General features: G+C 35.4%; 1 pseudogene; it reads left to right on the plus strand.

Moving 5' to 3' along the window:
* The first annotated feature begins 1056 nt into the window (after nt 1-1056).
* On the plus strand, nt 1057-59164 carry LOC131153717 (RNA cytidine acetyltransferase 2-like; annotated as a pseudogene).
* The last annotated feature ends 12925 nt before the right edge of the window (nt 59165-72089 follow it).

Genomic DNA, 72089 nt, shown 5'->3' on the forward strand with positions numbered 1-72089 from the left:
AGTGATACTGGCAACTCCTAGGCTACCTTCTTTTTAACATGCCACCTCCTTTACCCAAAATCTCATTACTAAGGTTCGTGCATGCTCAGGGTGTACCAACAAGAGTGATCCACACGAGTTTGGTCGAGAAAGACATAAGGAATTTCACATACATTTCAAAGAGAATTTAGTGGATCCAATATTAATGTAGAATCCCATAAATAGCAAGTTCCAACTCTTACTTGTATTGAAACATTACTAAAATATTAGATTCTATGAATCAAATGTTTTTTCTTATGAAAATTTTCACCAACCCAAAGTGCCTTTGGTGACAGTTTCTATTAATAATAATAATAATATTATTATTATTATTATTATTTTGGTTGGGTTTGGGACATATTTGTGAAGCGGGAGTTAGGTTAAATAATTTTTTTTTCCTTTTTTATTTAATTTTTGGTTAAATTTAAATTTATAAAATTTTAAAATTATTTAGATCTTTAAATTTAAATTTAAATAAATTTGAATATAATTTTATATTATATTTTATTTAAATTCAATACAAATTAAATTCAAACCCTGGGGCATTGATTTTGTAGACATATATTTTGCTAATTCTTATTCCACTACCAGCAGCGTTTTGTGGAAATCAAACTTGATCAAACTCGTTACTGTCTGAAGAATTTTTACACCTCCAAAGCTAACAAATTCCTTTAGTGGCGTTAGATAGAGGTTCTAGGGTTTCATAATAGTATTTCCTTCCCTCTTGTGCAAATGAATAATCCAATTATAGGCAATTAGATTATTCACCCATTTAGAAGTAGTTAAATATAAAACAAGGTGATTTCCTCCCTATCAATTTATACAAAACTAGGGGTGGCAAAATGAGTCAAAACCCGATGGGTGACCCTGATCCGCCTATTTAAAACGATTTGGGTTTATACACCTCAACCCATTTACAACCCGTTTGTAAACGGGTTAGACGGGTCCGGGTCCGGGTCCGAGCAGGGTCAGCCGCCCGGTTAGCTTCCTACAAATACTTTATATTTGGTCCCTGAAGGTTGAAAGCTTGAAACCCTAACCTAGCACGCACGCGGTGCTGGCGCAGCACTTCTCCGGCTCCACATTCCTAGTTCCCACTGTTCTCGACCCTTCACCCAGTCACTCCGCGCTCGTCTGCCTCCTTCTTCTTCCTGTCCTCCGCAGCCAGCAGCGTCCCTCTCTTTCACGGGCCGAACCAGCGCCAAAATATCCTTCTTCGCCACACGCCGCTGATTCAATCTTCGAACCAAAAGCCATATCTTGCCACTAGAAAACCGAAGGAGCACACAAAGCAAATCAAACGAAACGAAGGCCGGAACGCCGCACGCCGCTGGCCATCTGAAATCTTCTCCTCCCTCATGGCTGCAGCACTGCCCAGCAGGCCAGCACGCCGGACGCCGCACGCCATCTTGGCATCTTCCAACAATCCAGCTTCCAAGTTCTGAAATTTGAAGCTCCTCCCTCACGGCTTTGCTTGAGTGCTCAAACCGAAGAGTCGAGCTTCATCAGAGCCCTAGCGCGCTCGCGGCCTCATCATCATCCAGAAACTCAGAGCAGTTCAGCCTGTAAGGTCAAAACGCATCAGTAATAATGAGGAAGAAGGTGGATGAACGCATCAGAACTCTCATAGAGAATGGCGTCAAAACCAGACATCGTTCCATGTTCATCATCATTGGCGACAAGTCTCGCCACCAGGCAATATTCTTACTCATTCATTCACTCTGGATTTTTTTTTTCCATTCTCCTGAAAAATAGTTTCAACTCAGTAAATAGTGTCCTAGGTTTAACGAATTCAGATTCAAATTCTATTGTTTTTATTTTCTGTTCTATATTTTCATTGGGGGCAAAGGTGGAGAATAAGCTGACTGCTAGTGCTTTGTTTCTACAGATTGTTAATCTGCATTTCATGCTTAGCAAGGCCGTAGTCAAGTCCAGGCCAAGTGTTTTGTGGTGCTACAAGGACAAACTGGAATTAAGCAGGTTTCAATTTTTCTACAAATTCTCTCTTTTTCTTTCTTCTGTTTGCAATAAGTTGTTTTTGTCGAGTTCTGTTGTCTTGTTATGATGATTTTAACTTACTTAACGAGGACCTTAACTATTAGGTCTTATCCCTTCAGTTTTGCCACTTAAAGTGAATTTTGTTTAACAAAATAAATATCATTAATAGGAAAAGAATTTGAAGGAGAATAAGAAATGTCCCAAAAAAATCTGGAACAAACTAGAAAAAAACCAAAACAACAAAAATCAAGCCAACCAGTTTCTCCAATCCCTTTTTAAATCTTGAAAACTAGCTTCCCTGAAAACTCCAAACCCGACACCATAAAGAAGTCAAAAGTGGAATCTTTTCCCACACCAAAGATGAATTCAACTTCTTCCCAGAAGAAGTCTGCATGTTTCATTCTAACCATAAACCCCATAAAACTATATACTTGTATTCACTTGTCCCTATAGAACCGTTACTTGTATTTCCCTTACTGTCACTTTGCATTCATGATTTTTTTTTTTTGTTTAATTCTATTAGTATTAGTTTATTTGTTTATATTTTTTTCTTGACCATCAAGGGATGCCACACCGTTTCTATAATTGATGAACATTCTTAAACTTACACTAGGGTTGATGTGTTCTCCTGTGTAATTCAAGTTTACCTTCATAGACTAACTTTAAGCTTTAATTATAGGCCCCCCACCCCCCAAGAAGGGTTTTTTTTTAATTATTTTTTGGCAGAATTATTATAGCTGCATTGCTTTTAAATGTAATTGTAATTTTTTAGAAAAATAAATCAAAGAAGGCAGTTCTGTTGTAGGGTTAAGTGCAAATGAAGAATTCTGTGTCTTTCTCCTTCACTCCCATTGTGTTCTTATGAACATAGATTGGTGGTCATTGAGAAGGAGTTTTTTGACATGGTGCTTGATGTAGAAAATCAGTCTGCTTAGAATCAGCAAATGTGGAAGGGATTGAAGGGTTTTCATTTTCATTGAAGTGGCAACGTTGACTTGTCACTCCTTCTTGGACTGATTTCTGGGCCAGCAAAAAACCTCCCTCTTGGATAAAAAAGATGAGAAAGGGAGAGAAAACCTAATGTGGATGCAGTAGCTCAAAAGGAATGGTATGCTTATCGTACTAACTGAGACTGATTTATTGACAAATTTGGTGTCTCCAAGACAATTACCCCCCTGCAGTACCATCAGCTGGAAGGGCAATCCAGCCCAAGCTTCTACCACTCCAAACAGATCCAAGAAACACAATGAATATGTGCTTCATTATGGTTTCCTGTTATGACACTGCATTTATTATCAGCGCTTATTAAATTCAGCACTTTTTTTGAAAAGCACTTCTGTGTGAGTGGTTGCAACTCTTCAATATCACTTTCGGTATCTTCCCTCGCATTCCTCTGCCTGCCTCTGCCTGCCTCTGCCCCACTCTCCTGTTCAGCTCTGCTTGCCTAATTGAGGACCCTTGCTTGACTCTTAATTTCCCCTTTCTTTTACCATGAGGATTTGTACTTATGCCCACTCTCTCAACTGCTCCTCTCCTTTCATATCTTCTCAAGATTTTGCAGGAGTTGCATTACTTCCTCGTAGCTTGCAATGGAAATCCTCTGAAAGTTTCCAAACCTCTGCAATTTCTTTCTCACTCTCTGGGTAACCTCCAGCCACTGTTCATTTCTCTTAACTCTCTCCAGCAGCCCCTCTAGCCTCGGGTCTACCAGAGTAGGTGAATTGGATGCCTGCTGGAGTATTGGCCATTCTCCCCAAGACTTTTATTTTATTTTATAGAAGTCATTATCCTGAAAATTAACCTCCACCAGTGACCTATAAAGGTATCCAGCAGGCTCACCAAGCCTGCTGCTACCCAGTTCCTGAGCAACTCTTTCCCACCTGTGATCTTCAACCCACCTTAAAAAGAGGGGATGGACTTCACTTCATTGTTGCTTCAATGCATCAGAATCTCTGTCCCTTCAGATCGTCTATTATACCCCAACACCAACAAGCTGGAAGAAAGAAGCTGCTAAGACCCTTTAACATCTTCCTTTTGCCTTAAGCCCCTTTGATTGTTGTTTGCCTCATCAGAGGATTAATACAAACCAATCCATTTCCTTTTCTCCTCTCAACACCACCAAGTCCTATAGACGAGGAGCCCATTCTTTTGTGGGTGCAGTTTTGGGGCTGGGCATTCAAAGCCCTATCCATCTTGTCCAACTTCAGGCTTTCTGGGACTTCAGCCCCCTCACAGTGCTGGCCCAAATTATTATTATTTTTTTGACAAACAAAGAATTGTATTAAAGGAAGAAAGGAGTGTGATAAATAAAAGGAAAAAAAAAAAAAACTAGAGAGAGCAAGACATCCTCCCATTACAAAAGGAAAGCAACAAAAAAAAAAAGTAAATCCAAGACAAATCTTAAAAGAGTTGTAACATAACCGGCCCACTGCATGTCTTCCAAAGAAACATGATGAAATCCATTTGCCGAGCAAGAAAGGGATGCAAGGAAGACCACTTTGCCCCAAAGCATATTACTGGAATGGTGACTCTTTTAATGATTCTAGCATTTATTTCCAACCAAATGCACCAAATAGTAGCTAGAATAGAACAAAGCCATAAAACTTTCCTCAATTCCCTCTTACCAAAACCTCCAAAGCTAATAATACAAAAACGGTTCAAAGAAGTTAAGCACATTCAATTTTCACCAAATATCTCAAAAAAATTCCAAATACCCAAGAGAAGAACCATGTAAACGAGTGAGCAATTTTTCCCATTCGTAAAACAAAAGATATGAACATTAGGAGACAGGTTCTTGTTGGTTGTACCCTTCTGACTTAAATCATTATTATTGATGTCCAAGAAAAAGTCTTGATCTTTGAAAGAACTTTAGCTTTCTAGATCGAAGAATCAAAGGCAAAGGGGATAACATTAGGCTTATGGATCAAATGAGAAAAGAAAGACTTGCATGAGAAATCCCTAGAAAAGGCTAGACTCTAAACACATTTATCACTACCCAACTAGACATGAAAAGAATCAAGCATGATATTCAAGGAAGCAAACTCATTAGTTTCTCACTCATTGATATTCATGAATGCCAAGAATGGTCATCCTCTTGCAAAATGTGGAAGACAGCGAATAGGGGACTCGTGAAGATTAGATAGTCAAAAAAACACTAAGGAAGCCAATGGCCCAAGGCACATTCCCAATCCAATTATGCTCCCAAAAACGATGCTCTGCCCATTGTCCATTTTATAACAAACATTAGGAAAGAAAGTCTGATAGATTTGAGACACAAATTTCCAAGGACTTTAAGTAACATTAACTCCTGCAGCAATGAACCACCCGTGTGGTAAATGTCCAAATTTACCACAGATTACCTTGTCAAAGAGAGTTACGTTCTAAAGGAAAATGCCATAATCACTTCCCCACCAAGGAAACGTTTTAGAAATTGAATTACCTACATCTAGACCTCTCCCCTTTTTACACCTACTCACAATGTTCCATTGTACTAAATAATCTCTTGTCCACTCGTCTGCACTAGACCACAGAAGATCCCTCACCAACTTCTCTTATCTCCTGGAAACTCTCACTGGAATTGTAGAATGGGATAGATAACAAGGGATAGAAGAAAGACCAGCATGGATCAAAGTAATACCCTAAAGTGAAAAACGTTGCCTCTGCTCCATCTCATTCCTGTTCATATGCTGTGCATGTGACTCCCTACCATCAGATTTTTATTTTGAATTTCCTTGCCAAAGGCCACCTCCATGTGGTTTTGTCTCTCCTGGATGAGCAGCACAGCTCATCATCCCCCTCTTATTGCTATTCTCGATGCCAGAACAATCTCAAGCCTCATCTAATTCTGCCCCTACAATAGTCATAATGTGGTGCTCGTTAACACTTCCAAAATTCTTGCCCATTCAGCTGTTAGTAGCAAGGTCTTAAATTTTGATTTCGACTCAAATTTTGAAGCTCCAAAAGTACAGAAATTTCGATTTCAATTTGAAAAATTAACGGAAATCAGTAGTAAGGCATGGAATTCTTTGTGAAACTTTGGAAATGGTTAACAGACATAATATTGTAAGTTTTAGGACTGATTACAAGTTAAGTACATTTATATTGTGTATAAGGTGGAAAATTTGTAATATAGTGTGTAACAAACATATTTTGTAAAATAATGTACATTAAACATATTTAGTTAATACAGATCAAATTTATAAATCATTTAAGCATTATTTTTTATACAAATAATGATAATTTAGACATGAATAGTTAAATAAAATGTTGTTGTAAGTTTATTTTTTCATATAATTTTCAAATTCATTTGTAATAATGTTTTGTGTTGATAAAAATAAATAAAATAAATTAAGAAAGAAATTTTACTTCACTCCTAAATTTCTCATTTGAATTCAAAAAAAAAAAATCATTGTATAATTAAAATTTCAACAAATTTCGCTAAAATATTGAGATTTCAATAAATTTCGAATGATTTGTTTAGATTTCGATGGAAATTATGCAAGACGGGAATCGACTGTCATTTAACTTCGAGGGTAACGGAAACCGGAAATTTCAACGGAAATTTTGACAATTTCATGGAAATATAAGCCCATGGTTAGCAGGACCTCTGGCCTTATCCGTTCCAAAAAACCTCCACAATAATAATGAATTGCATGGGAAATGTAGTTGTCCCAAATGTGGGTGGGAAGCTCCACTATTCAAATCCAAAGAGATTTTGTATGATAGCTTACTCAGTTGCATTCTACCAGTGGGTACAACAAGTCTAAGTTGTAACACTAGCTCAGCTGCTCCCTTGTACATTGCCTTTTTGCAAGAATTCCAAGCAACAAGATTTAAAACAGGTTTTCAACCATATCAGAAGCTGGATGGAGCACCCATGCTTTATTTGCCTACTCCTTTACCTCTCTTCTGAGCCCACACTGCCCCCTACAAATCTAGCAGCTAGAGAACTCTTTGGAAAGTGAACCTCTGAGGTACAGGTACTAACTTAGCATTAATCACACCAGATCCCTTTCTTGACTACAGCTGCAGCTTGTTTGGGGGCAATCATTCATTTGAGTGCTGCTTTGCTGAAGGACTGAGCTCTGTTGGAAGAGGACTCCATTCTTCCCAAGAGAAATTCTTGAAGATCTTCTCCATAGCCTTCAACTTCCTTTGCTGGCATGACAGCCAAATGCTCCCCCTTCTACCCCTGGTTTGCAATGGCTCCAGGAATTCGCTGTCACTGCAGTTCCTTGCAAAAGCTCTGTAAACCTTCTTGAGATTCCTCCGAAACTCCATAAACTTTTCCAAACAAAAGCAGATCCATAAAAGACTTGACTGGCCAAGACTTGGTGGAGGTAACCTCCCATTCAACAACAATAACAAGAAGTCTTAAGTCCTAGTAGGTAAGTTCGGCTACATGAACCCTCTTCCGTCAATACACCCGATCGAGAGCATCGTCCTCTACTAGATTAAGAGGTACTAAATCCTTCCTTACTACCTTATTCAGAGTTATTTTAAGCCTACCCCTATCCCTTTTCATACCTGAAACAATAACTAACTCACTCCTCCTCAGAAAGCCTAGGGATCGTTTGGAACTACTTATGCATAAGTGCTTTTTTTAAAAAAATTGTTGAATTTAATAAGTGCGGATAGTAGGTGCTAAATTGCAAAAGTGCTGAAAGTTATAAAATGATGTTTGATTGTATTTAAAAAAGTGGTATTTGGATACTTACATTTATTTAGGGTACTATATGATTATTTTGAAACATATTTTAAATTAAAAAAATATTAATATTTTTTAATTGACAATTTCATTTATAATTATTTTAATTATTTATAATTAAAATTTAAATATTTTCTATTAAAAATAGTATGAAATTATTATTTTTAATTAATAATAATCTTATTATTAAGGTATATTTATAACATATTACTATCATATTAAATTATGATAAAAATAATATTATTAATTAAATTTGAAATTTTAATTTATTTAATGTTAATTTAAATTAATAAATAGTTCTTATTCAATCCAATATATTTTAAGTAAGAACATTAATATTTTTATAGTTAAAAATTTAAATAATAATTATATTAATTTTATGATTTAAATTTAATTGTTTTCTATTAACTAAAATAATATAATATTATTTATTAATTAAAAATAATATTGTTATTAATATATATTTATAACCAATGTTTTAAAAGGCAAAGGTGTAAGGCGAGGCGTTTTACCCTCCGCGAGGCAAGGTGTAAGCATTTTGGGCTGTATTTTTTTTAAATAATTAATAAATAAAATTAGTTTATATATAGTATTAAAATGAGGAAAATTTAAGAATAATGGAGAAAAAAAACAAAAACTTAATTTTTAAATATCATATAGGCCAATTCTAGCAAACAAACTCAAACAATGAGTTTTAGAGACACTGGCAGTGAGTCTCTTGGGAGTCTGCTATGAACAACAACAACATTGGAGAGAGAGAGTTGAATACTCAAATTAGTTTGAGGAGAGACCTTAGACTGACAAGAGATCTCGAAGCAGATAGGCTGTAGGGGGTTATGGAGGGAGACAAGAGGTTGGAGAGGGTCGGTGGAGAGAGACAAGATGTCCTAATTGGTCGTCGAAGAGAGACAAGAAGTTGGAAGTGGTTGTCGAAGGCAGATGAGAGGTTGGAAGGGGTCGTCGGCTCGTCGTAGAGAAACGAGAAGCTGGAGTCGTCTTCAAAGCCAGATGCAAGCTTGGAAAGAGACGATAGGTCTGAAAGGGTCGTCAGAGAGAGACGAGACATCGGAAGGGGTCGTTGACTCGTCGAATAGAGACGAGAAGCTGGAGGAGTCGTTGGAGAGTGGCAGAAGCTTGGAAGAAAGAAACTTCGTCGAGAGAGGGGGGTTTTGACGCTTGTCAAAGCCCTATCAATTTTGTTTACTTGTTTTTTTTTTTATTTATAAATATTTTAGATCAGGATGCTCCCAAAAGGCGAATGCCTTCCCATATGAGGTGTAAAAGGTGTGCCTTTTGTCTTGAGGCGTACGCATTTTAGGATTTATGCCTTTCAAGTCATGCCTTAGTGCGTTTTATGCTCAAAATGCATTAAGAGGTGTGCCTCACGAATGCCTTTTAAAACGCTATTTAGAACAGATGATTATCACATTACTTTATGTTAATAATAGTATTAATAACTAATTAAAAATTTTAGTTTATTCAATATTAATTTAAATTTATAGATGATTCTTTTTATTAATTCCATAATTTAATTATATTTTATTAATAATTAGTTAATTATAATGCATAATAAAATTAATATATAATTAATTTTTAATTAACAGTTCAACTACTAATTATGTTAATTGTTATTTTTAATTAATATTCAAATATTTTAATTAAGTAAAATATAATTTTTTGATTAAAAATAATTTTGTTCTTAATTTATATTTATAACATTTGATTTTCATATTAAATTATATTATTAATTAAATTAATATTTTTTTAATTTTTAATATTAATTTAAATTAATAGGTGGTTCTTATTCTTCATTTCATAATTGAATTATGCTTCATTAATAGTTGATATATTATAATACATAATAAAATAATATATAATTCCCTTTTAATGTATTTTTAAATTATAAAATAGCCACTAAATTTTCTTCAATTTACAGCTGACCCCGCCTATGAACAGTGTCACTTATAAGTGGCCAAAAAGTTTCTATTGCTTCTCAAAATTCACTTAAATGGTTCTAAAAAAAAGTGGTTCTAGAAAATCATTATTTGCAATAAGTGTTTGTTGTAGTACGTGATAAGTGCTATAAACACTTTTTCTTAAGTGCTCCCAAATGGAGGCCTAGTCTCCCATGATCAGCCAAAAGCTTCTTCAGCATCATCAGCATCAATTGGATTGAATATCCCCCCCTTCCTACAACACAACCCTAACATGAATTATAGCTTGATAATGATTCCTCAAGCTCGGTGCTTCGAGGAAAACACAATCCGAAATGGTTACTTTTCCTGTCTAGAATCAGTCTATGCTGGTGTGTGTGTGTGTGTGTGTATATAGCAATAAAATGAGACTGCCTCCTTCCATTTTTTGAATATGTGGCGTCATTTTATTATTTTTCCAGTTTATTTTTTTGGCTGTTTGTAGAAGTGTTGAACAATGTATATAGGGAAAGGGAAGTTTTAAAGAAAAGAATTGTTTCATTAAGAAAATGGAAATCATGGAATGAACTCATTCAAGACAATCCCTTTTGAGGAACTTGCAACGATATTTTGTGTTTTTGTACTATGCAACTATGGCCAAATCTTTGTTGTATGCAGAACTATGGCCAAATTTTTATTGTATCCATAAGCATAACTATGGCCTACTTTTTGTTGTATGCATCTCTTTTTTTGTGTTTTTTTTTTTAAATTCGTAAATTTATTTTTGGCATGCGCAAGCATACTAGCTTACTTTTGTTTTTGCAGTCACAAAAAAAAGCGTGCAAAGCAGATTAAGCGGTTATTGCAGCAAGGAGTGCTGGATCATGAGGCAGTCGATCCTTTTTCACTTTTTGTTGAAAGTGGACAAATTACGTATTGCTTGTACAAGGATTCGGAAAGAATTCTTGGCAATACCTTTGGTATGTGCATACTGCAGGTAGTTACTGAATCTCCTCCTTTCATTTAGCTGAATTGCCTTCTTCCACAATTATTAAGTGATGTTGCAAGAGTATGTATTGTTGCATTTTTTTTTTCTCAATATTTTTCCAAGTTTCCCATATTTCCCGTTTTCAGGATTTTGAGGCTTTGACACCAAATCTTCTTGCAAGAACAGTAGAAACCGTGGAGGGTGGCGGGTTAATTTTATTGCTCCTTCGTTCTCTTCCCTCACTCACCCGTTTGTACACCATGGTTATGGTATGAATCACATCTCCCCACTGCTGAAATAGACCTTTGGTCTACCTCACATCACACTTTTTGTTTTGTATTTGTCTTGTATTTGGATCCCAATGCTATATTTTATTTTGTCATTTTCTTGTTTTTCTCTCAATATGTTGATTTCTGATCTACTTTTAATATCACTATGGATAAATCTCCATTTACTTTCTAAGCTTGATGTGAGAGCATATATATCTTTGTTATAAAAAAAAATTCCTTTAAAATGTATAATGAATGACATGATTTGAAATAATATTTTAATTGCTTATTCTGAATGATTAATTTTGGCTGCTAGCTTTCTTCTGGGGTCTATTCTTCTTAATCTGTTTTTGAGCATTTAGCCAATAAAAAGCTTGTCTTTCCTGCTTCATAGATCCATTTGGAAGGCTAACGTCCCCTCATAGATCCTTTGGGAAGGCAACATTGATGTGAATACTTTGTTTCTTTATTCCTTTTGATTTTTCTGCAAAGGGGGATGTCTTGTCTTGTTTTTTTTTCAGTTATTTTTTTTCTTTTCTTGTATTTATAAAGTTTTAATTATGTAAAAAAGTCCCCTCTATTATTAAGGTTTTTATTTGGTGGGTGATCTTAATAGAGTTAACACTAACAATCTCTTGCAGAGTAGGAGGCCATTTAAGGCTTTATCATCAGATACTTGTTCTCTTTGTTTTCAAAATTCAGAGTCTGCTTCTTACCTTTTCCTGCATTGCTCCTTTTCTTGGAGGATGTGGAACACTCTTTTTGGTTTATTTAGAGAGAATTGGGTGCATCTTGAGTCGGTGGAAGATTTGTTGGCTATCAAATTTTCAGGTTGTGGAAGGGGTAAGAATGCTTTGGCTATGTGGAGGTGTACAATTTTTGCAGTTTTGTGGGGTGTTTTTTTTGGAATGGAGTGCTCGTACTTTTTGTGGGGAAGAAGATGTCTTTGGTTAGGCTTTGGAATAGGATTCAGCATTTGGCCTCCTTGTGGGTTTTTGCAGCTGGGTGTTTCAAAAGGTTTTTGTTTTCTGATTTACAGAGCGATTGGTTGACTCTGCTGTTTTGATTTATTTTGATTTTGTTTTGCATCTTTTAAGGAGGATTACTTATGCTGCTTGTTGTACTTCTTCTTCCTAACAAAATCTTCTTTTTCTATAAAAAAAAAAGAATTTTTTTGCTGCTTGCTGGCGCATCAATTTCATTGCATGTGCATTTTGATGGCAGACAAGATGTCTTGACTGCTTTTATATAACTTGCTGAAGTAATCTATATTTAACTATTTTTTGGCAAGTTTATGCTAGGATGTATGGTCAGAACGACCACATTCTGTGTCCCGAATGCTGTAGCTTATTGAAGTAGCAGTCTTAGAACATTGTTTTGGTGCTTAGACTGTTGACGGTTTATATACTTGGATTGTTGATTATCAAACTCACTGAAATCTTGCTAATTTTCAGGATGTTCATGAGAGGTTCCGTACAGAATCCCATTCAGAGGCCACTGGGCGCTTTAATGAACGTTTCTTACTATCACTTGCTTCATGCAAAGCATGTGTGGTTATGGATGATGAATTGAATATTCTACCAATTTCGTCCCATATGAGGTCAATTGTCCCAGTTTTAGTTGAAGAGGTAATTCTGATTTTTTGTTTTTTAAAAGTTTCATTTAAATTTTTAGACTTAAACTTGCCTTGACATGTTTTGTGCTCTCTCGAACTTCAGAGCAAAACTGCTTGGAGTATTGCTCCTTTCAATTAAAGATGGAGGAAAAATATTTCTTTATTTTATTATATATAAGGGTGTTAATATAAATTTATCATACTATATTTAATATCACTGATGGGAGAGATTTCTAGTTTGCTTTAAGCTCTAATAATCTACTTTCTTTGTACTCTGGTTGGTGATTGAAGGACTCTGAAGGGCTTTCAGAAGCAGAACGGAGCCTAAAGAATCTAAAAGAGCAACTAAATGATGATTTTCCTGTTGGTCTTTTGATTCAGAAGTGTTGTACATTGGACCAGGTAAGATTGCCTTCCTGATGCATGTAATTCTGATCTTGGGTTTACTAATTTTTTTTATTACTCTTGGGAAGCTTAGAGTTGGTCAACTTGTTACAATGTTTGAATAGGGAAAATCTGTCATTACATTTCTCGATGCAATTTTGGATAAGACGCTTAAAAGCACAGTTGCTCTGCTTGCTGCTCGTGGCCGTGGGAAATCAGCTGCCCTTGGTTTAGCCATTGCTGGATCTGTTGCTGCAGGGTAGTATATCCTTGAATATAATTATATAATCATGTTTACATTTTTATGTGTGTGCGTTCATGTCTGCTTTATTCTTTCCTTTTTTGCGACTCTATAAACATTCTTTAAAATTCTGATGGCAGCAATTCATCCTAATAGGTACTCAAACATATTTGTAACAGCGCCAGGCCCTGAAAACTTGAGGACTTTGTTTGAATTTGTGTGCAAGGGACTTAATGCACTTGAATATAAGGTATACCTACTCACCTACTGTATCTGTGTTGGACTTTGTACTACTTTTTTCCCCCTCCTTTTGTTGATGTTTTTCTCTTTAGCTGGTATCGTTCATTCTCTACTTATTCCATGCGGAACATAATTCTGTGTTTATCCTGAGAAATGGAATAAGGTATACCTTTTGGCTTTTTCAGTCTTGGATGGATTGCTAGAGAACTTGGTTGTTTACTGCAACTCTTTGCATAAGCACATAAACAGACATGAGGATATGTCAATTTCTAAAAAAATTAGGTCACGACACAGCATGGTGATGCAGAGGCAGCATCAAGGTTCTGCAGCCATGGAGAAATTAGAAGAGAGGAAGGAAGGGGAAGGGAGGAGAGAGGAGATACTGAGGGGAAAACTCATGTTCAATTCAATTCAAAGTTCATTAACAACTGCCTACATCATGGCTTTCTCACACTATTTATAAGAAAGCCTCTAAACACATGAAATTACATACATACCCCTGAAACGACATTGCATTACAAACATACCGCTAGAATACATAATTACTACAAACAAGATCCCAACATCAATAATCCTAATACAAGCAAACGACACACACATACTTAAACAACTAAGCACATTTATGTTTTGTACACAATAAACCATTCACCATATTCTTTGACATAGGCCTCCTGATTGAGCCAAGATGATCCATCCAAATACCTGCTTTTCATCCTATATCATGTCCCCACTTTCAAAAAGAACTCGACTATGTTGAGTTGGGGAAAAGTACCAAGGAGGTTACCATAGATAGAGTCATCTCGTTTCATAAGAAAGGAATCAACAGTACACTTAACTTGGTTAGTGGAAGAATTCATGATGGCATCAATTTATACTTCTTGTTGTCAATGTAGAGGGGATAAGAATTCTCATATCCATCATGCTTCTCCTTCCTGTCAAATAACCATGGTCGGCCCAAAAGGATATGACAAATTTTGAGAGGAAGGATGTTACATTTGGACTATCTCCTTAATGGAACCAATCTTGAAGGTAAGTAAGCAGTGATCATGGACCTTCAAGTTGGTATTATTCACCCAAGCAATTTTTTATTGTTTAGGATGAGGCTCAACTTCCAAATGTAACTTCTTCGCAACTTCTTTAGAAACTAGATTTGTGCAACTACTAGGATCAATAATCAAAGTAGAAAGCTGTTTTTGGCATACCACTTGAGTTTGAAAGATGTTGGTCCGCTTCCAATCCTCTGTCTCTTTAACCTTGTGGGAAGAGAGCATACATTGAAGCACTAAACCCGTTTTTTTTTTTTTTTCTGAAACAGCCATGAACTGCTTAGGACATTGTGCAACTTGATGTCCAAAACCTTGACATTTAAAGCATTGGAGTCATGATTGGCTCGTAGAAATTGTTCCAGCATGCTCAGTAGTCTTCCAAGAGGTATTGGTATGAACACCTTTACTCAATTGCTCAACTGTCTTCTCTCTTAAAACTCCACTAGTACTCTTCTCAAACTGAAGGGCTGATGTAGCCCTAAGAGGATTGTGTTGCATGTCCTCCCCAACTGTAATGATACGACATGCAGTGAGTTTGGAGGCAATAGCTGGCTTCAACCCTTTTTTGTACTAAACTCTCATAACATCCTCTTTCCATTCTATATTGACACGAGTGCCAAATGATAGAATCTACTAGTGTACTCCATCAATATATTTTCTTCTTGCTTCCAATCAAAGAGCTGGAGATGAGCACGCTGCTGATAATTGGGAGAAAATTGCTCCTGCATGGCTCGCTTCTTCTCATCCCACATTGTAATCTCACCAAATCTCCTTATAAAGATCACCCTTTGTTTAATTTACCAAATTCAAGCAGTTCCATCAATTTTTATTCAGAAAATTACAACTTTCTAGCCTTATTTATGTCATACCATTTGAAATAATACTCCAAAGAATAGACCCAATCATCTAATTCATTAGGAGAACCATCACCATTAAAAAACTGAGACTTCTATAATAACTCCCTTACTCAAATGATTATTTTGGCCTTTACACAACTCAAAAGCATGAGGGACAGCAGCTATTCCACCATCTTGTTTGGTAGGAAATTCCATGGGCCTTTTACCTAAGTTTGCAACTTCTGTTGTTAGCCTATTCAAAGCACCAATAATAGTCTCCAAAGCATTTTCCATATTTTGTATCCTACTGGATAACAACTCCACCTCACAGACAATTCAACATTGCTCACCATGATGTAATTATATGAAGCAAATCACAAACTTCACTTTCAATTATTTAAGAATGATCTTCAAGTTGTCTTTAATCTTGAGTATCACGCAAAAATGAAACAAATTCACTGGAAATGCTCACAAATGCAGCAATCCTGATTTTTGTGCTTGCAGCGGCAATTTTAGGGGTTTGTGCCAAAATTATCATGCTTGCTTGCAATATATTATGTCCACAACAAAATATCTCCTTGCAGGTCAAAATATCATGGAGAGAATCCAAAATATCGTGGCTGGAGCAAATTCTCACGAAACTGGAACCAAGAGATGACTTGGGCAGAGTCCCACTCGCAAGTAGCTGGCGTGTGGGTCGCTGGCATTGAGTCACCTACAATGAAACTTTGGTCAAGGGATGATCAGGGGATGAGGAGTTCAATGGTGTTGTCGGTGTGATGAAAAAAGCAAGGAGGTTAGGGTTTTCGAAGAGTTGACGATTGGAGATGTTTAGCTGGCATGTGGGGATTCCTCTGGTGGTCGGACGACGATGAATACTTGAGGGTGAGGGTTTCAAGGCATTCTGTTTTCAATGGGATGGGTGGTGTTGCAAGAAGGGGTCTGGAAGGTGGTTTTTTTGAAAAATGGTGGCATGGATGGAATTTCAGAAAATGTTCAAAAACTGCAGAAATGCTTTTCAGTTTTTTTTTCTTAACTGAAATTTCAGAACAAAAATGATGAGATGAGAGAGTAATAGAGAAGGAGAGATTAATGGAGAGAAGGATTAATGGAGAAGAAAATTGGGCTAGAATGGAGATTGGAAGAATGGAGTTCGAAGATGGGCTAGAATGGAGATCAAAGTTGGGCTTTGATACCAAATGATGCAGGGGTAGCATAAAGGAAGGGGAAGGGAGGAGAGAGGAGATACCAGGGGGGAAACTTGCGTTCAATTCAATTCAAAATTCATAAACAACTGCCTGCATCATGGCTTTCACTATTTCTAAGAAAGCCTCTAAACACATGAAATTACATACATACCCTTAAAACTACATTGCATTACAAACATACCCATAAAATACACAATTGCTTCAAACAAGACCCCAACATAAATAATCCTAATACAAGCAAACTACACACACACACTTAAACCATTCACCCTATTCTTTGACATAGGCCTCCTAATTGGGTTGAAATGATCCATCTAAATAGCTGCTTCTCGTCCTACATCACATGGGCATAATAAATAAAAAAAGATAAAATATACATATAATTAGAAAAATAAAACAATTTTAAGAGAGAATAATTTTTTCATGTATTCTTTTGATGGAAAAAATTTTTCATTTATGGATAAGGGAAAACATATTACTAAGAATGAAGTGCAAAGAGAAGAAGATGCCCTTCACTAAAACAAAAGAAAAGTTATAAACTACAAAAAGCTGCCCTCCAATCCCTTTGCAGGCTAGGCAGAGATATTCCCTAAAAACCTAAAAGAATGAACCAAAATGAGGCAAAAAATACAGTTTATCCCATAAAAAATGAGATGTATGGTCTGTGAAGGCTCTTGATTTACTCTCATTCCAAAAGATCCACAAGGTATAAAAGATTGAGCATCTCCTTAAAGTTCGTTCCTTTTTGGTTTTGCCAAAGCCCCAATAGCTTACTTGCAGCTGCAGGAGATTCCCGACAACCACAAAATCACCAAAAAATCTTCATCAAAACATGAGGAGAGCATTCCAAATATAGTTAGCCACCCGGCACTGCAGGTAGAGTTATGCATCTGTTCCATTGAACACATGGCACATGGAGTGCTTGTTTGGACTCAAGGCCTTATGTGGTCTTTTGGTTGTGCATAGTAAGTCTAGTGAGAGACAGTGGAAATGAATGTACGAATCTTAATAAGGAAACTAAGCCTTTCATATGATGTAGATCCAGGGAAAAGACTAGGAAAATGATTGGCGAGGAAGCTTAGGGGTTAAAGGAAAAAAGGTTTGGTATGGAAAAAAATAGACTTGTAGAATCCTTCTCCCAAATTCTCTCATCACCCTATTTGAAGGAACAAAAAAGCACTAGAACGTTAAGCATGTTGATGAGTTCATTAGCTTGCCTTTCATTGAGATTTCTAAAAAAATAGAATTCCTAAGAAAGAGAGCCTCTCTTCAAAGAAAAGAAAGAGTTGATAGGTGCATTGTGAAGAGGGGAAATATTAAAAAAAAAATGGGGCACTAGCTACACTATTGATCCCTTAACACATCCCAAACATCCTCCCAAAACCAAATGCTATTGCCATTACCCACTTCAAAATTGGTGAGAGGAAAGAACAAATTAACAACCTAGGAAATAGACATAACCCACTCTGAAATCGGAAACTGGTAAGAGGAAAGAACAAACAAGCAACCCAGGAAACAAACATGCAAGGGCTTCCGTGAGAAACAAGGCCACTTCCTCTGGTGTCCCACCCATTCCGATGGGCGCTGGAGCTTGACTCAAGCTTTAGCTTGGTTGAAAACATGGTTATCAAAATCCTGATTCGGTTCTTGTAGTCCTGCAATCCAAAATTGGCTAATTGATTCAGATTTTATGAAGAATCTTAATCAAGTAGGATCCCAGTAGGATCTTAGGATTGCGTTCCTACTTGGGATCCTACCAATCCTACTTGTGTAATGGAATATGAATTTTTCTTGTTTAGGATTTTAGATAAAAAAAGCTCAATACTTTTTTTTTATTGGTTCAAACACTTTACTTTTGCAATGGACACAAAATTTGGTCTAGTTGGCCCAAATGCATCAAAATTAGGGCAAACTGACAAGCATGTCCTAGGATTTGTTTAATCCAAGTCAAGAGAGCAGTTGCGCATCTCTTGAAAGCTCTTTTCCCTTGAAATCAAAAGTTGTTTTGAGAGCTTAGAGTTCTTGATAGGCAAATCCCCAATTGTCTATCCGCAACTAACACTACTTCTAGCAATAGTAGAGGCCAACTGAGAGCTTTAAGATTGGTAGAGAGCTTCAACAAATAGGGAGTTGTACAGTTAGGTTGAGAGCTTAAAGTTGCAGGCTTGTAGCTTATGCATTACTTTTGTTGTTTTTTACTTACTTTTTCCTATCTTTTGTTTTTCCATAAAGCATGGAGCATACAGCTTTCTTTTTAACAAAAAGATCTTCTTCCTTCAACAAAAGTTTTCCATATTTTTTAGGTCAAAATTTGTTGAAGGAAAAAACTACTAGATGCTAACTAGCAAGGTAGCTACATTCCTGAAATTTGTTTTAGTTTCTTAAACTTACTACCAAGTTTTTGGGCTTGTTAGTGAGAGTTGGCATGAAATTCCGAAAACCTAATTTTTCAATTTATTTCACATTGTGAGTACTAAGTAGAATCTTACGATCCACGATCTGATTCTACAATCCGATCCTGTATATCCCTCCAATGATCCTACGTAGGATCTTGATTCTAACAACCTTGGTTGAAAATTTAGTAAACAAGCTTGAACATGGTAAATTGGCTTGGCTAGGCTCATTTGCAGTCCTAGTATGCAGTATATCGGAATCTTTGAATATGCCTATTGAAAGAGTAGTTATGGCAGCTTTGAGCTCAACATTATGATTATACGTTCATCATTTTTTTGGATTGTGAATGTGTGGTTTTTTACATTACAATTTAGGCTGAAGAAGCACCTAGATTAAATGCGGAAGGAGATAGATATGATTCTATGAAAATGCTCATTGCAGTTCTCAACAAAATGCTTTGGTGTTCTTGAAATTTGACATAGAGATTCTTCAGTCTTGATATAGCCTTAGCCGTCCATTTTTTTTTCTTATGAACACATGTTTCTTTTGATTCGCTTTTTGAATGAAAAGACAGCCAGTAGGGTTCTATTTTTGTATTTACGTGTCTCTCTCTCTCTCTCTCTCTCTCTCTCTCTCTCTCCTTGCTATCATGCTATATACAAATCTCTTTCTTAAATAAAACATGCTGTTATTCATGGATGGGTTGTTGTCCTATAATAATGACCAAGTTAATCTTCACATTGAAATTCATCTTATCTCTGCAGCTTACACAAATATGTTTCTCCCTGCATGTTTGACAACCTGATACTTGAAATTACTCAGTTTTCTTAAATTACACATGAAAAATTTTATCATTAAAGAATAACTACATGTGAAATATTTTATTTTGTTATTGGAAAGACAAATCTAGATTCTGACCTGATTTAATGCAGCTCTGGAGATGGTTATTAGTGTGTTTTTAGTTTGATGCACATGTGTCACCAACTGTTTACTGCTGCACTCTTGTTGTTCTTCCAAATAAATTTTTTACACCCAACTTTTTACTGCAGGAGCATTTAGACTATGATGTGGTGAAAAGTGCCAATCCTGAGTTCAAAAAAGCAACTATTCGTATTAATATCTACAAACAGCATCGACAAACTGTACAGGTTAATGAACATGGGAAGATATTTATTTTTTTAATACTTTGATTCTGTCCTTTGTATTTAATCCATGTTTATTTTATTGTTTTGTTGGAAGTGTTCCATATTTTATGGTTATATCTTATTGTTTTTGTTTTGTGATAAATGAAAAAGTAAATATTCATTAAGCGGACAGAAAGGGGGTGCCTAACCCAAATATGGCAGCTCAAAAGGATGTACAGAGAAAAAAAAAATGTTGAAGAACTGAATCTAAGACATGAAATCTGCAATCTGGTGAAAATTTTCCAGAGCTTGGAAACAAAAGAAAAGAGTTTTCAGAGCATCATCTTAGTTACTGTACAGATCATTCCTTCCCTCCAAAAGGTCTCCTATATCTGTCTCTCCAAATATACCAAAACACACAAAAAGGGACCAATTCCTGCACCCTTGTAGTGTTTACGGGCCTTAAGCTTCAACTGAGGAAAAAAGAAGATAATTTTATGGTGTCACTCAAATGAGTTCGAATAAAGCAAGAGCCCAAGATCTTATGTTCAGTTTGGATTGATGACATTTCAGAGAGCCAAATGCTCATTCCGCATAGCTGAAATGATTGAATTAGGGCTTTCCAAAGGAGACTGTCCTTTTTCATCACCACTAGGGCTTTGAGGCCTAAAGGAGAGAATCAACAAGGGGATATGGATGGGTTGGGGACAGAACTGGAGATTGCTTCAGAAGAGTTGGTCTTTGGATTCGGAAGAGTTGGTTTTTGGAGCCAAGTAATGGTGAATACCGGATAGTTAATTCCAGTGGAAACCCAAGGATGGATAGCAGGATAGGGGTTGGCAGGCATATCTGAAGGAATAGAAGAGATTGACCTGAGGGGTTTGTGGACAGTCTTATGCGGGCCAATGATCAGAGGGAAGAATCTTGTTCTAGAGGAGCATAAAATCAAGAAGAGAGAAAATCGGCATAGGTGGTTGTTTGCAATGTAATCCCAAGATTTGACGTGGGGCTGCTGGAGTGAGGGAATAGCAGCAGGTTTGGTTAGTCTGTGTGAACTGCATGAGATGGTATTGACTACTGGCTGCTCGTCTCTTTGGAAGAGGAGAGAGAGTAGTGCCTTAGGAGATGGCCTTTCCTTTGTGTTAAAGCAAGTTAAAGTGCAGGGTAAGGGAAAAATAGGGGGTGTTCTTGATAGGCTCGAGTGAATGAGGGTGTGCACCATTTGAGGATAGAACATAGGGGAAGGGAGAGAGGAAGAGAGGAAAGAACGTGAAAAAGAAACAACAGCAGGTAATGGAAACCAAGAAAATGGAAAGCTTGAGGTTTTTGCACTTGTGAAACTATTGGGACAGAATAGGGGTGAGGAAAGCAAAAAGAAATTGAGGGGAATAAAAGATAATAAAACTGAGGGATGGTGGAAATAATCTTTAGAGGATTGACGGCTGATGTATGAATTTTTGGGGGTTTTGTCAAGAGGGGGGGGGGGGGAATGGGTGGGCTGCTATTAATTGGAGATGTCCCTGAGGTGAGTCCTGAGATGTGTTTTTCCTCCATACATGATAAGTTGTGTTTCCCACGTAATTGATCAAAAGTGAAATATGTATGGTGAGAGAGAAAATGTGTATAATGTTAAAGTCTATGTATAAAATCGATATTATTATCACGTTATAAGTGTAAAAGTTGTAAAATTAAGAAACTTATTAAGCACCCTATTGCGAAATTCAAACTCACCTCTATGCCAAAGGCTACTCGATCTTGACTTGAGCTTGGTAAGAATCAAATCGGATCAAGGTATATAAAATCATGATCCTTCCTACATAGATCACATATGGTTTCAGGATCGTATTGAGAATTTGTAAATTCCCTCCCTAAATACATAAATAATTATGAAAAATGGCTAGTTAGGGTTGAAGACCTCTCTAATATTTCAAGTATCTGTGGTAGGGCCTTCATATGCAACAAATAAAAAATGAAGTGTTCAAATGTTTGCATTTCCTAGCTTAACCAAGCTGGCTTATATGAAAAATGAATATTACCTATAAAACAGCAATAAATAATTTTAAAACACAACCAATCAACAACCGCATCACATGACATCCATTTGTTCTATTTTATAAGAACTCTTAGCAAACAAAGCTAAACTATAAGCCATCTATCTTCTATCCTTAAATGTCAGCATCCAAGCCACCAGTTACGTCTCATAGTAATCACTAAGAAGACTCGTCATCAATTACTTAATCAGGCCACCACTAGATCATCACGTCCACATCAATTTTTATCATTATTATTGTTAAATGCATCGAGTATTATTTATCTATTTCATTCTTAGCGTTTTAAAGTTTGCACCACTTTAATAATTGCCATGAAACCAAAAAAAAATAAATTTCGAGTCATAATTTGCTAATGTAACCAAGTCACTTGCTAGTTGTCATTTCATGAAAAGTTTTAGAGGACAAAATCCCACCTTTATGAAAAGAATTTTGGTAAGATTTTAAAACTATGAAAGATGTTTCCATGTTACGATCCCACCATATCCTACTATGGTCCTATTGATCTCTATGATACTGCTAGAACCTGCCATTTGGCGACTCTATGTCCAGGTAGGAGTGTTTTAGTAAAGTAGGATCCTATGGTCTGGATTGTGTTTTTAAAACAACCATAAGCAGATCAAGTTATAGAGGCAGTCAAGCCAATTTAGCTGGTGAGACAATTGACTAACTTACATACAAAACACCCCCCTAATTTTACATTTTTGTAATTTGCCCTCCTGCTTTTGTTTGCACCTCCCTTGAGTCCTTGGCGCCCCTTAATAATACTCTAACCCTTCACTTATAAAAGGCATCTGTGGCAGTAACATGATCAATACTTGTGCCTAAAGTAGTTGCAGGAACAATACTCTGCTAACAGTTTCATGGAGCAGTGAATGCAATTTTTTTTTTTTTTGGTGGGGCACTTTTGGATCTTGCCGACTTGGCAGCATCTAGTATCACTAAGCAGCCTAGAGAATTTTAAATTTGGAGTTAGAAGCCTGCAAATTATTCTTGTTTGCTGAATTTTTGGGTACTGGCGTCCTGCATGTACTCAAAAACTGTTGTGGGGACCATGAGGTTGTAACTTTCAATATCAACTAAACTTTCAAGCTTAAAGTATGAAAACTTTCAAATGGAATTTTAATGTCGATTTTTTAATTTTATTTTAATAATGATGGTCCTTTGGAGTAAGCATGGAATTTTTTTCGATCTTTAGAAACTGTATAACTATAACATATTAAACTGGAAATTGTAAATTCAATACAGCGATTGATAGGTATTGATGAATTTTTTTTACAGAACTTTAGAACTGTGTATAACCTGATACCATAAATTAAAACTGGAATATTGGAGAATTCAAATACATCGCTGACTAAGGTATAATGATGTATAATGTGCATAATTCTAATGCAATAAACATATTTTACCTTTAGGAAAAGAATTTATTTAAAAAATATTTGACTTGAATCTCTTAACTTCAATCTTCAAAATTGCAGAAATTTTGTTCCTAATTTTCACAAAAAAATTCAGAAGAAATTAAGAAGCGTTTCATTTAGTTTTGGAGATTTATGGAAATTTCAATAGAACTTTTGTAAGCTTGCCACTGATCATCATTTTGATTTTCCGAGGCTGGTAAGGCCGAAATTCATCCATTTTGTGGAAATTTAGACCGTGTGTGGCAGAGGGGGAAACCGCTATTGTGGAATTAGCCTGGACTTGAAGCAAAGATAGATTGGTCTTACCTTTGTTACGCTCAGGATCTCAAAAATGCTTATGCCTTTCTGTTGATGGCTCGCTCCTCCTGGCTGGTGCAGATGCTGCAGCATTTTTGCCTCCTCTAGCTCAACTTTGCTTCTCTCATAACAGAATCTGAAGTGTGATTGAAATCAACACAAATATTTGCATTATTTTTCTCCATCTTATGTTCTATCTTACCATCCTTTGCCTCAAAATCAAGTTTTGGATAGTTGTAGCATAATAGTTCGAAATTTATTGAATATTTTGCAGCTATGTAGGGGTGTGAATTAAACACGGGGATGTTTTAGTATTCTCGTTTGCGGTGGAGCTTTTGAGAACTGCATCAATAGCTTTCTTCTGTTTTGGCTCATGCTAAAATGCTGTTTTGTTTCTTTTTTCGTGCCCGCAGTATATACATCCGCATGACATGAAAAGCTCTCTCAGGTAGAATGGTTGGTTGTTGATGAAGCAGCACCATTCCATTGCCAGTTTTGTGAAGTCCTTGCTTGGTGCCTTTCTGGTTTTCCTTTCATCCACCTGTCATGGGTATATTGCTTGTTTTTTTATTTTTTTTTTACCCCATTCTTGTCCATGGTTATTTTGTTTTCTTAATTGTCTTGTCATGAATGTATGCAAGACACTGTTGGTTCTCTATATGAACTGTCCATTTCCTTCTTGAGGGACTGAATCATTGTTAAACATTTGATTATTTTCTGGCCTATTTAGTTTTTCATTTGAAACAAGGAATCAACTCGCTTTAGCATGTTTTTTGGGATTTGAAGTGATTTTATGTATTTTTGAATAATTCTCTTTAAATTTAAGCGTGAAGCAACTGGCGTTCTTATCATTAAGAACGTTCTGCAACGACTAGAGAGCAAGCCTTATGCCAGCTAAGAATGCAGAGAGCTCTGTCTCTGGTATGTATTGCCTGAGTTGCTTTGACTACTCTGATCTCTTACTAAAATTCATACATGTAAACCTTTTGGTGGGGGTTACGATCCATTTTTTTCACGGTTTCTAGACAGCTGTCTCATTTGTTTCATAGCAATTCTGGGACTTTTCAGGTCACTGTTTAGAATCACTCTTTTTTGTTTTCAGAGATTCACTTTTATGGTAATGTGAATATATAACCACAAATAAATTCTAGCTGCAATCATGAAGTGCATGTATACATTGGTTCGTCAGTTTTCATAAATATAAATGGGATGTGTTCTTTTAGCCTTTAGTTTCTAGAATCTGACGTTGGGTTCGGATTCCAATTTGCTTCCCGAGGGCGCGTAACATTTCCATCGTCTGAATATCTTGCACTGCTTCCACCATAATGGACAACAAGAATTCTTTTGCAGCTGCTTCTAACACCATGTTACTACTTCTGCAGTAGTATTTAAATTCTTGTTGTGTTTATTCTTTGCCTTCTGGTGTGCTTGTTATCTTAAGTTAAAAGTGCAGTACAAAACCCAACAAATTCTTGATCTTGTGTCTTGTAGTCATCAACCTGTCCTCTACAGAAGTATTGTTTAGCCACTTCCCATTACTTTGGCCTTTCATTGGGATCATTAGGCCAGTGGTTTTTTGGGTTGTGCTTGCACCTGCTGAAAACTGTCCCTGAATGAATTGACCTCTGTTTTGTCTAAATTGTTGCCAGTTTTTACTCATCTATGTATGCGATTGATTTCAGGCTTCTATTCTATGTCCATTCATAATCATCACTTTCATAAGAAAAGTGGAAAATAAAGGTAGTAAGTATCACAAAAATAGTTGATATTTTGGTGTGTTCATTATAAAATGCAGTTAGGCCAAAGCCACAGCAGTCCACTGTATACATGGGTTTATTTTCCGACACTCTAGTGTAGAAGTAGGATCTTTTGTGTTAATAGGGTGCAGTGGATTTGTTGCTAAAATTGAGGTCTGAGAGTTGAGGTGGAAGAAATATCTAGAAATTAAGAAATTTTGTGATTATAGAAGAATTATAGACTGTGAGAAGAGAAATTCCCTATCTAACTTGTATGGTTCTTCAGAAGGCCCATGTATCATCTGGTTAGGAAGGAATTACTTCCAATATTTTTGCCCCTCAAGCCTCACCATTCAGACTGGTGATTTTGTTTACAGAAAGACATTTACAAAATATGCATCTTGTCTTTTCAAAATTAGGGCTACATTTAATTTTGACACAACTAGCTAATTGCTGTCCTCAAGTACGTGATTTGTTGGCATGGGTTGTATTAGTTTTGGGGGGGGGGGGGGGGGGGCATTGTACATTAGATTGTAGGTTATTCTGAGTGGAATTTACAGTAGCCTAACGGTTTTTGGCTGAAGTGAACTGGCGTTGCCTCGAATTGGTCTAGTGATGCACCTTAAATTGGGCCTTTTTCAAGTTCTTGTCAGACGCCTGCGGTTTTTTTTATTTTCTTTGAAACTTTAGTGGTCCTGTAAGCGTCCACTTGTGTCACGGGTGTCACTTATTGAAACATTTAGGGCTGTTTTGGTATCATTTTCTATTTTCGTTTTCTGTTCATTTCTATACAGTGAAGAACAGTTTTCTGGAAATTCGTTTTGTTTACAATTGATGCTGATTTTTGTTTGTTTCTGTCGACGGTTTTCGACTTTTTGAAAAAAAAAAATTGAAACACTAGATTTTATAACTTCAGTGTTTGTGGCCAACTTGTGCCAAATATTTTAATATCTAAATGATTTTTTAAATTGGAATCAATCATTTTTTTATCCATATGTTTTAATTAATTCAATAAAGAATGATTTAAAGTATAATTAAATTAAAAAAATTCCATAACATTTCAAAACAATTTTAAGATATAAAATTCATTTATCAAATATTTTACTATATTTCAATTGTTCATATACAATGAAGGACTGTTTTGTATAAACTCCAAATTATAGAAATGAAAACCAGAAGTGAAAACAAACCCAGAAAACTAAAACTAAAACCTGCAACTGTTTTGTTAACCTGTATAATCTATTCAAATTAAAACTAAGTTAAAAAATGCTCATTTTTTATTTATCTTTAATTACATACTATTATCCAAATAGATTAATAATAACTTTATCAAATCATACACATTGAAAAGATTGGCACAATAAAATAAAATTTATTAATAATATTTTATTAATTGTATCTACTTTCAATTTTAATTTTCCAATTAAAAATTATTTGGACTGACATGTGACAAAATCGTAAAAAACAAGTATTTTGTAAGAACTTTATATTATTTTTTGAAATTATGTATCTTTTCTTATAATTAGTATTTAATTCATATGATCATTACTTTGATTTTATATTAAAAGTGTATAAATGATAGTTAATTCAAAAAACTATTTCTGGATATTTAATTTTTGGTAATATGTTTGCCAATCCTGAAGGATTTTCAGTTTTTTTTGGGCTACTGAAAACTGGCAACAGACCCTAAAAACTAACATATAAACAAACGTGTTTTATGATCTATTTATCACTGTGAGAAAATAGAACAAAACGAAACAACAACGTACCAACCTCCTAATATTGCTCTTGAAGAGAATTTTGGAACATATATAATTCAGTAAAACAGTATAAATCGTTATCTTTATTATTATATTTTTAATTTATATTAGTGTACTTTTATTATTTAATATATTTGCAATTGTTGTTTGATTCAGTGACAAAAATTCATCATTTAATCAATTTTTTTAACTGTTTAGTTATGCAACTATTAACCAACACGTTGCTGTTTTGGGTTTTAGTTGCTATCTGTTTTTTAGTTTTTGTTCTAATGGTTTGTTTTCATGAAGGTTTACAACTGATACCAAACCGCTTCTAGATCCAAATCTCATGTGCCACTTGAAAGATGGTCTTGCGTTCAGTGGCTTATCTTCCTAGATCCCACAAGAATGTCCTCTTTTTTAGGATAAAAAGAAATATATTAAGAGAAACAGAGAATTACTGTGATACGAAATTTTCAAAAGAAAACGGACAAATAAAAGTAAAAAATAGAACAATAAAGAACATAATAAATACCTAAAATTAAAAACAAGAAAACCCCTCTTTCAGCCTTTCCATCAGAGTTACCAAAACTTCAAATCTGTTGATTCCTCTGACCTTCACCGTCGATTTTACACACATCAAACTGAACTCAAATTTCCTCCAACACAACCACTTGAAAGCCAGTTTATTCACAAAATTTAGCTTGAAAGTCCTCAGAAATTCTCTTGAACTGGAGTGGGCAGTATTACCACCCCACAATCCTTTTTGCCTTTAAAACTGTACCACATCATCAGAAAAATATTAACAATCCAATCCTTCCATTGATGTGGCGGCACATAAGTTAAATCTGCAAGACAGTCAGAAGAAGAGTTTGGACATATGTCCTTGCCTGATCCACATCTTGGGGGATATTTTTATGTGTGTTTTTGAGGGTCCCTTACCCATAAAGATGATGGTATGGGTCAGTTTGTTTGTCTATATTTTTTATTTACTTCTTTTTAATGACTTTATGTGTGATATTTAAACACAATATGTACAATTTTTAATGGTTTTTTTGCAATGCTAGTTCTTAGCTCCTCTTATTTAGGTCTATCTTTTTTTCAGAAGTTGAATTGAGTGAATCTATCCGATATGCTCCTGGTGACCCATTGATCTTGGCTTCATGCTTTGCTTTGCCTGATGTTTCCAACTTTGATCCCTCACATCTACGTTGGGAATTTACATATTTCCTATTTTTTCCCTTCTTTAATCTTATTTAGGCACATGATCTTGAGGGAGGGAGGTGAGTCAGTGAGTGTGGGGAAGGGGATGTATGAATTTTATTATCTTCATAGATGTTCTATTTGTTCTCTAGTTTACCTCCCCCCAGGGTTGATTGTGATCTCTACTATGTGAATCGGACCAACTGTTCTCCTACCACAAGACAGTGAGTTTTATTTGCAGTAAATGTGCAAAATATATATATTCCCTTTTTTTATTTTGTGGATTGTATTTTTTGCGCTATTTTGGTTAATGTGTAGCTATGAATTGTGTAATCTTGCAGCGAATAATGGGCCTTATTTGTTGCGTCTCACTACAAAACTTCTCCAAATGATTTACAATAATGGGCTGATGCTCCGCAACATCACATTGTTTGTTGCTACTCGGTACATTTTGTTCCCTAAAAACTGTTTAAATCTTTTCTTTTTTTCAAGATGGGACTTATACTTACAGAGTTAATACTATATTTTTAGGCCTGTGGATGAATCAAAAAATCAAACTTCTGATTTTTTGTTAATTTTTGTGCTATTCAGGTTTCTTCTTCTTCGGATTTCTTATCTGGCAGACATAAAAATTTCCTAGTTCTTTGCCTACGCGATGGAATATATTCAGCTTTGAAAATATGCCACTATGATTTTGGTTATTTTTAGTATTTTCCACATCTGTGGTTTTATGTTGATATATTTGTATAACACACACACGTACTGTGGACCTATTTTGCTTCTGTTGACAGTTTCAAGCTGGCAATTGAGGTTAGATTAATATTACCTGACTCATCTCCATCCAATGCTTTTTAAAGCTACTCACCCCCCCCCCCTCTCTCGTCTCCTCTTTGCGATATCGCTTGTTCTTGTCTCTCTACTCTCTCCTCTTGTTGGAAAGAGGATCCCGCTAAGTCATTCCCATTGATTAACGATGCCATGGGTTCAAAAAAGAGGACTTCCCCTACCTGATTTTAACTTGGCACCGTGTCTAGACAATCTTCCTCATACTGAGTCATCCCGTGCTGCCTTTAAGTCTCCCTGAAGTTCATCCCCAATCCTCTCGTGCAGCTGAAACCAGATTTTTGCATTCTGTCATTACAGAATTGATTTTGAGCGTTCCTAACCTCTACTAGTCATAATCTTCCAAATCCTCGGTGGCTAAAAAAATTCGTCTAAGTGCTCGGATTACTTTTGGCTTCTGTTACTATCTTCCTACCACATACCACGTTCCGCTGGGCTTCTCTCCTTGACACTTGTCTTTTTTTGAGGATTTGGACTGGGGGGGGGAAGGGCTATTGTTTAGGTTTTTGGGTCTAAACTTGAACGGGGCTCTGCACTTGTACCCATTACCAAGCAGAGTTACTATCACTGTATCCCAGGACCATGCAGAAAAATGCTATAATTAAGTGTCTAGACTCAATCAATGGGCCCAGCATCTTTATAAATAGTGGATCCACGTATAATTATGAAGAATAATGTCTTCATCTTTGCTTTGGTATGGATCCAATACTTGGCCTCATTGTCGCTTTGCTGCTGGTTTGTTTGGGGAATTGGTCCTTTTGTGGAATAATGGTCCGCTTGCAGTGCTGTCTGTGATATTTGTCTTATTTAGTATTTATTTTTTTTTTTTCTGAGATTTCTTATACTCCTTTTCATGCTCCTCTCTCTTCAATAAAATCTCTTCTTTTTTCTAAGAGCTGCGCCACATCTTAATCCGGCTTTTGTCCCATAGAGGCTGTTTCCTTGACTCGAACGCATGCATGGTAAGATCCGGTGTCCCTATTTTCTGCCTTTATCAGGAGGCGCAGTGTCCCCTATGCTCCCCATACCCACGCTTCCCCAGAGCTATTTTTTAGTATTGGTCAGCCCTAAAAATAAAAATAGCGAATTCTTACACACCGACTAAGGGTGTCATCATTGCAGCATTTAAGCATTCGAAATTTCTGGGGATTGTAATGACAGGGTTCAGCCTTGTGCTCTACAGCTTCAGAAGCTTGGCCCTAACGCCCCTTTGCATGGACAGCTTACTTACATACCTCCCGTGTTCCATTTTAAGTGAAAAATGGCTTCTTCACGACAACCAAGTGCTGTCACCCTTCCACCTTGTAGGTGTGTGCCACTTCATGCTCTACCACCTTTTCTCCTGCACACTGGTGAATTTCTATTCTACCAGATTGGGATGGCCCCCTCCAAGTCAAAGCTCCATCATCCCGTGGCCAGAAATCTTGGTCTTCACCAGAATGTTTGCCCTTTTTATGAGCAATCTGGCTGACTATGGAAGCATCCCAATCGCCCCCTTATTTGTCCCCATCTACCAGATCTTCAGTGTATTACTTATTAATTTTTTTTTTGAAAGAAAAAAGGATCCATTTTAAGAAGGGGGGGAAAAAAAACAAGAATTTACAATGGATGAGGACATCCTCCTAAACAAGTAAAAAATTGCAATAACGTTCCCCTCCATTCGCTTGTATATCTGACATAGCAATTCCCAAAAAAACTAAGAGTGAGCCCAAAAGAAGCAGGAAACCCACTTATCCTAGAGAGAGATTAGGAAGTAGGTTGCAACTTGAAATCCCTGGCATCTTTGCAGTCCAAGAGTCCCAAAAGAGGCGAAGACAGCTATCACCATAAGGCCAGCCCTTTCTTATCCTAAGAAGCCTCTTTAATGCCCCTTCAGGAGGTATCGCCATTCAGAGGAGCAACCACAGGCTTCTCCAAAGACTTGAAAACAAAAGGACCAAAGCCGCTTACCACTTTACGGTGTGAACCAGTGAAATGGTTTCATGGACTCATGCCCATGAATCACTTTTTTGGGGTCATAGCCTTAATAAGGTCCTCATTTTCTGCAGCAAGTTGTTGTGGTACTAAGCCTATATAGGGACAGTCCACAGGAAGCTTTGATTTTGAAGGGAACCTTGTGGTTTTCCCACATGATTATCGAGGGGAAAAACAGGGCTCGAGGGTTTTTGTGGAGAAAGAGCCACATCCCCATCCAAATTCTCAAGTCTTCTCTCACTTGTGGGAAAAAGAATCCATTATTCTCAAAGTTAGTCCTAGTCAACAATCTCTCTCATTGTATATTTTTGAAAGTGACAATCCCAAGGATCTAAGGTATCGATCTACTAGAGCTATAATTTCTCCTTTTGCTTGTCATACTACATCCAAATGTACCGAACTCTACTCGTACTAGTAATTTCCTTGATTATCAAATTTATTTTATCTCCAATACTCCTCCCTTACATGCTGAATATATTTTATCTATTCTGTCTTATTTCTACTTATCCTAAAACCTTGATTATAAGTTATTCTACAAAGTCCCATCTTAGATCCTACCTCCACTCCTATTTTCATCAATCAAACCATATCATTTGTGAACTACATGGCATGATGGGATCTTTTGTTTTGAATATCCCCTATGAAGTCATCCATAACTAAAACGAAAAGATGAGGCGCAATGTAACCCTTGAATGTACAACCTGTTGCAATTGGGAATTCTTTAGGACTCTCCACCTACAGTCTTCACACTATCTTCTCCTCTATCGTGCCATATCCTTATACAACAGTATATCCTTGCAAAATTCTTTTTCTTTTTAAAAACCCCCAAAGACTTCCTACGTACCCTAGCATAAGCCTCTGGTCCATAAAACTGTATGCAAGTCCCTCTTCCTTTCCTGCACCTTCATTAACCTTCTTAAAGATAAATAGCTTTTTTGTTGTTGATCTCCTAGGCAACAAAACTACTTGATTGCACCAACCCATTTTTCTAATCTTTTTCTTTGTCAATTATCCTTTTACTTAACCACAGCTTCCATCGTGGCTTTTATAAGTTTGATTCCCAATTTTGAAAAAAATCGTCGAAGTCATTTCTGGCCAGACCTTTGGGCTTTCTATGGGTTTAGATCAACGAATGGCTCAGCATTTCCTCCAGCTCAAGTTTGCTCAAGCCTTAACTTATCTCCTGCTGAGAGATATTTTTTACATGAAGGTGACTGCGTTGGGTTTGGAACCTCTGTTCTGAAAAAGATGATTGAAACTCTGTTTGTAGCTTCTCTTTAATTTATTTATTTTTTATCTCCTTCAATCCAATCATTATATACGGTCATCCTCCAAATGGGGTTAATTCTTCTTATAGATGAAGCTATTTTATGGACTTGTCCTCCATTATTCCATTCCTCTCTAGACCCTCGCTCCCCACTATATTTCTTTCATTTCTGTAAGAGATTTTAAAATCTCTTCTCAATTCCAACCCGTCTTGTCTTTCCTTCCCCATGTGAGATTCTTCTTTAGCATTGAGTTTTTTGCTCCCATCTCCTCAACTTCTTTTCTTTTCGCATTCGAAAGGTTCCCTTGCTCCAATTTTTAACACTCAACTTCTTCTCCTTTTTTAACCTGGAAGCTAGTTGCAAGAAGGGAACCTTGTGGACTATTTGTTTTTCCACTAATCCTTCATAAGGCCCTACAAATTTTGGAAACCACATATTTTGGAATTTTGAAAGGAGAATCCCTTCCAATTTATCCCTCTAACAACCCAAATAGGAGTATGATCTAAATGAGTTAGGTAGAGCTTTCTGGCATATGTCTGGGTAGATTAGATCCTTTTCAGGAGTAGGATAATCGTTAAGTTTGGGATTCAAGGTTCTCTCCATAGCTTGACCAAGAGATCTTGCTCTGTTTTAGTGGTAAATTGATCTTATTATATTGGGTAGGAGTATTGTGAAACTAGTGCGCTGCAGGTGATGCAGGATTTTTTTATTTCTTTCATAAGAGGACTAGACTATGTAAAATCACACCGTAAAGGCACCATGAGGCTGCCCATTTTTTAACTAGTTTTGTGAGCGTTCTCACCGATAGTCATTATCTACTCTATCATCAGAGGGTCGTACATGACTGATGGAATGAATTGTCCAAACATAGATCACTGATTTCATCAGAAATGAGATGGATTTGGTTTCCGATAACTGTACGGACTCTACTTTTTTGATTTTGACGCAAGGAGTCTCTACATCCACGATCCATTGGTTCTTTAGAGAAATGGTCTATATGGGCCTGGGTGGAGTTGGCAAACCCTGCAATCTTCCTTCATCCTAGTGCGGCAGAAGAAGTCTTCCTCTCAACTGAGATTGATTTTTCTTGTGCATCGCTACTTCAGTTTCAATCTGCTCTATTAACTCTGTGCAAAGCCCTTTAATTCTTTGAGCCCATATTGTTTTGCACTCACTCACCTCATATGTGTAATGCCTTACTAGTCCATGAAAAGGCACAATTTTTTTGGTTGAGGCATACGCCCCAGCTGCAAAAAGTGCTACATTTGGGAATTACGCATTTTAAACATTGCTTGGATTGGGGCGTTTTTGCTTGAAAGCACATTGAAGGTCACCTTGAGAACGCCTTTATAAAGACCCTGGTTTTTGAAGGAGAGATATAGTAGTAAAATTTCAAAGATAAATCAAAGCAGGTAGTGGATAATAGGGAACAAGGGTATATACAGACACTATGGAATGAAATTGGCTAATAGTATTGAAAAGATAACAAAAGATAGAGATTATGCAAATCCAAAGGAAGAGTCTCGGGACAGCAAAAGAAAAATGATGTTGGGATCAAGAGTTCAAAAGCTGTGAAGACAAAAAAGAACCTGTTGTATAAAACCTGGCTAAATTCTAGAATAAGAGCCCATAGAAAACGAGGATATAGAAAGAACAAAAGATAATTAGTGAGCTAAAATAGAGCCTTATATACTTATACACTATGATAGATACAAAATAAAGGGGAAAGAGACATAAACTGGCGCAAGTTGGAGAAAGAAAATGCACTGATTAGGCAATGTAAATGTCTAAAAGATGACCTGATATATCTTGGTTAAAGAAGACTAACGAGAGGTGGCGACTACTTAATAAATTGTTCAATGAACCAAGTATAAAAGCCTAAACTACAATGACAAATGAGGAAAAGACTCGATCTGAACTTTTTTGCAAAATGAGAGTCCACTGAAATTAAGATGGGCTTTTAAAAATGATTGATAAGTGGGACCCTCTATAGGACTAACCTAGCATCCGAGTGAAGCTTGGAAATGTCTAGGAGATAAAGGAGATATAAGGGCTAACTAATCTACATCAACACTATTATAAATCTAAGAAAATTCAGAGAATGGAGGACAAGCATGTTCGATAATTCCTATGCAATAGAACAAGGTGTACTCAAAACCATAATACTATTGTGGATTTAACTTATGAGTCATATTAGGGAGAGTTGGGATGGGTAATTGAACAAGAATAAAGAATAGAATGAGTATCTTGGAAAATCAAATCTGGTGTTTATGCTTGGGAGATCAACAACAGACTCTTTTTCTTCTAAGAAGGTTTAATAGAATCTTATGGAAAAGACCGAACGTCTTCATAGATTTTATTGCCTAGCGAAAGCCTATGTAGAGTACTATGGAATTCTATTGGTTTGAAATCCTTGAAAAGAGGAGTAATGTAGTAGGTTTTATTGATGTCATAAGGATATGTATGAGATATATGAATTGTGTTAGGACTGCATGTGGAGATTCAAGAATTTCCAATCACATAGTTGTAGCTTTGAGCTCTTATCAATTTGCTTTATTGACAGATGAACCTCCTGAATACCAAGACTAGATTCTTGGTGTATTTATTCATATGACATTGTTCGATGAATGAAAGCAACTGTCAGACTGTAAACAAAATTGATATCGAAAAGTAATTTCACCGAGGAATATTGAAGATAAAATTGAACTTGATATCAAGAGCACTAGTAGTTTTCGATATCTATTAGTCACATCAAATTAATGCACTTTGAGTATAGTTCTTTTGGACTGCTGTGTGATAGTAAATATTCCTTAAATTTAAACGCAATATTCTCAAGTGAGGGATAATTGTAGAAGGAGATAAGGGAGGGACTACTTAGATGGTTTACGGACTGTTTTTCGAACCGTTTCCAGACAGTTTTTTTTAGAAAAAATGCTGATTAGTAAGTGCTGATAATAAGTGTTGAACTGAAATTGCGAAAGTTCTAAGTGGGTTTTGGTTGTGTTTAAAATAAGTGGTATTTTGTATCTTTTATTTAGATACTATAAATTGTTTTAAACAAATTTCGAATACAAATATTTATATTTTTTCATTAAAATTTCACGTATAATTAAAATTAAATATTTCTAATGAAAAAAATACTATGATATTTATTATTTTAATTAATACTAATCTTGTCATTAATGTATATTTATAACATATTTCTAATCATATTAATTATGATAAAAATAATATATTAATTAATTTTTTTAAAAATTTAATTTATTTCATGTCAATTTTAAATGATAAGTAGTTCTTGTCAATTCAGAATTCAATATAATAACGAAGACCTCTTTTTTTAAATGTATTTATAATAAAAATATTATTAAATTTAATAATAATATATAATTTTAAATTAAATTTAATATTTTCTTTTATAGAATAAATATAAATATTTTTTTAATTTAATTAACAATAATGTGTTATTTAATTTATATGTTATAAACATATGATTTTTTGTTTGCATTTAATTTCTGTCTCAAGAAAAATATTAATAATATACTAAATTTAAGATTTTTATTTTATTTTATTTTAATTAAAATTTATAGATGGGGGGTCTTTTTTTTATCTTCCATTTTCTGTAATTTAATTATAATTTTATTATAACTAATATCGAATGGGTTGTATAAAGCATTCAATTAAAATAATAGTAAAAATTTAAATTTTTTAATCAATTACTTATGTATTTAACTAACTGTTTTTTGTTAATTAAACATTTAAATTAAAATATTTTTTATTCAAGTAAAATAATATAATATTATTTTATTTGATTCACATATCTGTCCCTTTACAATTTTTATACTTTGATTACTAAATCATTTATCATCATTAATTTATGTTTTTAACAAATATATTTATTATTAAAATTTAATTTTTCTAACCAAAAATTTTAAAATGTTAATTTAAAAAATTATAGGGTGGTTCTTCCTTCTTCATGGGGGAAAAAATTAAAATTATATTTCATTAATAACTCATTATTATACAACATAGTAAAACATATATATGATTATCTTCTGCACAATTTATTTTTAAATAACTATAAAATAGTTCCCTAAATCTTTTCTTATATTTTAACAAAATTTGGGTACCTTTGCCTATGATTAGTGTGATTTACAAGTGCCAGCAAATTCCACTTAAGTAGTTCTCAAAAAAAAAAAGTGGCGTTCTAGAAAAGCCATCTTTTTTAAAACCGTAAGTGTTTTTTGAGGTACAATCCCAATGCCACTTTCTTTGTAATCGGTGCTTATTTTAGTGATAAGTGCACTTAAAAAAGCAATTTTTTTTTTTTTTTAAAATGCTCCCACCGGTGGCTTAGGGGCATTTGAAAGTAGGTCCAAGTAGTTGTACCAAGAGAAGCGATCTAGTTTTTTTTTTTGGTAATGGTACAGAAGAAATAGGGGTAGAACTAAACTTACTTGGATTGAGGCTGGCAGGAGGGATTTAAACCGCTGGTTTTAGCTAGTTGAGGATGATTGCCCCCCCTTCGATCTCACGAGTTTTTTTTTGGCGAAAAGGATCTCATATAGCTTGACTCCAACTCAGTAGTATTGAAGGCCTTGTTGTTTGTAATCATGTAATTCCGTCTTGACCCTTTTTTTGACACACACCCATTCAGTGTGGTTATTTGTCCTTCTGGTTTCGTATTCGTGCTTTTTGTTTTGTGGGGTATCCCCCCCCCCCTGATGGTGTTGCCGCTCAATGGATTTTTTTTTGAATGATAAATATACAATAAATTTAAGGTCTGATCTAAGGTATTAGAAGTCCCTTGCAAGATTAGCCTTGATAGCGAGAAGTGTTGGTTCTTGGGGGGGGGGGGGGAGAGGGGAGGGATAGAGAACCCGTCCATCCTTGGTCACTCACAATGGGGGCTTATAAGGGGGAATCTCCCACCTCAAAGAAACTCCTCATTTTTTTTTTTCACTCATTTCTTGTCCCTACTTTATTTAATAAAAATCCTCTTTTTTCTTTTTTTTTCCTCTTCATTTTATAATCCTTTGATAGTCCCAAGCTACCCTTTCCTCTGAAAACTTCATGTCAAAGGTTATGCAAGGAATATGTATGCCTTGGGAATGAGAATAGATTGGAAGGCCTTCTAGAGTCTCATCAATGAGAACTTTGCTCAGTAGTTGGAAAGGCCTTTTGAGATTGATGAAATTACAAAAAACGGTCTTTGACATGAGCAGAGACAAGGCTCGATCCAGATGTTTTTTTTATGGCTTTCTTTCAAGATAATTGAGGTGTGTTGGAAGTTGATATCCTAAATTTTTTTGAGGAGTTCCATTGCAAGGGTGTGGTGAATAGTAAAGTGAATTCCAGATTTATTCCCCTTCTTCCTGAAAAAGAGTGAGCTAGAAGAGTCAAAGGCTTTAATTTGATCAACCTTGTTACTAGCATGTATAAAATCATGTAAAAAAAAGTCTGCCAGTAGACTTGGCCTAGTCTCGGGGGACGTTATCACTTTGGCCCAGTCTATTTTTTATCCATGATAGACGAATCCTAGATGCAATGCTAGTGGCTAATGAGGTGGTAGAGGATGTGTGGGAGGAGGGGTGAAAGGGGGTTCTTTGGAAAGTAGATTTTGAAAAAGCCTATGATAGGAGATTGGAGAGTTTTAAGAGGGTATATTTCTCTTTTGAGGGCAAAGCTTCTCTCATTTCTGTCTTACTCTTTTCTATTTGATACCTTTCCTTGTTTAAAATGGAAGTTGCCAAATCTTTAGAGGTTCATGGGGGAATCCCTTGGTTGGGTCATGGGAAGATAGTAAAGACCATCTGATGGTTGGGATGTGGTTTGCATGCCTAAGTCGGGGGGTGGAGCATGGGAATGTGGTATCCAAAAACATCTCACTTATAGGCAAGTGGCTTTGGAGGTTCCTTGTGGAAGTGGATTCCTATGGCAATAAGATGATTGCAAGCAAGAACTGGATCAAATAGGATGGGTGGGAGACGAGCAGTGGCATCATCTCTCCTATCCTTGGAAATTTGTGTCCCAAGTTGCTAGTAAGTTCTTCCCCTTTCTAGTTCAAAGTGTGCAACAGCAAAAAAAGTTCATTTTTTGGGAGGATGCATGGGTGGGGGAGTCTTTGTTGGTGCTGAGAATTCCTCATTATTAAGCTTTTTTTACTTCATAATGCTCCCATCAGCTTTTCCATTTTGCGGAGGGGGGGTTCTTTCTTGGGATTTCTTTGGGTATGTTCACTTCTAAATATTTTCTCTCATACTTTTTGAAACCCTTCATCCCAAAACTTTTTTCATTGGAATCACAACCTTCTGAGGGCAAAGGTGCTCGAGAAGATTCAAGCTTTTGTCTAGACCATGATTTTGGACAGGATTAACATGCATGATTTGCTTCAAAGGAGAGGGCCCGTAAGTTTCTCAGTCCTTACATGTGTATTATGTGTTGTGAAAGCAATGAAATAAATGCTCACCTCTTCGTGCTCTGTAGAGTGGCATTGCAGCTTTGGAATGCTCTTTTTTCAGTGGTGGGGGAATAGTGGGTGACTCCAGGAAAGGAGGTAAAGCTGTTTTTGGTTAACTTATGGGGTTTTGGAAAGAGGAGAAAATGGTAGAGCTCTTTGGGGTGCGAATGTTTTTGCCATTCATTGGACCTTGTGGACGGAGAGGAATGCCAGGATCTTTAAAGGCTGGTCAATCTGTTCATGGATTTTAAGGATAGAGCATACTTCCTTGCCTTCCTTAGGACTCTTTTGGTGTCTACCACTGTTGGACCTCAGAAAAGACTGGGGGCAGAAGCGCTTTTGTAATGGCTACCATGGTGTCTTTTCTGTTTTTTCAGTTTTCTTTGCTGTAATATTGTTTCATCCTGCTTTTCTGCTTCCTGGGGAGGACTCCTTGTCCTCTAAATTCATGTACTCTTCCCGGTTCTCAGTCATATTTAGTAATATTGTCTTCTTTTATCCACAAAAGAAATTCTCTTTTTGACGGGATAAAGGTCACTGGTTGTGATGCCTGAAACAAGATAGATTCTCCATTGTGTTCCTCAAAAGCTCACATAGCTAAAAGTTGTGCCATCAATTTCTACTAAGTTAGTCCTCAACCTCTATGGTAGTCAACAGCTTAAGATTCCCTTAACAGATTCCATTCAAACCTGAACTTTAAGCAGTGGGAGTTTCAAGTCCCATAACAAACTTTAGAGCATACTTCCTGCATAATTTAATAACAAAGTAGTCAGGGACTCAGGGCTAAGAAATCAGTTAGTTTTGGTTTGATTCAGGGCAAAGAATCAAGTTAGTTTGGTTTAATTGGACAAAAGTGGCAATAATATAAAAAATTTTTGTATATCTTTTAATAGTACTTGCATGTTTGCTGGGTTATTTGAAGCCTTGAATGTAAGAGCTTAAGAAACACAATGTATTTTGCAAATATATACATCGGCTTGCCACTGGAAATGAGGCTGATAAATTTGGAGATTAGTAGTGTGGATTTTGAAGATTGTTTAATCTTTTCAAATGAAGGGAAATGTAACTAGATTAGGTACTGTGGTCTACTCTTTATTTCTTTTTTCTGGTTATTTAATGCTGCTTGAGTTTAAGAAGGCTTGAGAGAATTCAATGCAATTTTCTTTATGTTGCCCAAGGGAGGAGTATTACTTGCATTTAGTTTGATGTGAATTAATTTTCTCAAGTAATAGGCAAGGACTGGGTATGCATCAGCTAGGCCGTACAAGCTAAGAATTATTGAATATTAGAGGTTGGTTGTCATCTGGATTCTGGAAGACTAATTAAAATCGTATGAGGCATATTGAGACTAAGAAATTAGTGTATGCTTTTCTCCCATTTGTTCCCCAAATGTTGTCCAATGGGTAAGCTTGCTCTCAATCTGGGGAAGACTGAAGATTCTAGATGAGTTTTGTGGTTTCCATTGCCCTGCAAGTTCCTAGTGATATCCTGCAATATCATTTTCTAGTTATATATATACATACACACGCATACAGACACATAAATTTCCAAATTTAATACTTCATTAATATTTTCCTGGAATATGTTTGATGTGTGAGCTGGATATGGAAAAGCCTTTGAGTGAGTATGTTGGAACTTCTTGCTGTATGAGGAATTGGATAGGGTTTGTCAGATTTTGTGCCGTGATGCACGACTAGATTAAGAAGCACAACACACTCTTACATATTCAGTTCTCGTTAGTGGCTGCCTTCTTGGTTGTTTTAGTTCTTCCATGGGCCCTAGACAAGGATACCCTCTTTAGTGATTTTGGTTATGGTTTCCTGACGAGCTGCTGTGTATAGAAGTTAAAGCTTGCTTCTTTCAGATTTTTAGATGGGGAGGAGCTGGGACGATAATGGTGTATGGTGTCACACCTCTTACTCGTAGGAAGTACAATTACCTTCTGTGGGGCTGGGACATAGTAAGTTCTTAGTTTGGGTTATGTTTTGCTTTGAGGCAACAGGATGAATCTCCACAAGGGAGGCTACAGGATGAATAACCACAAGAGAGTTGATCCCTTTAAGGGAGTTGTAGATGGTAGGTGGTTGGCTAGCATATTGGGTTGTATTGTGCGATTTCTTGCTTTCTTGTACCTGAGTCTTCTATAAGAGCTAGGGTCAAGGATAGCAGAATGTGGGATATTTTTGTTGAGATATTTAAGACAAGGAAAGCAATTATTTATCCAAGGAAATATGTTTACTCTTATGAAGAATACATTGTCTAATCTTCTTATCTTCTTTGTCTTTGTTTTCTATTCCTTGGTCGGTGTGAATCTGGAGAATGTGTGAAAAACGTTCTGCGAAGTGTTCTGGGGAAAGAGTTCAAAATATGTAGTCAAAACAATCTATTGCCCAATATGTAGATTGGGAATGGAAAATTTACTTTGTTCTGGCATGACAAGTTGTGTGGGGAAGCTTCCTCGATGGACTATTTTTCAGTCCTGTTCCTTTTGTCTAAGAATGTGAATGCTCTGGCTTGGCATCCTCATAATGGCTCACTGTTAATGTGCCTTATGTATGGAATGAACAAGATTTGGAATTAGAGGGTGTGTCTCAATATACGTTGACTTGCTCTATAGTTTGGGCCTGGGCAAGGTAGCAGAAGATTATATGGAAATTGAGTAATGGTTGCTGTTTTGTCTTATGATATAAAATCATAATATAGGATCATTGAAAAAGACATTACTGTGCCTGGGCAGGCAAAAACTGAAGGATTTGTGCTCCCTAGGAAAACTAGAGGACTTATGATCCCACTGAAGTGCCTCTCTGTTGTTTGTTTGTTTGTTTTTACTTTTTTTGATCCATTGGGATGGTTATTCGGCCTGGGCTTAACAATGGTTGGTAGTCTATTGCTCGTACTCTTGTCATCCCCTTTCCCAAGGTTAGAAGTTGGGACCTCCAAGTTAAAATCTTGTGCTTTAACCACTGGGGTGCTTCTATTGCCTTTTTTCCTGCTTAGAAGATTGTGTGGAGGAATATTTAAAGATTTTATTCTTAAACAATCTTTCCAAAAAAAAAAAAATGGTACAAGTAATAGATATTGAATATAAGCTCATTTGGAACAATGACTTTTAGGCTCTGGTGTTCTTTGCATTTGGTTTCTTTGGCCATGGGAATCCAGTGGACTGTTGTAGGTCTTTGGAAATTGGTCATACTGGTGTGGAAAGGAAGAAAACCTTACCTATGATCCCTCCCACCATCTTGTACTAGTGTCGGGGAAAAGGAATAGGATTGCTCTTGTAGGAGAAGAGTCTTTGGTTATACTGTTGAAAAGGGTAGATGGTCAAACTGTTCTAGATTTTGCTTATATTTTGTTTTGTAAATCTGTAATTCGGCTAGCACTGCCTTGTTGCCTTTTACTTAATTCCATTTAACTTCTACTGGAAAAATGATGCTTTTCTTATTTGATGGGAACTTGATTTAATTGCCTTGTGAATGCCTCCAACTTTTATCACAATTATCGTAGTTGAAACTTTTTTCTTTTTGTGATGCTCAATATATTATTCTGTCATTGGTGCACAGGTCTGTCTTGAAGGACAGATATCTCGTAAATCTGCAATCAAAAGTTTGAGCGATGGTCATCAGCCATTTGGAGACCAAATACCATGGAAATTTTGTGAGCAGTTTCAAGACACTGTTTTTCCAAGTCTTTCAGGTGCTCGCATAGTACGCATTGCCACCCATCCAAGTGCTATGAGGGTAAATCTCTACTTTATGCATGCCAAATATAGTTTGTGGGCCTAGAAATTTTTCCAAAAAATCTTCTGAAATTTTCTTCTTTGTTGATCACAGCTTGGGTATGGTTCAACTGCGATGGAACTTTTAACAAGGTACACTATCTTTCACCACTCTATACCCCCCTCTTTTTGTTTCAAACTATACAGTGTACTAGACCTTTTTCTGAATGTTAATGGTATTAAAGAGAAGTTGAACACTTGATCCATAGCACATGCGTTAAAAGAACGAAAAAGGATTACTTCTTGTTTGTGGTTGGTCACCCGCTATGATTGTAAATGATATAAATCAGGCTAAAATATTGAATTTTAGTCCATGGTCCTCTTTATTTGCACACTTTTTATGCATTTTGCAACTAACTGAAGCTACAAGTAGCATGTTTTGTGTTCATTTGGCTAGAAATTAGAGGATTAGATTCTGACAGTAAATAAGGAACTTTAGCTATTTAACATGTCATAGAATAGGAGTTCTGAACATATTGTGTATTTAGATGTGCTACTTGTGAACATCTATGTTGGTTTGAAAATGAAAGTTAATCAAGTTACACTCTTCAAACCGGGAAAGAAAAGAAAGAAAAGTTGAGCATTTCACTCTGTAGTACCAAAATAGAGGAAAAATCTGTTATTGTTATTCTCTGGAGGTACGGAAAGAATGATCCAACCGTCAAACACCGCCTGGAGGTTTGAGTGGATGATGCTGGAAGCAATATTTGCTGTTTTTCTATATAGGGAAGTTTTACTAAAATATTGGAGTAGCTCAAAATTTTGTGATTCCATTCAAGCTGGATTGTGTTATGCATTTTGACAAAATATAGATATATTGAAAAATAGAAGAAAAATGCATAGGATAAGACATCCTCCTAAGAAATTCCCACCAAAAAACAAGAGTTACTTCAATATTGAGCTGTTAATATTGTGGTTTTGGAAAATTAAAATGTGAGACGAATGGCAACAATGACTGTAAGCACTCAATGATATGATAGAAGTTTCTTATGTAAGAATCTCTATTGTGGGCTAATATAATTTGTGATTTTACATATAAAAGAGTCTCTTTTGTGGGTGAATAAAATATAGAGTTTGTGTTTTCAGGTACTATGAAGGACAGCTAACTCCAATATCTGAAATAGATGTTGAAAGTTCTGTGAATACAGCTTGTGTCAACATAACAGAAGCTGCGGAAAAGGTCCATTTAATTCTAGATCTGTTCTTTTGATTCCTTTTTGGGAAGTGATGCTTAGTTTTTCTTGCTGTATATAAGTTATTTTATTTATATGATGTGTGCTTACCTTAAGAATCATGTTATAGCTATTCCTTGCTTTTAGTAGATGAGAAAACCATCTGCTTGTTTATCCTTTGAACGTCTTCTGTATTTTATCGTCATTTATTGTGAAATTATATTTTTCTCAAGAGGTTGCCACCATTGTCTTGTGCAATGGTAAAACCCTTCAGCAGCTGTCTAACACCAATGTAGAGGCATGAGTAATAAATTTATGCACATTTCGTGTATTGACAGTAGTCTAATAATGATCTATAGATTGTTTGATATTGTAAGCCATCAAAATCATCAAGCAAATTGCAAGGGTAACCATTGCACAAAATCGAGTATGGATAATGAAGGGTGATATCAATGAGTTCTGCCCATCTGCTCCAAAATCTACTAGAAAATCTAAAAAGCTTGAGGCTTCCTTTAAGACCAATTAATAAACACTGAATTTTTAGAAACAAAAGACTACTGCACTTAGTATTGGTAGTTAGTCTGATAGTTATAAGTACTCAAGGTTAAGAGTCATGTTTGATAATGTTAAAATATGCATATTGTTTTGGATATTAATATTGTCGCAGCTACTTTAACAATGATGATGATAATACATTTTATATTATTCTATTATACACAAAAATATAATAGCGTAATGATATTATAGTTTAATTTGATAATAATATTTAATTATATAAAGGGCAGCCTGGTGCACAAAGCTTCCGCGTATGCAGGGTTTGGGGAAGGAGCGGGCCATGACGGGTCTATAGTATGCAGCTTTACCTTGCATTGTTGCAAGAGGCTGTTTCCACCTCTCAAATCTATGACCTCCAGGCCACACGGCAACAACTTTACTGTTGTGCCTAGGCTCCCCTTCAATAATATGTAATTATATGTTATATAATGTTCTAAATTCTAATAGTGAAATGAGGATTAATAAGATATTTATTTTAACATTTTATTATAATAATTCTAGATGATACTGTTGTTAGATAATTCCTATTGAAAACTTATTTGCTACATGCCTCGTGCCATGACTAGTTTTCTTTCTCCAAATCTGCTCCTTGTATCAATCAACCGAAATTTGCCATCAAAAGAAAAGCCTTCAGTAAACTTTGTCTCATGTCCCACCCATTTATCTATCATGCGCACACGCCACCACTAGTCAGCACATAATCAGGAAAAAAAAAAGGGCGTTCATCCTGGAAGTAAGCTTTGTCTCATCATTCACACAATGCTCCCACCCATTTATCTATCATTTGTACACACTACCACTAGTCAGCACGTAACCAGGAAAAAAAAAAAAGCATTCATCTGGGACTTTCTTCCTCAGCTCTATTAGTTGATCTTGTATTCATTTGGTCATTTCCATGGCATTTTCCTGGCGAGTCTGTAAGGTGCACCATGCTGATACAAATCAGCAAAGATCATGTGCATGTTCTTGAGGGCAGTATTCATCACTACTTTCTCCTAGGGTCCTGAATCTCTTGTAAAATCTCATGAGCATCAGCCAATCAACTTCCGGGAAAAAAACCTATTTTAGAGGTTTTGGGTAAGTACTTAAAAAGTTAAGCCTATCTCTTATCTCACACGAAATCAGGAACTAAGAGATCCATTCGAAGAACACAGGGACTAGTTGAAGTAATGAGCCTCCCAATATTGCCTCTTTAAGTAATCAAAGACTTCTCTTCTACTTCTAGAGCTTATTATGAATTTATGAATTATGAGTGATGAAAAATTTAAGTTCTAAACTGTAAGAGATGCTAAATGGGGATTAATGCAATTACTTTAGAGTTTAGGCACTAACCCATTGTCTCTGCTTTTTTGTTTCTACTTTCCATTTATTTCATCACCATGCCTGAATTTCATATTGGGCATCATTCTATGATCAGTCCGCAAAAGCAAAATAGAACACAGTATTTAAATGGAGGGACAAGAAACCATTGTTGATTATAGAAGTTGAGCCATGGTATTGTCTTTGTACATAATAGGCATGTGGAGTCTGACCAGCAAAATGGTGAGAAAGAGGCATCAACTGCTACAAAGTTGAGGTTTATCAAGACATTTTAGTTGAATCATTTATGGGAAGGTCGCTAACATGCTTCTTTGGCAGAGATGTGTAACAAGATCTTTATCATTTTTTTTTCTTTGGGGGAAATGGTAAGAAGAATATATTAAACAAGGGGAGACAAAGTATAGAACAGATTACAAAAGAAAAGCAGAAACCTTGACATCCAAAGCCTGAGCAACTAGGGCATATGGCAAGTAAGATCTTTACCCTTCTTAATATAGCATTCTTGTTAAAACCTTTGTGGGAATATATAGGAACAATATGCGTGGCACAACAATATTTTGCTCATTTTATTGCGACTTGTTTAACTTATCGATCATTTCATATGTTTATGAGCTATTTAGGAAATCTTAGAATGGTTTTGAATATAATCCATGGTAAAAAAACTGACCCAAAAAGCTTCTCCTTGGGCCTTATCACTGACCACCTTTCCATTTTTCTGGACGTTGGGGAAAAAAATTGGGCCAACTTATTGAACAGGGGTATTGTCTCGGTAAAAAAAGAATTGGGCCGTCCTTTGGAAACAAAGGAGGTTTTTCTGAGTTGGGCCATTCGCAGATGGGCCATTCAATTAAACAGGTCCATTGTTTGAATAATGTGGACCAGGCCCAAGAGGGCTGGCGTAAATTTTCAAGGAACTGTTCAGTTCTCGAATAGCACCCAATGGAGTTTCTAAAGACCAAGGATGTTTGGCTGGGAGTGATATAAAAAATTAGGCAAGTTGTTACAGAAGGATCCTCTCTGCAAGTTGGAGGCCAAATTGAGGAAGATCAGAAGTTTCCTGCATTTCAAACCCAGAATTCTCCCATTAATCGTTGTAGGCAGACAAGGGACATAACAGGTACACTGTTTTGCAAGCAGATTCCAGGTACAAACAATACCTTGTAATGTTCTGTTTCAAAGCAGATTCTTGATGGCCAAGAGGGTCTGCCATCTTCATTAGGAAGAAGCAACATGCTGAATGGGTAAAGTGAAAAGGCGATGGAGGAAATTCCTGTATCGAACAATTTTGGAGTTTTGGTCAATGATTGTGTTCTGGAGCAAGAGGCTGATTCTGCAAATGTTTACAAAGGTGATGGTTTTTTGGGTAGGATATTTGATGCCTCAGACCTTGAGGCAAATGGATCTAAGGGTCCTAAGGTTTATGCTCATTGGAAGATTGCGCAGAGGTCCAAATTCTAAGCAAAGCAAGCATAGTTCAAATAAGCACACAAGAGTTTTCAAGCTTCAAACTATAAAGAAAATGAAATTTCCAAGCCAGAGGTCCAAAAGCTCGAGAACATAGTTCAATATCAGAAGATAAGAGTGCAACAAAAGATTCCAAATTCCAAAATCTATTAGTCTCATTATCAACTAAGATATCATCATCTTCTTGATCAGAATTTTCTTCTCCAATATTTTCTTCCTCTTCATTCTCCTCTACATTAGCCTCTTGGATTTCATCCTCATCTATAAGTTCCAATGATGTAGCCCTAATAGTGCTAGATGAAGCTCTTCCTCTCGAAGATGATGATATATTCGCACTTTTCTTGATCTAGGGAGGTGCAGGGGAAGAGGGGAGGGAGGGTTGTTTCATTTGCTCCAGCACCTCCGGCATCAGCACCTCATGTCAAAGAATCATCTTCAAACAAGCATTCATCACCCTCACCGGATTTGCCATCCATTCTACCAATTAGCCACTAATTACTATAACCAGTGTCCTTTGAAGAATGGGATCAATGGTATCATCCTTGTTGCATCGATGCCTTAAAGTTTGATTGCATTTCATGAATTCCTAGTCATTTTAGTACTGTTAGGCTAGGCCTATTCCTCTTGTTGTGAAGCTAGAAGTAAAAACTAACATAGCAAATAATGATTCTAAGTAGTAGAAAGCCAAATATTCTGCATTCATTAACCCACAGTATCCTAGCAACTCACATGTTGGAATATGCTCCAATTTCTTGTGGAGCCAGTAGCACTACATGTGAGGATAAGAATCCCCACAGCAAACTTATGCAAATTTGGAGCTGACAATCCAAATGAGCTCCACCATTCCGCTAAGAAGCTAAATTTTTTTAAGGAGAAAGGGAATGAAAAACACGTAAATATTAATTGAAACCAAAAAACCGCTTTACCAACAGCCATATCGATCCCAAAGAGACCTTTAGAGGTAGTGTAATTTGCCAACAGCAGATTGATCCCAAAGAGACCTTCAGGGGTTAGTGTAATTTGACAACTCATTTAAATTTTATCTTGCAGTTCAATGGATGTCACCAACTTTGTGATGCATTTGCAGAAATTCCTCATGATTTCTGCATTTTTCTGAATGTTGGGGTTTGAATTATAGCATTCTAGTTTTGAGAAGTATGCAGTTACATGCAAAAGGTCGATGAAGTTGGCATCCACGCCTCGTGTCAATAATTTCAAATGCCTTTTTGAATTTGTCCTCCCTTGTTGTAAGCCCTAGCTGTAGCTTCCTTTGCCCTATCCATAGTTTCATAAATATATCCCATTGCAGGTCTCTCTTCCTCATCAACCAATCGCAGTACACGAACAAGTGGGTCTTTCAGTTTAAGGCATAAAGAATAGTGCTCCCAAAAGGTCGGCATCAAAACAATACTAGCTGCTCTTTTACCAGCCACTTCCTTTGCCCATTTACTAATATTTATATCTTCAAAAAGCAGAATCTCTCTCTCTCTCTCTCTCTCTCCGCACATCGCCGACGACTGTTTGAGAGCAGTTTCTCCTTGACTAGGAGTCCATCTTATCTGGCAAATACCCTAGTGAGTGCTCCTCTGTCGTTTCCCTTTCTCTTTGCTCTGTCAGGTCTTTGATAATCACACTCTTGCTCCAACAGGTCTTCCAGAATCTCTCTCTCTCTCTCTTGCTCCAACACTCTTTTATTCACAGTGGTCTCTCTCTCTCTCTTGCAAAAGTACTCCATCATTGAACCAGTTTGAAAGAAGTTATGGAGGAGAATCTCATCAAATCGGTGCAGATTGAAAGCAAGACTCTCAATCTGTGTTTGGAGAAGTTCAGCTTCGTTGAAGCCTTGGAGTCGGTGGGAGGTAAACAGAAGATCCCTAATCCCAAGAGTTAAGAGAAGGAGCCTGTGCAACCAAACAATCATCGGAGTTGGAAGGATACTTTGGTTGGAGAATCATCGCTGATGGTCCATCTGGGTGACAGGCGTTGCAGCAACTGTGGAGGTATGGCACGATCTCCGGTGAGCATGGTGGCGGCAGATGGTCCAGTGGACATTGCTTCAGCTAGGTTTTGCAATGTGAAGAGGACAGAGGGTTGGGAGCCCAAGAAAAATGGAATTGGGAACCTATAGTTGAAGGATTTTGGGGGAAAAAGAAAAAGAAAATAAAAAAAGGTGGGGTGTCTCTCCAAAGGTGGAAGACTCTTCTAATGAGAAACACCTTCTGCAACCTTCTAGTTTACTTCATGCCCCCCTTGTACTTTGCTCCATGGTTAGAAGATTGGAAGACATTCAAAAAAAAGGGGAGGGGGGGGGGGGATATAGGGATGTTTTCAACTTCTCTTTAGTTAAATGGGATGTTGCTCGGCATCCAATTCCAAGAGATGGCTTGGATCTCAAATCTCCCTTTTCAACAAGTTCTTCCTTGGAGATGGCTGTGGAGATTTGTGAATGAGAGCGAGTTGCTATGGAGGAAAGGTTATTGCCTTCAAATACACCCTCGATCACAATGGGTTGGCATCCATAGAACCCAGGCAGTCCTGCAGGGTAAATGTTTGGAAGTGAATCAGGAAAGAGTGGGAGGATTTCTTCACACTCATCCACTTCTATGCTTAAAATGAGGATAATATTTTCTTTTGGCATGACAGCTGGTATGGCTCATTTTTCTCATTTCCCAATTTCCTGCTATTCTCAATCTTGCCTGTAATAAAGATGATTTGGTATGTATGTGGACAGCTCAACAAAAATAGGACATCTGGGAATATTCCTTTTGTGAGATATGACTGTGATTATGGCTGTCTTTGCAGAATGTCCCCAACGACGGGATGTACCTGTATGGATTATGGAAGCTCAACAAAAAATGGCTACTTCACAGTTAGTTCCTCTACTAGTATCTGGACGGCCCCTATGAGGCCAAACTTAATTCCAGAAAAAAAGTTATTCGGAGAACTCTTGTGCCAACCAAAGTTTCTATTTTTGCTTGGGAGGCAATTTTGGGGAAGATCTCTCTCGAACTTTCAGCATTCTTTAGAAAAAGGGGTTTGGATTTTGATCAATAGTTTTTATGCAAAGAAGATGCTGGAACTGTAGACCACTTAGTGCTTCACTGCCCCTGAACCAATATTTCTTTTGGAATTTGGCTGCTGCTCTCACAGGACAGCACTGGGTGACTACTGAAACTGTGGGAAAGGAAATCTGGGCACAGAAGGATATATCAATGAATAGAGAAAGGGAAAAAGCCTTGTTCTTCATCCCATTCACTATTTTTTGGTTATTGAGGAGACGGAGAAATGCTAGAGCTTCAGAAAGAACTTCTCCGACATTGCACTAGGATAGATGGCTTGCACCTCTTTCAAAACATGCTGGACACACACTACTCTTACGGCTTACCAAGAACCCTATCATACAGTTGATTCAACTTTTTGTTGTTCTCTGTTTTTCCTTCTTGGTACATGGCTGGCACTCCCCCTTGTGCCCCATTTATGAAACCACACTTTACACATCAAATACAAACTGAGAGTGCATCCTTTTTTTAAAAATAAATAAATAAAAAGGAAGAGATTTTATTGAAGTAGAAAGAAGGTACAAAAAAGTAATGAGACATCCTCTTATGAGAAAAGGAAAACAAAAAAGAACTACAACCAAAATAACTCTACCTTCCAATCTCGCTGTATCCAGAGAAAACACCCCATTTAAAACATCAAGCCGCAAAAGACCTAAGCAAAGCCAAATAATGAATTGTTTCCCATGGAAAAGAACGTGTGGTTTCCTTGTAAAGATTCAAGCATTCCAACCAAATTCCCCACAAAACTGCGAATATTCCACAACTCCACAAAACTAAACCATCTCTACCCTTTCCAAAACTAGTGAAGGAAATAGACAACAACAATCCTCTCTGACCGCAGGCAGACCCAATTCTCTCCAAATAAACCAAAAACTTATTCAAAATAAACCAAACAACAATTCCTAATCTTCCTCCTAAAAGGAACAAAGAACAAAAATAGAAAAACAAAAAATTTAATACAAAACAGCCCACCAATCCCGCTGGACATCCTGAAAAGACAAACCCTTAAAACAGCCAACGGCAATGCCCATAATGAAGCCAACTAGGCAATACTGTGTCTTATAACAAACCAATGACCAAGAAATCTTCTTTCCCTTGAAAAGGATTGCTATTGTTATACAGAGTAATTTTGTTCATGAGGTTTCCCCTTATTTTATAAGCCACAAATTCCAACATGGCATTCCAACATGGCCTAGGCTTGTTAGTTTGCATGGGCTTACTGTGTTTATCACTCTTTAAAAACAAGTTGGTTTGTTGGCTGTGTTGTCTGGTTTTTATATCCTTGATTTAATTAGGGCTCTTAAAATACTATTTGTGCAGGTTTCATTGCTAGAAGAGAACATTAAACCTAGAACAGACCTTCCACATCTGCTTGTACATCTTCGGGAACGACAACCCGAAAAACTCCATTATATTGGTGTCTCATTTGGCCTTACCCTTGATCTTTTTCGCTTTTGGAGGAAACAAAAATTTGCTCCTTTCTACATCAGCCAGATCTCAGTATGGATCTTTGATTCCTTATATTCCCTAATTTTGGTCATGTAATTTATAACAGCATGTTTTCTGGACGTGGTTAGTATACTAATAGATCTTTTGATGGATCAGAATGCTGTAACAGGCGAGCACACATGTATGGTCCTGAAACCATTAAACAGTGATGATATTGAAGTTACTGGATCAGATCAATGGGGCTTCTTTGGTCCATTTTACCAAGGTTTGTCCATTCTATTCCAGGTTAATGTTCTACTATTAAGTTTCTGATCGATATTCAGTTGACAGCTTGATTTCCTATTTACCCACTGCAGAATTCAGACACAGGTTTCTTGAGTTATTGATTTCTAGTTTCTGTCGTTTGGAATATAAGCTAGCAATGAGGTCAGTATTATGAAAATTTGCCTCCTTTACAGTTGTGCTTATTTTGCAACGTACTCATGCTTCTGTTACTGTTCTAGCATCTTGGATCCAAAGATCAACTTCATGGACTCAGAATCAACATTGTCTGCCTCAAATGGACTTCTGACATTGCTTAATGAAATTTTACCACCACGTTTCCTGGAACGATTAGAAGCTTATGCCAACAACCTTGCAGATTTTCTCTCGGTAAGATATCTATTTACTCTCTGTGAGTTCTGCAAGTTTCCTGGCAGTTACTCGTGGCCTCAGATAGGCAGGCAGCTTCCATGTGTATATTGGCATATGTTGTGTCGTGGATGCAAAAGATAAAGCGATGTATGATGGAAGTAGAAATGGATCTCCTACTTATTTGGAACAAATGATACCTGTGCTTTCATATAAAAAGCCTTTAATCACTTCTGTGTGACTTAATTTTTGTTTTTTAAAATTCATTTGTCCTCTTTTTGTTCTTTTTCTTCTTTTCTATTGATCTCTCATTGTGCTCTTTTTATCTCAAGGTACTGTTTTCCTTCTGAACAAAAATGTAATTATTCTTCCCCACAACATTTTTCTTTCTCTGAGCTTTAAATTTCTACATTTGATTTTTCATCTGATTGCTTTAGTTTAGTTCATATTTTCCCTACTTACCTGAACCTTTGCCCTAAACGCTCTTCTACCTGTAGGGCACCATCTAATTATCAAAGACCATATTTTAGTTGTTTTCTACAAAAGCTACCTGGTTTGTGCTACGTAGATGGTTACATGTTATGTTTGGGGTATGCTTAGTTATTCACTATTCTTTTTTTCTCCCTTATAACTATCTGTGATTTGACTTTATCGGAATCTTAAACATTCACCTCTTGTTTTTTTTTCAATTGGAAATACATTTAAGATATCAGATCACCACTTTCGGTAAGCTAGATCATGTAACCATTGCAATTTGGAACCTGGAAAGTATTACAAATGAGGACTGTGACTCTGGATAGTGTTCGAGGGAAAGCATAGGGATCCCTGTAGCTATGTTCTAGAAAAATTTAACAACCATTTTCTGAAATTCCAATGACTTACCTTGGAAACCTTCTCTGGAACTGTAGGAATCAATTACCTTTTTCAGAACCCTAAAGCCACCGCCTTTAGAGGGAAATCCTGTAAGATCAACAAGTTGCAAGGCTGTCTTTAATCAGTTGTTTTCAACAGAAATTCTATTTCATTTTTAAGGCCTAATTGTCTCAAAAGAGGAAAAAATAATTTCCAAATTTTTTGGAATCTTGTACTTCTATTTCATTATTTTTGAAACCTTGGAATTTTAAACCAAATTGAACTTTAAAATTTTTCTTATAAGCATGAAGAAGCCACATGAGAAATTATGGGATAAATTTTCATTAAAATTTTTTACCTCTTTCCTACCAATAATTTGGGCAAACGAAATAGCTTTGGATGTTTATCCAACATCATGGCTTAAAAAAATGGGGTTAAAAGAAGTTCACACATCAGCCTCTTGAAAGTGAGTTGTCTCATGTTAAATCTCATAATATAGGTGACATGACTTATCTTGTTCATGTCATGTAGACCAAGCAAATGATGTTGGTGAAGCAGTGGCATTAGTCGGGATGAATTCCTTGATGAATCTGAGGAAGCTGAGGTACTGGATGAGGAGATGAAGGTTCTTGCTTCATGCAACCTAATGATGTGGTTCCTGCAATTATTTTAATGATTGATTTCATGATTTCAGATAAATCTGGGCTATAACAGCTCTGGCTGCATCTTTGTTTCTTCTAAATGAATAAATGAAGTTCAATTGGTGTTACAATTTCATGCTGCCAAATATGCATGACGAAAACTTCAGAATTATTAGTATAACACCACAATAGTCAAGGATGAGTTGCCACTAATGCCACAGAGAATGTTTGCATGATTCAGGGAAAAAGAATGGGTTTATTTGTTTTTTTGTTGTGGTGATTTTTTTTAGCATTCTTTCTTTATTGATTATTATGATGTTGGGTTATTTTTGGTAAGACTTGAATTTAGCTGTGTATTAGGAGCACTTGTTTGCTTATGTATATATTATTTGGATTTAGTAGGTCTGATTTGAAATTTAGAAGTTCAAGTTGGTTTCTTTTTTAGTTTCGTTTCAGAAGGTTTCAAGCATTCATCTTTCTTTGAGAATATAAACTTGTTCGCGTATGTATGTATATTATTTGAGTTTAGTGAGCCTGATTTGAAATATTGAAGTTTTAATTGATTTCTACTTTTGTTTTCAGAAGGTTTCGACTTGTGCAACCCTTCTTTGAGAGTGTAAATAGTGTCGATTTTATAAAAAATGAGAATATTTTTTTTATTAGTGAAGCTTTTAGGGGGTGAAACTTTTAGGGTATTAATGATTATTGAATAAAATCAATAATTTGTAGAACAAATGATTGCCTAGTCTATGTCTGATGTCTCTTTTTCCTGATATATTTATTTTTAGTTTCTTCACTTAAATCTTGACGTGTTTGTTTTTCTCATTGCTCTACATTTATTTCTGCTGCTTCTACTTGTCCAAGCTCAGAGGCTCTCTGTTTAGCCTTAAACGATCTTCTACTTTTAGATCATCATCAAAGTGGGAAAACTCCTTTTTTGAGCTAGGAGAGTTGGCTTCCTTCTTCACAAAACAAAATCACCAATCTTATGTTGGGAATTGTAACATAGAATGAGTCTATGAATCATATGAAAGACCTGTAGAACATTTGTCGTTATTGTTTGGGATTGAGGGTCTCATTATACTAATTCATGGTGGAAATTTGTAGAATAAATAAATTGATGATTTTTTTTTCTAATTATTTTCCTGGATATTTGTATACCTCAATTGTCTTCTGTTCTATAGATTCGGGACTTTGAATTGGATCTGGCACGTCAATATTTTCGGGAGGGGCTTCCAGTCACTTTATCATATGCTCAGGCTTCTGTTTTGCTCTGTATTTGTGTGCAGCATAAAGATCTATCTTATATTGAGGTTTGTTCTCAATTTCTCCAAATAACAATTTATTGGACAATTTATTGAAAATTAACACTTCATACATAAATTTGCATTTATGGCATACATGTTTTAAGGTTAAGACTTCATGGACTTTGCTGAGCACCTTAGATGCATGTGGTTTCATATGTTTAGCAATAATTAATGGGTTCTACCAAAGAGATGGACTTTGACAAAAGATTAGGATGTTCACATCATCGTGAACAATTTGATTTGCCCTATTCGTTTGACTTAAAGATTAGGCAGTGGAACACTTGAGAAGAATCTGGGAAATAGGAAGAAGGCTCAAATTCTTTGATTACACAACACTGGTGTGTGTGCGCGTGCACACATGCAGTCTTAAATTTTTTTCTTGGAGTTTGTGGAGTTTATTTTTTTTACACTTATCACTGAAGTATTGTAATTATTGCTAAAGTATGCATTTTTTTCAGTTGTCCTAAGCGTTGGAACTGCCTACAAGCTAAATACTTGTATTTTTTGGCATTCTCATAGACTTACTCCACTGATGATCAAGCACATGGGGACCACCTTTCTTTTTCTTGCCCTTTCTTCCCACACAACTGAGAGCAAAATAAATGAATTAGCACTGAACAGAAATCTGAGGGGCCATTTGGTATAATTTTCAAAAATTATGAATATCAAACCAGAAATGAGAACAACAAACGAGAAATAAAAATTAAAAATCGAAAATGTCAACATTTTTTTAATATTTAAAAATTTAAAAACTGCATTGAATCAAATGCTCATTTTTGTCATTGAATCAAATAAAAAATATTATAGAAGTACAAAAAATAAAAATAAAAATGGAATATTATGATAAAATAAAATTATTAAATTATTTTGGTTAATTACTATATTTCAAAATTCACTTTTTAGTGCTGCAGGAAAAATCTTATTTAACATGACAATTGCAAAACAATTTAAATAATTTTTTAAATGACTTAGTGTTTTAAATTTTAGAATTTTATGGATTTTTTTGTGTATATTTTAAATTCATATGGTATTTTATTTTTATTTTAATTAAAACTTATGACTACAGTGAAAGATTTCACCCTCCAAAGTTAATTTTGTATATTAAAGTGCCATGGCAACAAGTTGCCAAAACAACTAAAAACAGTCTGATTTTCAATATTTTTTAAAAACAGTTGAAAACTGTCCCAAAAAAAAAAAAACAAAAGCATAACACTAGCAACTCAAACAAACACATTGTTATAACTCAAGACATCTTAAATTGCTATTTTGCAGGGAGAGATGAAGTTGGAAAGGCAGCAGATTCTATCACTGTTCATAAAAGTTATGAAGAAGTTCCACAAGTACCTATATGGTATTGCATCAACGGAAATTGAGTCAACCTTACCCCAGCTGAAAGAGGTAAGTACAAAATCAACCTCAAATCATGGAATGAATTGTGTAAATGTAAACGAACACAAGTTTACACACAAAAAGAGTTGATCAGTATACAGTGAAGTTTTTAGTACTTTTATACATCTTGTACTTTCATGGGGTAATGCATGGGTGAGTTATTAAAATTCAGTGAATTTGGTGAAACCTCTGACCTCCCATCTATGTTGCTCCCCCAATTTTAATCTGTTCTTGGTCATGAGAGACTTTCTTCACCTCATGGCAAGAATCTTTGTTTTGAGGAAGATAAAACTACTACCTCCTCTCCTTTCTATGTATTTCTGCAGGAAACCCGTCTCATTTTGTTTCATTTATGGAATTCTTTATCATTGTGGGACTTTTGAGTAGGTGTGGCAAATGACTAGATCAAATAGGATATAGCCAAGTGCATCTTTTTTAGTTTCATTTCATTAGTATTCTGGATCTAATTGGTGAGGACAGTCGTCATAATCATCTTCTCCTTCTCCTTTTCCTTCTCCTTCTTCTACTCTTTAGATGTGAGAGCTGCGTCACGCCATTCTTTTCTAACTTGGTTTTTGTTGTAATTTTTTAATAAGTAGTGTAATATATACAACAACAAAACCAAGTCTTAAGTCCCATTAGGTGGAGTCGGCTACATGAATCATTTTCTACCAATTTATGATTATGGACCATTTCTTTTGACAATTTCAGGACTATTAAATTCTTACTCACTATCTCATTCTAAGTTATTTTAGGTTTACTTTTACCCCTTATACTACCCCTCACAATAACTAACTCACTCCCCCTTCTTGGTGCACTATGTAACCTACGTTGCAAGTGTCCAACCTATTTGAGTTGTTTCTCTCTTATCTTATCTTCTATAAGAGTTACACCTAACTTGCCATGAATATGTTCATTTCTTATTTTATCTTTCAGTGTTTACAACTCGTCCATTTAAGCATTCTCATCTTGACTACTTTTACTTTTTAGATATGTTATTTTTTTGTTGCCAACATTTGGATGCATATAGCATAATTGGTCTTATAGTCATCCTATAAAATTTTAATTTTAATTTTAAGAGTATTCTACGATCACAAAGTACACTTCAAGCACTTTTTCATTTTACCCAATCTACTTTAAATCTATGCATTACAACCTCTTCAATTTCTCATTCAGCTTGCATAATAGATCCAAGGTATCGAAATCTACAAGTGTTATTTATTTGTTCATCATTAAGTTTAACTTTGTCTCCAATATTCTTCCTACTATTACTGAAATTATATTTTCTGTCTTATTTATGCTTATTTTTAAGCTTCTAGATTCCAAAGTTTCTTTCCATAATTCTAACTTAAACTCTACTCCGCCCTTAGTTTCATCAATCAATACAATATCATCTGCAAAACATACGCTATGGAACCTCATTTTGGATACTCATAATCAGTTGATCCATCACTAAAAGTGAAAAGATAAGGGCTCAAAGTAGATCCTTGATGTAAACCTATTGTGATTGGAAAAATTCTGTTATCTCCCCATCTATAGCCCTTGCACTGGTCATTACTCCATCGTACATATCCTTAATGACATTAGTATACTTACTGCATCTCTCATTTTTCATTTTTTCCCTTGCTTATCTCATGCTTGGGAGTTTGGAATTCAGACATGGTTTGGATTTTTGTGGATATAGATAAAATGTGGTAAAAAATTATACCAAGTTTCGTAATGTTCAAGTAATAAGTACTCTTACCTTGCTTTAATTCTCCATTTGTGTATACAGATTGTGCTGAAACCTCACAGCATTTCCATGGAGGATGATCTCAATGATGCTGCAAAGCAAGTTCAGGTAACAATAAAGCCCTTGATTTCCTTGCATAACATGGACAAGCTTGAGCTAATTTGGGATTGGTATTTACTATTTAGGATGAGATGAAAGCTAAGATGGATGGCGTGTTGAATCCCGAATTTCTCCAACAATACTCCATTGTGGGAAATGAAGCAGATTTTGAGAACGCTTTGCAAAATGTTGGTGGAAAGATATCCTCAGGCAGTCTCATTAGTGTGAAATCCATTAGGAAAAATAAGATGGACAAAACCAAAAAACAAAAAGAAAATCACAAGAGTGGGAAAAGAAGCAAAGATGAGCGTGACTCTACATCAAGCAAAAAGAGGAAGTCTTAAATCTGCGTGTATTAAGGCAAGCAGTCATGGGAGGGCATGCGTTTTTGTGAGCAGTGGCGGCCAGACCAAGAGAGAATAGGATGCCTTGCAGTTCCGGTATATTAATTAGTTGCAGTCCTCGGACAAAGAGAGAATAGGATGCCTTGTAGTTCCGGTACTGTAATTATTCGCAGTCCTCGGACCAAGAGAGAATAGGATGCCTCGGTAGTTCCGGTATTGTAATTATTTGCAGTCGTAGGACCAAGAGAGAATAGGATTAAGGATGCCTTGTAGTTCCGGTATTGTAATTATTTGCAGTCCTCGTTCCCCTATTATTGGTGGATGACAGGGTTGCACAATTTTGACTCTGTTCCTGGCCATGGCAATTCTTGTTGGTAATTGTTGATGAATTTTATTTTTTTTTTCCGAAAAATAATCTTTATGATTTGGTGGTGAAAATTCGCTGGGCCGGCGACGGTCTGTAACTGCCGCTGTTTCAGGCCGTTCAGGTTCTCTCCTCGTGCATGCATTGGGGTTGGGCACGGAATCCATTGTATAGATTCCTAATTTTTAAGTTTTAATCAGGCTAGGGCCAAATAGGTAAATTTGTATCTGCCATTGGCTAGGAGGCTTGTGTGAAGCTTAGAATCCCTTGGAATCCCTTCCGTCTTCGAAATGCATGATACCATGCGCTAATCCCTCCTGGTGCGCCCCCTCTGCATCATGGCCTGCGAGCTCGTCCATAGCCATGCCCGCAGCACACACCGTCAAGATGATCCACACCTGTCCTTGTTGCATGACGACCTACGTTGCATGGACAACGACGATCTCCGGCGAGGAAAGCCCCCCGCTTCAAGTTTTTAGTCATTGTCGCAGTCCTCACTGGCGATGCCACCCTCGCCTACGCTTTCGAGCTCGTTGACATAGCCACCGTCAGCGTGCCTTCTGCAAGGATTATTTGAGCAGTTGGGGAATTGGCAAAATATATTGGTCCAGAAGGGCCCACTGTCGAGCAAGTGGCGGACATAAATTCAGAGGGATTATCCAATGTGGAGTTTTTTCCTTTTTTAAAAAATATATATTAAAAAATATTTTTCAGAATAATCTCGTTGAACCAAATAACGAGATTTACTGTGCATGAATAAAGCAACTTTGAACACATGGTCCAACGAGATTTGCTTTGAAATGTTTAAATGATTAAATGATTTTGTGTTACTTTTTCAAAAAATGCTTATAAATCAATAAATGCATAGGGGTTTGAATGTGAGACATTTTAGGAAGGTTATTTAATTTTTTTTTTCAATTAGAGTTTACAAATGTAAATGTATGTGCATATGGACTTTTTTTTGTTCTCCTTATTTATTTATTATTATTATTATTATAATAATTAATTAAATAATTGGAGGGTAAAAAAATTATTTTTTAACTTAATAAAACTTAATTTAATTAAGAAAAAGACGTTTATGATGCTTGAAAATTTTAATTAACTTTCTACAATTATTTATTGTATGCATAAAATAACAAATTTATCATTTTAATTTAAAAAAAGAAAAAAGAAAAAAGAAAAAAAATGATTTAACGTTTGGTTGTAAAAAATTAATTAAGGGAAAAATTATTATTTAACATATAAAAAAATTAAATGTGAACGGTCAATAATATTATTTTAGAGTGACAAAAATATAAAATAATGGTGAGACAAAATTGTTCGAGGTAGTGAGTCAAGGAATTTCATACTCATAATTCACAAATGTAAATAATAAAATATAAATATATTCTTAAATTTTCCAAACAAGTAACATTAATTGTTCAAAGAAAATCAAAAGATACTCTTGTAAGCATGTCAATATAATTAATCAATCTTATTTTATTTAAGAGCTGGGGCGAAACAATATTTTAATGGAAATAGCCGAACAACTCTTTTTTTTTTTTTTTTCAATGGAGAATTGTTAGGAGAAAATTATAAAGTAGATAAAATTTATCATGCCATTTTACTATAGAAATGTATATTCTTAACTTGGAACACTTGGAACATAATCATTATAACCTTCACAATAATATTTTATTATTTTGACAATTTGTTAGAAATTTTTATATATAAAATAAATTTTTTTTTGGATTAAATCATTCATCTTGTACACAGTTTTTAATTAAAATCAAAATAAAATAATCATATGAATTTAAATATAATTAAAATAAAAATATGCATAATTTTAAAAAATAATAATAAAAGCCAATTTCAAAATATTTTTTGCTATTTTTCAATTGTCGTGTACACTAAGATTGTTATTCTAAAGGAAATTTTGAAAATATAACAATTAAGTAAAATTATTAAAATAGTTTTAGTATTCGATAGTTTGTATTTTACAGTTTTATTATTTTCATTGTATTATTTTAGTTAAATATGAAAATGAACATTTTTAATTTGTTTTAACTTTACAAATATTAACATAATTTTGTAGAAAGGCAGAACAATATTGAAATATAATAAAAATTGTGAAAGTTGTAATGATTCAAAATTTTTAGAGAAATATTATTGTCACCCTAAAATAATATTATTGACCGTTCACATTTAATTTTTTTATATGTTAAATAATAATTTTGCCCTTAATTAATTTTTTACAACCAAATGTTAGATCATTCTTTTTCTTTTTTATTTTTTACTTTTTTAAAATTAAAAGGATAAATTTGTTATTTTATGCATGCAATAAATAATTGTAGAAAGTTAATTAAAATTTTCAAGCATCATAAACGTCTTTTTCTTAATTAAAATAAGTTTTATTGAGTAAGTTAAAAAATATTTTTTTAAAAGACAAAATTTACAAAATATAATTTATTCTATGTGAAATTTTAAATTAATAAATGATTCTTCCCTCCAATTATTTAATTAATTAATTATAATAATAAATAAATAAATAAGGAGAACAAAAAAGATTTCATATGCGTATACATTTTACATTTGTAAACTCCAATTGAAAAAAAAAAATTAAATGATATTCCTAAAATATCTCACATGCAAACTTCTATGCATTTATTGATTCATAAGCATTTTTTGAAAAGGTAATGCAAAATTATTTAATCATTTAAACATTCCAAAGCAAATCTGGCTGGATGAACCAGCAAGATTTGCCACGCGTCCAAAGTTGCCTTATTCATGCACAGTAAATCTCGCTACTTGATCCAGCGAGATTACATCATGGTTATTCCGGAAAATATTTTCCCAAAAAAGGTATTATTTAATATATTTTTTAAAAAAATAAGATTTCCCAAAAACTCATCCAATGTGGTTTGGAATTTAGCATCTCGAGTTTATTCATGTCCACAAGACGACGGCATTGCTAGGGGCGGCTATAGTCTTTGGTGCAATTTTGAAAGGTGGGTCTGATGAAAATGTCGAGAAGTTTAGGAAATTCTGTAGGTGTTTTGGCTTGATGTTTCTAGTTGTGAATCATAAATGGATTATCAAATTTCTCTCATGTTTGGTTCGATACGGAATCAAAATAAAAATTGTATTATAGTGTTTGGTATAAATAGACACAAGAATTGGAAATGAGTCCACTTAGTATAAAAATTTTATTAAATTAATTTAATATAAAATAATAATACTATAAAAGAAATATATGTAATATTATTTTATTAAGCTATATAATAAAATGTATTTAATTATACTTTATGTATTATATTTTATCATTTTTTTAATTATTATTTTGTTTTAATTATATTACTAATATTATACGTTTATCTTATATTTTCTAAGTATTATATTTTAATATGTAATTTATTAAATGTAAACAAAAATCTCATATATTATAACACTATTGCATAATTTATTATTTAATATAAAATAATAATATGATAAAACAACCACTACAACATCATATTTTATTATACAATAGTATTTTATTCTTTTTTGTATATTATATAATCAGTAAATTTTAGTATTATATATTTGTATTAATGATATTAATAATATTAATTAATAACCATCATAGCATCATATTTTATTACACAATAGTATTTTATTCTTTTTTTGCATATTATATAATTAGTAAAATTTACTATTATATATTTGTATTAATGATATTAATAATATTTATTTTATTTTATTTTAAGGTTCTACATAATAATATAATAATCAAATAATCATACCACAGTTACATCATAGTATTTTATAATTTACTACTATTCTATTACTTTTTATATGTTATGATATTATTATATATAATGTGAACATTAACAATAATGGTTAAAATAATTCTATATTATAATATATAATATATTATTATATATTTATATTTATTGATGTCATAATATTAATATTTTTTTATATTTACATAATTTATATTTTATTATATTATATATAATATTACATTATAATACATAAAAGCATGTGTATATTTAATATACAATAGTATTATATTCTTTTTCTATACTATATCATTATTAAATTTCATTATTATGTATGACGTGCTCAAAATTGATAGACTCGTTCATGAAGGGATACGATTACGAAACCATCATTAACACATCTGCGTAACTAGCATGCTAAAGTTAATAGGCACATTCATAAGAGGAAACAATTATAAACCCACAATTAAAACCCCCACATAAATGCCTTTAAATTATCCATAGCCCCCATAAATGCAATAATGTACTCGTAAATGTTTAACTGAAATAGGGTCAACCTCCACCACTATAAAAGGCTATTCAAAAACTTTAGTAAATTAAATAAGATAGGAATGTAGTAAATGAAATTTTAAATCGACAACATAAAGATTAATGAGGGTATCATAATATTATAACATTTATTTGTGCACAAACTATTAATTTATTGAGTCCGATCTTTGTTTTGATGCTGACAAAGTACCAGTATCTTATGTGTAGTTAAGTATGTGAATAGGTCTAAATTTTTGCACACATAAGATCAAGGAACTTGGAAGCCAGAATAAACTCTAAGATCATATCATCTAGCGCATTCCAAGGAAGTCACAAGAGTAAAGAAGATTAAAGACATTTAAATTTCACTTGTATTGCATTTTGTTTTATAATTTGGTCTGTAATAATGCATTGCATGCATGATATGAATGATAAGCTCAGGTGTTCATAGATTGACCGTAGGGAATCGAACAAAGGTCATAGATTGATCTTAGGACACAATACCCTTAATCTAAAATACTATAACTTATTCACAAGAGTTTTAAATGAATTAGGGTCAAAATTGGGGCAAGAATGACTTCGATCGACCTTCGCCAACATTGGATTTTTGGGCTTGATTTAGAAGTCTTGGTTGACCAAACTCTCCAGTTCATAACTACTCAGTCAACTGAACCAGCCTAAAGTCAACATGTTGACTATGGCTCAAGTGACCGAAAGAATTTGAACTAATCTTCCACGATCGACCGAACCTTGAAGCTGACCTTTCCTACGTGCCTCGGCCGACCGAACTATTAGTTCAAAGTATCCTCGGTCGACCAAACTTGTTCTTTCGGCAAACCAAACCTAAGCCCGAGCGGCCGAACCTATGAAAGTTTGGAAAATTACCTTGGCTCAGCCAACCGGACTCACCCACAACCACCCGAATCCAATACAGACTTTGTGTCTATTCGAACGACCAGCCCTAAGGACCGGGCAACCGAACCTCTAGGGTTGCCATATATTTACCGCGGTAATTAGGGTTAATTTTTCATTAAACAAAGTTTAAAACCCCTAATGTGTCCTCAACGGTCATTTTCTTACCACACTCTATATATACCCCCTTATAACTCATAATTAGTAAGATGATTAGTTAGAAAATTCTCTCAAATTTTTATATTCTATTTTTATCTTCGAAAGCTTATTTTTTTTTCATTCTCTCTTTATTATCACTTTGAAAAATTAATTTTCAAGAGAGTGTTTTATTTGTCTTGAGCATTCTAGTTTAGTTTTTACTCTCATCTTGCATTCATTTTTCACATTTTTTCTTGAAAGTAAATCCAAAGGCTCTCCCACATATTTCATTTGACAAATATTCTTGGGAGTAAATATTTTTTTTCTTGTGAATCTTGCACATCCATTGTAAGATTCGAAAGCTTATTTGCTTGTGATTGCAAAAATAATTTTTGAGCCATAATCCTAACCTCTCCTGCACTTTATTTTGACAAATATTTTTGGAGAAAAGATTTCATTGGGTTTGCATCTTTGAAGTGTTTTATCATAACATCTAACTCAAAGATTGCATAAGTTATTTTGATAAAATCACATTCTCGCATTGAACTTGATTTTATATCATATGTGAGTGTATTTGTACTTATTGGTACATATCTGTTTAGTGTAGAAAGCATTTTTTTTTTACACAAAATTATTGATTGTCTGTTGTATTCCTGACGGGTTATCAGAAGAGGGAGACTAGCCTTGTGAATAGTCCCGAACTTACTCAGACCCGGTTAGGAGAACACCCAACTAATTCAGACTCGGTTAGGAGAACTAGGTTCACCATCCTGGTAAGGTGTTGTAAACGGTGATGCTCCACTCGTGAAGTGAGCAACTAGTGGAATCCTTGAGCTGCGGCTTAAGGCAAGGATGTAGGTAGTATTGGCCAAACCCCGATAACATATGTGGTGCAGCTTTTATTTTTTCGCAATTTATTTTCCACACCTGCATGTTATTGTTTATTGCTCTGATCTTTTTACATATATGTATTGAATGATTGATAATATTGAGATTGGTTTATTGAGTTAAATATTTGGTTAGTAGTTTATCTGTGTTATTGGGGAATGCTTAAACGGCCCTAAGTTGAGTTATACAACGGCTAGTTAGTTGACCTAGGAAGAAAATTTTAAAATACTCAATTCACCTCCCTTTTGGGAATACACCAATTCCGACAAAAACTAATTATTATTATTTAGGTGGAGGAGCAACAAGGGTATCTTGAGGATTTTAAAAGTTGTTACTAAAAGAACCAAAAATTAGTGTTTGTTATGAAAAATACAAATGGTTGTCATCCCTTCTGTAGTGAGCCCAAAAAAATAATTTAATTTAATTTAATTAAATAATAATTATTAATTAAACAATATAATATACTACAATATATTAATATATTAATATAATATATTATAATATAATATTATATATATATATATATATATATATATAAAGTAGATAACAACTAAGATTGAGATTCAATCTCAATCTCAGATTCAGCGAATTATCTCTCTCTCTCTCTGCTTCATCTCTGTCTCTCCTCAATCCCTCTCTCTCTCTCTCCCCTTGATTTTCTCAGCCAAATGTGTGTCGATCGAAGAACGAAAAATACCCTTAGGTTCCATTCTCGGCCACCAACATTTTAACCGGAGTGGATTTGTCATAGGGGTGTTGTAGGCACCACTCTTAGGGTGAGGTAAGGGGAATAAATTATGTCAGAAATTTTTATAATTTAACCGATTAAATTGTAATATGAAATTACATGAATTATATACACGTTTTTCTGAATATTTTGGTATATGGAAATTGGATTTTGGATTATTATTATTATTATGAGTTAATTAAATGGGTGTTTGTGAGCTTAGGAATTTTATAATAATTGTTATTTTAAAGTTGAACCGATCGAATTAAAGTATTTGATTTTTGGATTATTGTAGTAGATTTTCTAAATGATTTGGGCGGTTGAAATTATTAGTTTGAGTTGTTAAACATGTTTTGGTAAAGGATTAAAGTGTGTAGGGTTGGCTATCTCCATTTTTTCCTTTAAATATATATTTTGAGTTAAATAAATGGTGGAGATAATTAAACCGGTATTTTCGGTAAAACAAATATTGGATATAAAATTTCCTATTTTTCAATAGTTTATATAATTATAATTATTGAATAAATTGCGTGGCATGAGATTTAATTATATTTTACTGCATAATTGAATCTGAATATTTTTGTGGTATTATAGTGAAAATGTGATTTGGATTATTTGATGGAAATACTAGAAATGTGTTGATATATATATGAATTTCTGGAATTGTTGAAAAGAATGCAAGTATAGTAAATAATTATGGTGGCATATACACCACGGGTAGTTTTATCAAATTGCAAAGTATGGTTTAAGAACTCCAATGGACCATAGATCGCTCGGTACCGTAGCTATAATAATGAAAAGCTTAGTTCAACCACACATATCGGGGAGAGTGTTGGTATTGAATAGTCGAGTGGGCCAGTGAAGTGTAGAGTTCCCACCTTGAGTCTAGACCAGCTATGGGACGATCATTCATACTAGCAGACATACAGTATAGTTGACTTAGCCTTGTGGCAGGCCGGCCAGGGCTAAATCCAAGCTACGAACCGCACATCCCGTCATGGGGAGAAGTATGTCGTTTATCCATTCGAGAGTGAGTTCTTATATTCATATTTGTAGATTTAACCATAGTAGAACAGAGCATATGAAAATAGAGTATAGTTGCAAAGTATTTACGATACACAACTTATGGTTGCAAAAGTATTAATAGCTTACCGTTTATAGTATTTATATAAGGTGTGAGTTATAGTATGTATGTGAAAGTTATTTATAATAAAGTATTAAATGTATTTTATACTGTGGTATTACATGTGGTTAGAGCGAGGTAAACTCTTCACTCGAGGACTTGCTGAGTAAGACGAGTGCCTTGATAGGTCAGTTGTAGCCACGCCCAAACTAAGGTATCATAGCAAAGGGGCGTTACATGTATGTGCGTGTAATCTCCCCAATCCTCGGGAACTCTTGCTTATAATAATGATGTATGTGTGAGTATGGTCTATAAATGATTTTACAATTGTTGTTGATTAACAAATGGTTATATTTTGTATACACTAAACTCATTTTCCACACACTGACATTATTTTTATTCCATCCTTACTGAGAAGTGTCTCACCCCAATAAACAACTCATCTTTTTCATGACCTTCTAGTGGTTGATCTTAGAAAGCTCCAGGGCAGGGTTGATAGTATAACATAGCGTGAGTGATTGTTGAAACTCATATGTATTTTGTTTATGTTTTATAGTTCTAGTTATGTAATATGGTGGAATAGATATGCCCTTTATGGTTGTATAGTATAGTACTCTGGTATTATAATTGAGGATGTATTATTAATTCCGCTGCGTGTTTGATGAATGAGGTATCAAAGATAGGTGAATGAAACACATAACACCCTGGGCCCCACTAGCGAGTTCGGGGCGTTACAAGTGGTATCAGAGCTTTAGGTCGTTAGATTCTCCAGACTTTAGGGTGGATTAATACTAGAGTATAGGTTCGAGTTAGGATGAGGATAGGAATGGGTAGATTAGGATACTAATAGGACTTCTGTGTTTTTTATGAATTAGTCGACGGGTTTAGAAAACCACGATAAATCCATCGACCGTGATGTTTCCAAGTGGAGAGACTGGAACTTGAAATTCGAACTCCAAGGTTAGGTTGGTTGATTTATGGGGAAAAGCCTCTGAAAGATAATTTTGGTAATTTAGGTTTCGTGATTTGACGGTTGAGGTCAAGTTGGGTGTTTGATGTTTAAATTGAGGATTTGAATGCTAAACTGATTTCTTTGCTTTATAACTGTATAAGTTATGTTAAGATATGGAAATTATAAACTCGCCTCTGTCCTATCTTTAGGATGGATCCTAGACCTGGAAAAATGGATAAAAATTCGTTAATCTGACCCGCATCCGACCCGTTTTAACTGACTCATAATCAACCGCTTGCTAAATGAGTTGAATATGGTTTTCAATTTTCATTTCTGCCTCCTTAGTGGGTCGGGTGGTTTTATTTGATGGATATCCACCAAACCGCTTAAAAATCCATTACTAATTAATCTAGCCTAAGTGAAGTGCCCACAGCCCACTGCCCAAGTATGGAAAGCCCAATGCGTTGGCAGCCCGATAGTGCCCACACAGCCCATTATTTATGCCAGGTCTTCACAACCTATGGCCAGTAGCCCACACGGCCACAAGCAAGATTCAGGAAGTAGCCCCTCTCAATTCTCAAATCTTAGGGTTTCACCTTCATAATTTTCATTATTTTAATTTTCAAAGTTCAAACTATCTGCGCAGCCACATCCCACGACCCACGGCCACTATCCTAGCCAACTGCCACCAACGGCCATGATCCACGATTAATACCAATAACTTGGCGCAGATAAAGTGACCTTTGAAGGTTCTCTCTCCAAATGCTTGCATGCTCTGTTATGAATTCCAAGATGGCATCCCATCTTCTTTTGCATTGCGAATTTGCTTGGAGGATTTGGAACAAACTATTCGATTTCATGGAAAAGAGTTGGGTTTGTCCTCCTTTGGTGGAAGATTTGTTAGCCATTTCCTTTGCAGGTTTTGGAAGAAGGAAGGATGAGGCAGCTTTGTGGAAGTGTGCTGGAGCGTAATGCACATATAATTTCTAGAAAGAAGTCAAACTGGACACTAGTGTCGGAAAAGATTTAGTGTATGGATTCTTTATGGTGTCTTGGGTTTGAAATTTTTAGGGATGCTAGTATTCTAGATTTACGAAGAGACGGGAGGAACTTGTTGGTTTGATTTTTTTCTCTTTTTGTTGTTTTTAGTTCTTTTTTCCGTTTTATCCCAAATTTTTATTGGAAAATATCTTATTAACTTGCTGGTTTGATTATTTGCTCTTTTTGTTGTTTTTAGTTTTTTTTTTTTTTTTTTTGTGTTTTGTCCCATATTTTTATTGGGAAATATCTTATTCTCCCTTGTAATTCTTTCCCTGTTAATGAAATTTCATTTGCTATAAAAAATAAAAGAGATGAACAGGCCAATGCTCATATACATTCAGTATGAACTTAGATATGCTTATTTAGGAATTCATAAGAGCGTACACACACACACGCACACACACTAGCCATGGTCAAGCATTATGTGTGCACTCTACGGCCCTCAAATGTCTTATTATTTAGAAAAGATGAGAAATTGTGAAGATATTTCAGGATTATTTAGAAATGATGAGAAATAGTGAAGATATTTCAGGAATTCAATATTAAAATTAGTTTATGACTTTTATATTTTTTTTAGAGGAGTTGAGGAATGGTGGGAATATTTTAGACATTCAACTTTGAAATTAGTCTATCATTTGAAACCTAAACTGTGAAAAGATTGGAAACTGCTGTGCTGGGAAAAAAAGTGACTGTTGTATCAGGAAAAAAAAAAGGAGATGGGCTGTTTAAAAGAGTGAAGGTTAATTTGTAAAATATATTATTACATATTTATTCTTATTGTGAAGTGTTAATATTTGAAAATATGTAAAATTTAAGGGGTATTGGAGCAGTTTCTCGGTAATATGATTCATGAAAAATGATGATTGAAAACTGTTATGGGTTTGTTTGATTAATAGTAGGCTAAGCATAAAACAACTCCCCAAGTTAATACACAAACTAATTGCAAGTTATCGTATACAACTTAAATTATTATGATAAACAATAAATTATTAATAAAATTATATTTGAGAATGGCAGATTATCCGCCCATCAATCATAAATTATCTAACCTGAAACTGCCTAATCCATCACTTAAACGAGTTGAATATGGATTATGATTTTTTCACCCAATAATTCGCCTTATCCGCCACGAATAAACCAACTCAATCCACTTTGCCAAGTCTAATGGATCCCATAGGTAAGGACATGGACACTGGAGGGGAAAATTATTTAAGGGCTTCCAGCGGGGATGAGATTGAAACCTCTTGATTGCTGCGAGGTTTAGCTCGGCAAGTCAGGGAAGAGATTAGGTAGGACCCCCGAGGGACAGAACTGCCCACCTGTGAACCAAGGCAATTCGATTGAGCAATTCACCCGCCTGAAACCCTCTGCTTTTGCAGATGGCATCAACCTAATCATGGCTAAGAATTGGGTGCAGGAGATGGAGAAGATATTGACAGTGTTGGGTTGCACTTAGGAGCAGAATTGAAGGTTATCTACGCCACCTTTAAGTTGACAGGTGAGGCCAAGCGGTGGTGGCTAGTGGTGAAGCTGCTCGTAGAGCAGCGGGCGGTACCCACAGTTATGACATGGAGTCATTTCAAGGAGGTCTTCTACGACTGGTACTTCCCCACCACCACCAGGGATGCGAAGGTGGAGGAATTTCTTAACCTGACTCAGGGGCACCTCATCGTTCAGTAGTACGCTGCTAGGTTCATGGAGCTGTCATGTAACGACCCAAAAATCTATACCGTTTTTTTTTACAAATAAATAAATAGATCTTATTATATACTTTATTTTATTCTGATACCCTTGGATTATCTACTATAACATCTCAGGCCTCGTGCGAGCACTGAGGAAGCCCTGATCATGTACACAATAACGTAGCGGAACACATAAACTGTACATCCACATTTACATACTAGAACTCAGTAATTTTTTCCAAACCATACACACATATATACACATCACCCCAGTATCATCTACTCAAAAATACAATCTCTTGTATATGCTTACCCTACAAACAGGGTAGTGTAATCACCCTCTCTATTTGCTAGCCTGATCTGCTTTCCTAATTGGATCACCTGAAAAATATTAAATCACTAGGGTGAGACAACGTTCAGTAAGAGGAAATATGCTATTACTAGTGTGTGGCAACAGAGCTACATAAATACTATACTGATAAGTAACTGAAACAATGAAAGCTAATAAAACAGTATGGTTTGGGAAGAGTTAATAAATTCTGGTATTATTTATATGGATGAACAATTTTATGTTTAACCGCTGCATAGGTGTGTAATATAATCAAGTTTTCCTTAGTGCTCACTTGGGGCCTGGGATGTTACAGCAGGTTATACAGGAGTATTATAATGTTATATTTTACAGTTTATTTTATTTTAAATAAAAAATGGTAAATATTTTTCGGGTCGTTACAGTTTGGTATCAGAGCCTAAGTTTCTAGGTTCTGGAAACTTTAGAGTACAATGGAAAATAATACCAGAATATAGGAATGAAATTTTAAGATGAGTGGAACTGGATATCAGTGAGTTGAGGTTTGGGAATTAAGATGAGAATTTAGGGTTCTGTTATGCAGTCTAGATGTGGATTTTCGGGGTGGTTTCTGTGATTTTCTTAGGGTGACGATTTCAAGAAAACCATAGTAAACTATCGTCGATTTCTATTTCTATATGGTAGGACTAGACCTTAAATTAGTAATAGGAAGTATGAGGTATTTTAGATAGAATAGTATTATAAGGTTTGGATTCTCAAGATAATTTGATGTTATTGTAGAATGGATCTAGGAGGCAGTAGCACCCATGCTAGTGGTGATGATGGAGCATGGCCTTTTGGTGCAGGAGGCGGGGACTCAGATGCTGTTTTAGGCAGCATAGCTCAGCAGGTTATGGCTGAGATTTCCCAAAGCTCCAGGGAGCAGGGAGGTCCAT

Source organism: Malania oleifera, chromosome 4, assembly GCF_029873635.1.
Source record: "Malania oleifera isolate guangnan ecotype guangnan chromosome 4, ASM2987363v1, whole genome shotgun sequence".
Lineage (NCBI taxonomy): Eukaryota > Viridiplantae > Streptophyta > Magnoliopsida > Santalales > Ximeniaceae > Malania > Malania oleifera.